Source organism: Eutrigla gurnardus (assembly GCF_963514095.1).
Source record: "Eutrigla gurnardus genome assembly, chromosome: 4".
In the NCBI taxonomy this organism is placed as follows: Eukaryota; Metazoa; Chordata; class Actinopteri; order Perciformes; family Triglidae; genus Eutrigla; species Eutrigla gurnardus.
In genome coordinates this window covers 24,564,927-24,630,778 of record NC_139918.1, presented here as the reverse complement: position 1 = coordinate 24,630,778, position 65,852 = coordinate 24,564,927, and the positions used below count along the sequence as shown (strand labels likewise).

The following is a 65,852-nucleotide window of genomic DNA, read 5'->3' as shown; positions in this document are numbered from 1 at the left end:
AGCCAGTGGAGGTCACGGAGGAGGAACGCTGCAATGGTTTAGTCGCCGAGGCCGGGAGTCCAGCCAGGAGAGAGTTGCAGTAGTCAAGGAGATGACCAGTGCTTGGACCAGGAGTTGCGTTGCATCCTTTGTGAGGAAAGTCTGAATCCTGCGGATATTGTAGAGGGCAAATCTGCAGGATCGGGCCACAGCAGTGATGTTGGGGGTGCAGGATAGTTGGACACTTCAGATGTGTTGGGGATTATTAACTCTGCCGCTCTATGTTCTCCTTGAGCGTCATCTTTGGACGGGTCGTTACCGTCGACCGAGGAGAGGACCCCGTTGTTTTGTGGACTGCGGGTTTGAACCATCCAGGTCGGATTTGGCTGTCGTCATCTTGGATTTTTTTCCAACCAGTTGAAGGAAGTGACCATATTTGGACTGAGGAGGAGCGACGGTTGGATCTGATGAACACAAGAGCACCTTTACTGGATCTGGATCCATCTGGATTCTGGTGTGAAGCTACTAGCAAAGTTAGCTTCAAGATTTGTCTACTTTACAGCTAAGTGTTAAAGTCATCTTCGTAGCTAATTGTATTGGTAGCGTGCTAGCGACATGTCAGTCACCCCCTGGTGGCCAGCAGAGAGAATGACCATTTAAGGCACTTCAGCGTTGACTTCACTTTTCAGAACCGGAGGACGCAGTTTAGTCAGTATATACATCCTGTCTTTTCAACAACACTTATCTTGGTTTTTAGGTTTATTTACATAACAAAATTGACACTGAAATTCAATTAAACTTTGTACTCGAGATTATTATGAAACTGTTTCCGTTCAGCTGTTCAAATCCAAATAAATAGTCAAATGGAAACTCAGTTATTGCAACCTCACTTTACAGGAGTCTCCTTATCAAACTCAACAAACAGCAGAATACACACACACGCACACACACACGCACACTGTGTGTGCGTGTGTGTGTGTTGTGGGGGTAGGCCCAGCTGCCAATGTTGGCCCTCTACAAAGCACTGACCTGAGTGACATCCAGCACCAGTATGAGGCACATCCACCTCAACAAATACACCAGCTGAATTAAACGCATTGTACCTAATGTATCATTACACACAGAGAGAGATAATTATTAGAATATTTATTCCGATACAACAACTGGATGCTGAGTCATGCTTTGTTAGGTCTGTCTGCAAGACAACATAGTCTGGTCTGGTCTCGGGACTAATGTGAGCTACTATCTAGACCTCTGGGGGACCACAGACAGTCTCTGGTTTCTTCACATAGTCTGGTCCACATGAAACCCAAACAACGATGACGTTCAGTTTTGATGCAGCATCTAAACGCTGCATTCTCCCAGCGGCCTCTAGGGGAGCCACTGCCTGCCGGTGGATCCTCACAGATGGATAAAGAGGGAAGCAGCTTGGTGCAGACTGCAAACACCCCGCTGTGTTTGACAACACTTGTGTATTTGAGCAGCACTGGATAAGGTGTGGGAGCTCTGTGAGAGAAGACAAACAGCGTACAGGTGGATTCATGGCTCTCAAGGGCCTCTTTATCTACCACAAATGTTTGTCTGCCATTCAGTTTGCTTATGTAACTTGGCCGGGCACCTTAAGGGCTCCGGTAGCAATGCTAACAAGACTCGTACATGCCGTATCTGTCAGTGATTGATGGGTTGTTCAGGGACACCATTACTCCGCTATCTGTCCACTTTAAAGGCAGAGACCTTGATGATCCGCGGTCACGCTGGAGTCTCACTTAGTATTCATTAAGGTGTTCAAAGCACAGCTACCATGTTTTTATTATCTCCACCAGGTGTGAGTCTTTGGGGAGATCATGTGCGTGTATCTGTCCACGACTGACCTTGCATACTAATGAACCCATCGGCCTGATCACATGACTACGTCCACTTCTTCTATGCAGACAATGCTTCATTAATTCCCAGTGACAGTTGAGGCTTTGTCTTCCTGTCTACACTGTTCAGCAGTCGCAAACATCTGCATGAAGCGGCAAAAATAATTGTGTCTGAATGATTTGCTTTGACCCTGTTATCTGGTCCACGTCTCATTTACCAGCTTTTCCTGCACCATGTCGTCTATTTCTTCATATGAGATTAACATATTCGCAAACTTGTAGGGTCATTCAACTGTTAAATCAACTGAGCAGGTTAGATCAGATGAAACCTGGTCTCTCCGCTACGACAGCGTATCAGGGCCACTGTAGGCAAAAAAAAAAAAAAAAGAGCCAAGAGGGGGGCAATATTAAGAGAAAAAAACGTTGCAAATTTGCAACATATGTGACAACGCCTCATAGAGGAAGTAAACATGTTGCTTGACCGGATGTTTGCCGTTGCTATGACAACGAGTGAGGGCTACCGCTAGCATCTTAGCCCAACCGCCCCGATCAATAAACACCCATAAGATGACAACAGGGCCTCATATCAATCAAACCAACAATAAGCATCAACATCATCACCTTAAGGACCTTAACAAGGCGAGGTTCCTTTTTTAATTTTCCCTGCATCGGCCCTGATACACCGTCATTCTTGCTGCATCAATGAGCAACATCAGGCTCCCATTAGCAGCTCCAGTTCAGTGAACCTGAGGAAACAAACATCCTTTACTCTGTGACTCACTCAGAGAGCTGCAACAGCACACTACAACCCTGAATTCAAATATGTCCACTAGGGTTGTGAACGATAAACCGATGCGACCGGATATTCGGTTCAACAAGTGAGAGATACGGCTGCATCGGTAGCAGCCTCCTCAATCGATACGAATTATCAATGAATTCCTAGATGAATCGGTTATAGAGTCATGGATTGGGTATCGCGAGACTTTGAAGCGGTTGGCGGCATTACACCAGCGTCTCTATATATAGTTATAGTTATAGTTGTAATATAGTTTATAGTTGTATAAAGCATTTTATTTCTAGTCACTTTCTATTTTATATAGCTTTTGTATAGATTCTAATGTATGTGTTACCGCAGCACAGGTAGGCGGCTGCGACGCTGCCGTGTGACCGCAGGCACTCCACGACCGCATGTCAATCGCTTGTGTCTCAACTTGCGCCACAAGAGGCGGCCGCAGCACGGGTAGCGTCCACGACACTGTCCTGTGACCGCCATCCAACGATTCAGCCACTTTTTTTTGGTCCATGTCTAAAAATAAATACATTGACATGTGATTTTGTTGTTCTGTTGTTTTTTTTTTTTGCCAGTGCCATACAGCCACAATGCTTGGGGATATGTGGTATTTTACATATTTGAAAAGAAACCATTGTCACTTTCATAGAATTGGCTTCTTTATTTTATAAAAGGGTTGCCAGTTTGAACTGTCAGCCTAACACTCGCTGACTGTGGCCGCTATGGTAACGTTTCAAAATCTGATACAGATACACCACAAAAACTAATATAAAGTGAAAGAAAATTTTAACTCACCCTAACGCCAACTCAATGGGAGCCCTGAGCTTGTTTCTCTGCAACGAGACGGTGCCATCTGGGAGTGATGGGTTTTTCCAAAGACGTCTGTTTCTTACTCATTTTGCTAGCTTGTGGGTTAAACTTTGGCGCTCAAGTGACCGAGACGTAACCGAGAGAATCCTGTCATTTTTCAACATAAAATTTCAAAATGAAAGATCGTTTAGACACAGATAATACATAAAACGGAAATAATTATTTATTTCTTGTACGGCTCGGTACCAATTGATCCACGGACCGGTACCGGTCCGCGGCCCGGGGGTTGGGGACTACTGGTTTATAGGACAATAACATCTCATTTAATGTGATGAACGTGAAAGTGCAATAATAAGTTGACTGAATACTGAGGATTGGATTGATACAAATATGGAGTTTACCACAGCTGGAAGGTGCTGGAAAGCATGGATATGCACCTTGAAATGCTTGAACATGCTTGAATTTGACTTTGGAAAGGGTGGAGGAACCCTGAACATAATACTATATAGTTATATATACATATGGTTGTATATATAACTATATAGTATTGCACCTTGAAATGCACCTTGCAGGATATGCACCTTGAAATGCTTGAAAATGCTTGAATTTGACTTTGGAAAGGGTTGAGGAACCCTGAACATAATACTATATAGTTATATATACATATGGTTGTATAAAGAGTGAATGTCCACATTGGATGGGACAATCACAGGACTTTCACCCAGCAGAGCTCTGTTTGTATCCCATGTGAGAGCCGTCAACATTGATTTATTTCATCTTCAACCTAACCATGTAGATATCTGACATAATAAAGAGGTGCTGTTGTCATAGCGATATCCTCAGTGTTGGTTCAAGTGCTAAATGATGGGAAACAAACAGCTCCGGAGCAAATGGCAGCATTTTTAGAAGAGCTACTACACTGAGATCAGTGAAAGTTCACCGCCCCCTCATGCTCCCTCCGTATTTGAACAAGCGCCATCAGATACAATAGATGCCAATAGATTGGAGGCCGAGTGTAAATGTCAACCAACAGGCGAGTGATGGGAGACACTAAACGGCTTTATGGGATGCTATCAGCCCGTTATGAGGCGCCGCCGGGCCGGTTAATGATTGACATGCTGACACGCCGCAGCGACCCAAACACATGGTGGACGGGTGAAGCTGCAGCTTTGAGCCTTTATGATGTGGTCTTGTAGGTTTCCAGTAAGCCAAGTGCAGATAAGGAGGTAAAAGTATCCTGGCATTCTGCCACAACCCCGATTTGCTGAGTCCACTGTTTTTTACTTTTATCTTATTGATTTTCATGCAAAGAAAGATGAAAATGTGGAATTTTCTTTCTTTCTTTTCTTCTTATCTTTTTAAAATAAACCAATAGGCCTACACATCAAAAAGAAATTGCATTGGCACCAAAATAGCCTCACAATGAGGCCTAAATTATATACATTACAAAGGAAGATGACTGACAGGCGCTCTCCTTCATACAATCACGTGCACACTACATGGCTGCACCTGATTGGACGATCGCTTTCAAAGCTGTCCTGTCTGCTCCGGATTTCAAACCGGCCAACATGGCGGCTCGTTTGGAAACAAGGAGGCCTGCCGCCAGGCCAAAAAAAAAAAATCAATACGCCAAAAATAAGCTACCTATCAATTAATTCATAAATCAATAATCATTTACATTAGGAGCGCCTCCGCGCAGCACAGCAGACTTGCTCCGCAAGATGCGCGGCCGCAACAATCCTCGCCGCGCGCTCCCGCTACGTTCTTCTTCGTGTACTTTACACGCTTGATGTTGTTCTGATGCCGTTCCGCCTCGTTAAACCACCACGATGTTGCTTTCTACTTTGAAAACACGGAAAGTTGACACTGTATTTTGACAAGCTGTTGCACTCTTTAGACTCATGGTGTGAGCGGAACCGGACCGGTACCGGAACCGGACCGGTGCATTTATAAGAAAAATGCTGCTGTGTTTCTCCGTCCAAAATCCGCTTTCCTCGCGCTGCCTGCTCGCACAAAACCGCTCGTGCGCACATTCGCTGATGCAGGTCGAGTGTTTAATATAAATATATGCAGAGACGGCGCTCCTTCAAAACAACATCAAGCCATGCGTGTGTAGTATTAGGACGTGATGACGTATGTACAACCGGCTAACGGGCCAAAGCCCGTTTGGGCTGGAGCAGTGTGAATGCAAAGCCGCGGGGGACCCCCCTGGGGCAATCGTGCCGAGGCATGCTACTGATCGCGCCCTTAGGCAGCCTATGTTAATAAAATAAGGATTGTTTTTGATAAGCTGTGGAACTCTGAGTTAACCTATTTCTACCTGAATTTCTATGAACTATCAGGCTGTTGAGTAAACCTGTAACTTATATTTTACTTGATAAAATAAGACAATATATGCACTCATATGTCGTTATAGTGTTTTACAGTATCTGTAGCTATTAATGTGATGCTCCTCATTTTCCAGACATATTTTTCCAGCCCCTAATTTTGGATCAATTCCATCAACCGGCACCTTAATAAGTCACTCTCCCCTTGAATCCTTGAAAACCTTGAATACACTCTGGTTGAACAAAAATGTTGAATGCAAATATAATAATTGCAGAATTGCAGACTGTTTTCTGTGCCACCTGACTTAATCCAACTGCACCGATACACCATCCCACGCGTCTCGTCTGTATAAGGTTTTTTCGGCGGGTACCACCGGGCCTGAAAAAAATTCTAGGGGAAACACTGGTCCTCTACATAATCCTCTACATGGTCCTCTTCATAGTCCTCTACATGGTCCTTTTCATAGTCCTCTACATGGTCCTCTTCATAGTCCCCTTCATAGTCCTCTACATGGTCCTCTTCATAGTCCTCTACATAATCCTCTACATGGTCCTCTTCATAGTCCTCTACATGGTCCTTTTCATAGTCCTCTACATGGTCCTCTTCATAGTCCCCTTCATAGTCCTCTACATGGTCCTCTTCATAGTCCTCTACATAATCCTCTACATGGTCCTCTTCATAGTCCTCTACATAATCCTCTACATGGTCCTCTTCATAGTCCTCTACATAATCCTCTTCATAGTCCTCTACATAATCCTCTACATGGTCCTCTTCATAGTCCTCTACATGGTCCTCTCCATAGTCCTCTACATGGTCCTCTTCATAGTCCTCTTCATAGTCCTCTACATGGTCCTCTTCATAGTCCTCTTCATAGTCCTCTACATGGTCCTCTTCATAGTCCTCTACATAGTCCTCTACATAGTATATATATATACCGTATATATATAGTATATATATATGGTATATATACGCATATATATGGTATATTTATATATTTATCTGTACATCACAGTCCCTTCTGTTGGTGTAGGACACCAGTGTTTGAGTAGAGTCCCCCCCCTTTGCAAACACAGAGGCATCGTTGAGAGACTAAAAGAGGCCACTTCACCACACAAGTGTCCTGACCTGACCCCCGTCTCTAGTTGGGGGACTCTCCGGTCCACGTCCTCAGCAGCAGGGAGACCTTGGCTGTGTTGCTTCATATTGATTAGAAACCTGAAACACGTGTATCCTTAAGTGAGATATAATCATTGATGATTAGAGAATTAATTTTAAAGAGAAATGTTGGAAGAACAACTTTTTTTATTCAACAAAAATCGAGCTATTTAGCAGTGAATGTTTCATGTTATATCTGGACTTGGACATTTGGAGAGATAATTGTTTGTCTGAGCCAGGAGAAAGTCTTCTTCAATCCAGCATGATGTTCATTTAGTACATGATGATCCATTTAGAGTCCACCAGACCAGAAAGCAGGGGATGCTTTAGGGGCGGGGCTTACCTGCTGATTGACAGGTCCATTTAAAGTCCAACAGACCAGAAAGCAGGGGATGCTTTAGGGGGCGGGGCTTACCTGGTTTGATTGATCCAGATGGATCCAGATCCAGTAAGGGTTCTGGTCTTGGTGCTGCTCTGCTGGAGTCTGTGGACTTAAATCACACAGACCACAATAGCAACAGTGGCTTAATATTGCATTTTTAAATTACACAGGAGACAATGATGCTAGGAGTGAAAGTCAGGCCTTACTTGGGTGTTCCTTGACCCCATTTGTAGAACCGCTGTAGACCACCTCTTCAGAGGCACCTGTCAGGGACCCAACTCTCACATTTGAGGAGTCTATTAGGGGACAATAACAGCCGTCCTATAAAGAGAGGTGGTTGTGTGGTTGAATAGAGAGAACATATCAAGAATGAGAGGGAGCACTTTAGCCTCACAGCTCATGGATGAAAGTGTGATTCAGGAGTTTGCAGGCCAACACAACACGGTCAGGATGAAAGGCGGGCGGGTGGAGGACTCCTGGTGGTGGAGTTAATGTAGAGGATGTAGAAGCAGATGCTCAGTTGCTGGAGGCCCCCTTGCTGTTGACGTCTTGCTAATAATGACCAACCCCCTTCAGGTCACTTCAATCGTGTTTTGTCTCATAAGCCCCCCCCCACACACACACACACACACACACACCGTTTCATTGATAGTGCTGTTGTGTGTGTGTGTGTTTAGTGCTTTGGGAAGGCAAAGTTCAGTGTCCAGTTCCCATCCAGGGCTCAGAGAAGCCACGTCTAGAGGATCCCTTTATCTGGGAGTGAGCCTGAAGAGATACTTGCGCACCCGGGAAACACAAACTGTATACACAGCTTTGTCAGGTCTGTCTGCAAGACCACAATATCACTACTTTTAAAACGCTGGTTTCCTGAATGGAGTTTGTTGTTTGGACCACAGACAGTCTCTGGTTCCTCCACATAGTCTGGTCAGGTCTCTGGACTCATGTGAGCTACTATCTAGACCTCTGGGGGACCACAGACAGTCTCTGGTTCCTCCACATAGTCTGGTCAGGTCTCTGGACTCATGTGAGCTACTATCTAGACCTCTGGGGGACCACAGACAGTCTCTGGTTCCTCCACATAGTCCGGTCTGGTCTCTGGACTCATGTGAGCTACTATCTAGACCTCTTGGGGACCACAGACAGTGATGTATATACATGTTCCGTCCAGTAGTTGTTGAAATAATTCTGACTATCAGTAACTATGAAGGTGCACCATTATGCTTTGTGAAAGATGAGTGAGTGGAGAAGGTTTGGCTCTGCAAGGTGCAGGAAGACCAGCAGGTGCAGCTCTGGACCGTCTCACCGTATTGTGTTGGTCACCTTTGTGTCCGGCCTTAATGATGGGCCTCTCAGCCCCGACACACAAACACATACGTACATTCTCAAACTAGAGCCACCATATTACTTTTAACAACGGCACTCAACCTGTTCGATAATCACGGCCTGCCTTCCTTCTCCTGCAGTTTAAATAGAAACCTGCTTTCTCAAGGGGCTCTTTCACAGCGTCTAGAAGGAACCACGCGCATCCTTCAACATCTCCGCAGTCACTAATCATCTGGAGGACAATATAGTCCCAAGTAATAGGTGCAATATTCAAAGAAGTGGTCAGTCTCTGCAGGGCCTCAGCAGCGGGCTTTGAGCCCACGACCCGGGTGTGAATGCTGCTTTTTAACCATCACACGTATGTGATGAAACAAAGGTAATGATACGTCCAAGAACCTTTCATTCTAGCTGGTGACTGGTGATGAATACTGCAAATTAATAAATGATAGTCATATGAGTATACTTCACTCTTAGGTAATGTATCCTTATGTCAGAATAAAAACCTGAGTCCCTGCTTTATGGTCTGTTGGACTCTAAAACAGTCTTATTAACGTTTTCAGGCCAAGGACCCCCGAGGCTGATAAAAACCCAGTGGAGGGACCTCTATTACATATTATATAAAACTGTGTTGCTTATTAAACCGGCCAATAACAATGTGTAGAGCAGCCTATAGTGCCATGTATAACAGTAGTTCTAATGATGTATATATACAATGCTAATGTTGACAGACTCATATTTTAAGTCTATTTTGGCCTTTCTGCTTCAATAATATTAAACAATCAGGGAGATTTATATGGATATAGGTTGTATTCATGTTAAGTTGTATTTTTGGACATATTTACATTTTTTGGAAGAAAAAAGTTTGGGAAAGCAAATAATTATCGGGGACCCCCTGCTGTTTTGGACGTTTATTTTAGAGTCCCGATCAGTTGCTCTGCATAAAGGAACCAAGTCACCTGTTAGTGTCTCAAGCTGCAGCTTGTTGGATGAATACATATTATTATTAATATGATGTGAGTGGATGATGAGGCAGGAAACGTGCAGAGTGACAAGAAATTTAAAGTCTGTCCGTCTCCTCGGCCCTTAATCTACAACACCACCGCCTCTGATGTCAGAGTCGGCCTATCGGACGGAGACACACACACACACACACTGCACACACACTCGGCTCCCGCCACTATTGATCCACAGTTAATGTACAACCGCTGGTGCAGCGCAGAGTCAACAGTGAAGTGCATTCATCAGGGTGTCCGAAGCAACACTCGGCCGCAGCATCAGGAATGTGGATGTCGGGCTGCAGGACCTCAGCGCTTCAGCACAGGGCTTTAACCCCACGGGACCCACGTGGACCTGCGTGGTCCTCTTTATGTAGACCTGATGAACTGCAGATTAATTCAGTCAAGTTGTTCTGCTCATAAATGTGTTCATTTGAATACGTTGTGAAACTGTAAAAGCTCTTAAAGTATTTGATTCTTTCACTGGTGGCAAAGATCCAAGAGGGCAACGGCCAAAATGCCCAACTGGAGGCTTCAAAGCCGACAGGTGACGTCACCATGACGACGTCCACTCCTTCCAGACAGTTTATGGTTTTCAACCAGATGAAATGTGGTGTTTGTTTTGCTGCCAGCGGGGTTAATAATGGCGTCTGACTCTCGCCGTGTCATTGGGATCTCAGATTGTTCCTCTGAACCGGAGCAGACTCTGTTTTCATCCAAGTGACAGGCAGTTAATGGAGGACTTAGTGATCGGGATCAGCCAGGGATCTGAACGTGTGGCAGCTGTAGGTTTGTAACCAAGCGGGCAGATGATGCTGTTTGCAGTCTATTGTCGGGGACAAACACCTACACATTTACTGTCTTGTCTCGCTGCACAAAGGCCGGCGGCCTCGGACGAGCAGGAGGTCTGTCTCTCCATTCGCTCCCGTCTCTTTTTCTTCTCTCCTCGCTCTGAGAAAGAGAAGTCTCCGCCAGAACAACACACACAGAGGCAGAAAGACGCCCACTAATACTCCCAACCATGGCTAATGTGACAGCCAGGCTGCTATTCATTCACTCCCTAACACACACACACACACACACACACACACACACACAAGCACACTTCCATGCACACATAAATAGAGTCACAATCAGCCTCACACACTCACAGTCGACACCCCAGTGGCACTCAAAGCCTTTTTAACACATGCTTTCAGTCGGCTGATAATGTGACAAGAAGGTGATGGGAAGCCCTCCCACTCTTTACTGGGATTATTCCCATTGTTCCCAGAGATGTGGACACTAGTCGGCCTACAGAACCAACACTCCCACCACGGGACCAGTCTACAGAGAGAGGAGGAAGTAAACGCTATTATTTTAACACAAACATTATTCTTGTGCTTCAAGCCGGTGCAGTGAAATTTGAGTTCCTAAAATAAATCTGGATGTGCAGCTAACAGAAGTCTGAAGATCCAACAGGTGGTTTACTCCTCGATATCAGGGTTGTGATCGCTTACAACACAATTCCTGATATTCTTGTCTCCATGAATAAAGTGTGCAATTAAAGAAAAAAAAGCCAGTGGCCATTTTCAATTGGATTGAATAATTATCTCTGTGGCAAACACATGTTTTGTTTAGCCAGATAATATCAAAAAAATAAAATATTTTTTTTTTAAGGCGTGAATGTAAAGAAGTAAAAACATAATGTTATAAACTATAAACAAATGTATATGAAGCTCCATCATAATATATCCAATTACAAAATTAAAATATGGTCTCTGGCTCCATCTAATCAGATAAGGTTAGCCTCTTCCACGCTCTTTATGGTCAATCATAAGGCGAGGGGGGGCTTCATTCACTTTCCAGAAAGTTAATGAGACCAGTCGGAGGATTTGATCTCGTTAGCAGGAACACTTGATGTGTTATTGCCTCGTTAAATCAGCAGCTCCTTAGTCAGCTGTTTGACCAGCTGACCGGTGGCGTCCAATCAAATCCATTCAGGACACTTTGGATGTTTGTTACTCTTAATTCCTGCTTAATAGCATACATAACATACATCCTAACATAATAGCACTAGATCACTTTAAATCTCCAACTGCATTCCTTTATATTTATCCATAAATAACTGTGTTTCAAAGCCACCTCAAGGCCGTTCCAAAGAACCAACCAAAAGCAGAAGCAAGTTTGCTTTTGCAGGAGACACCTGAGGTGGTTTGGTGTTTGATGAGTGCCTCACTGATCAGGAAGAGTAAAGAAGAGAGTCTCCCACAGTAAGAAGCAACATCGGAATGGTGTGATTGGATAAACGCCAGCAGAGAGGACGGAGACACGTTGAAATGACTGTTTTTGGTGAAAGCTCTACATCATGTGATGTGACAGAGCGCCGGCCGCTGCCGCCTCAGAGCGGACGCTCATTACAGCTTCATCTGTGTGACTGCAGGCATATTGGAGTAAATCAGATGTTCCGGGGTTTGACCTCTGCTGCCCTGACCTTCACCTGCCTCCCTGACCACAAGCCTTAAATCAGCCGCCAGCAGCCGCTCGCACAATGCTGGCCGAAGGTCCTGAAGAAAGGCCAGCACGCCCATTCAGCACGCGGGGCCCTGAGAAAGGAGGGCCGCTAGCCGGGTCAGCCGGGCTCTTTGTCGGGGCCAGAGCTAAATGGCACAGCAAGCAGTAAACGCACAACCCTGCCATTCAGGGGGCGGAGCCTGAGGAGGGCAGGACAACACACAATGGATTTAAAGAAACATTCAAATAAAAACAGCAACGCCTCTTTACTCAGGATGTAGACTTAACATGTCGTCATGACGACCTCACTCATCATGTGATGTATTGATAAGGAGTCAGACACACAGCGATCATTACACTCGTGTGATTTCATGTTTTCATCTCAGAACTTGAACTAAGTTGTTTTCACATTTAACAGATATTTAGCAGAGGAGGAGGAGGAAGACCTTCCTTCCTCTTCCTCACTCGTCCTCTCCTCTACCTCGGGTCCTGAGGAGCGTTGCCATGCCAACATGCCTTCTACATCAATCATGTCTCTGTGAAAATCTTTAAAATGATACTTTTATGAAGGGGTGGTCGTTATTGGTGAATCCCTTCTTGACTGCTAAGAACCAAGATGGAGACGGCTAAGAACCAAGATGGAGACAGCCAAGAACCAAGATGGAGACGGCCAAGAACCAAGATGGAGACAGCCAAGAACCAAGATGGAGACGGCTAAGAACCAAGATGGAGACAGCCAAGAACCAAGATGGAGACGGCTAAGAACCAAGATGGAGACAGCCAAGAACCAAGATGGAGACGGCTAAGAACCAAGATGGAGACAGCCAAGAACCAAGATGGACACAGTTAGGAACCAAGATGGAGACGGCCAAGAACCAAGATGGAGACGGCTAAGAACCAAGATGGAGACAGCCAAGAACCAAGATGGAGACGGCTAAGAACCAAGATGGAGACAGCCAAGAACCAAGATGGACACAGTTAGGAACCAAGATGGAGACAGCCAAGAACCAAGATGGAGACGGCTAAGAACCAAGATGGACACAGCTAGGAACCAAGATGGAGACGGCCAAGAACCAAGATGGACACAGCTAGGAACCAAGATGGAGACGGCTATCTCCATCCAGTCTGATGCTTCAAAACCACCGGTTGTCGTCACGGCGTCTGCGTCCACCAGAACTGAGTTCCATCAGCAATTGTGTGAAATTCTTCTTTTCGCTGAAGGGAACATTTGTACTTCTGGTATCTGAGAAAGTACGAGCAAACCTCAGAGAACCACAGAGCCGAGAGGAAAACACACAAATGTGTTACCTTTGTTTGGTCACATTAGTTCACTAACAATCAGTCATTCTGCATAAGAAATGTAACAAACCTAAATCTAATCAAAGTTATGTTGTGTAAGTAGATCTGAAAACTAAGTCAACTTACATTGTGCACACACACACACACACACACACACACACACACACACACACACACACACACACACACTCACACACTCTCATACACACACACACTCATACACACACACACTCTCATACACACACACACACTCTCATACACACACACACACTGTAAAACCAGAAAGCATACATATTCATCGATCTCTGTCGGCTTCATTCTCCCTCAAACACAAACACAGACGTGTGAATTGGTTTCTTCCACTTGTTGTTCCCCGGCGGCGGGACATTTTTCCACAGACGGATCCGGTCCACCAGGTGCAGGTCCTGCTAAGCCCTACTCCTCTCATCCCGCTTTTCATGCAGCCAATGAATATTCATACGCTGCAGCGTCCGTGCTGATTCGCCCAGACTTTAATTTGTCTTCTCGGCCACAGAGGGAAAACAATAGCATTCTCTGCACACACAGACACACACACACACACACACACACACACACGCACACACACACACACACACACACACACCAAGGTATCGTCCTCGTCTTAGCAGGATTCTCTGCCGGTCATTTAGGAGAAGATAAGAAGATGAACTGTGTTGTTGTTTGTGTTGAATTTAAATGTTCTCACAAACAAACAAACAAACTCAACTTATCCTTATGTTAATATCTTTGCATTGTAAACATATATCATTACAAAGTACTGTTATACATGGAACTATAGGCTGCGCTACACATTATTATTGGTTTAATAGGCAACACAGTTCTATATGATATGTAGTAGGGGGTCCCTCCACCGGGTCTCTATCAGCCTCGGGGGTCCTTGGCCTGGCAGCGTTTCCTCCTCTTTTTCTCACTTTGTGACAAAGTGAGAAAAAGGGCAAAGGTCACGGCTAAGTTTCCTCCAAAGCTCTGGACCAGGAAGCTGAGACCTGGACGTCCGAGTCCACCGCAGTAATCTGCAGCCTCGATATCGACTCGATGGTAATTGGTCTGTGAGCTTAATGAGCTTAGTTCACACGGCCGGCTCAGATAAGTCTGGGAGGTCGGGGCAGGTCGGGGGGGCTTAAGCCACAGTCAATATGGAAGCTAACACCACAGACTCAGCTATCAGATGCACAGAAGCCAGCCTATTAATTATACCGTCACCACCAGATTAGACTAAATCCTCTCTACTTTTATTTACTCTGAAATATGTATTTATTCTATTTCAACCCTTAAAACCACGCAGTGCTTTTGTGTAAATGGTTAAGTTTTAATGTTATTTTATAGTTCTTTCATCCTTAATGCAAAGCACCTTGTTTGTAAAATGTGCTAAATAAATAACATTTATTATTATTATTATTATTTTCCCACTAAATCATGATACAGGCACTGAGCAGGTTAACACATTTAATTAATAATATCACCATGAAACTTCCCCCATTTGATTACTGACACGAAGGAAGTTTTCTGAAATGTCCGTTTTAAATATGCAAAAGTTGTATTTTCTGATAAAACGTGAGAACAGAAATGTGGATGTTGGATAAAACCAGGTTCAAAGAGGTTTCATCACAGTTCAGTAAAAATGGTTCCATCATGTCAGGACATGTCAGGTAATATCATGGTCTGAATGATGAACAAACCTTCACAATAACATTAAGGTAATAGTTTTCTTGTTTTGCAAGTTTTCTGAAATGTATATAATGAAGTTGTGTTGCATGTGTCCTGATGTGGTTCAGCAGCCCCCCCCCCACCTCCACATCCTGTCTGAGGTCTGAATAGCATACGTCCGTCCATCTATCACGCTCCTCCGGCCTGTGAAGCGGTACAAAGTGACCCGAACCTTCCCCCTCCCCTCCCTACACCCCCCACGCCCCCCCCCCCCCCCCCCCCCCCAGTCCACCCACTCCCACCATGACTCGGCCATGTGGTCCCAGGCCACCTCCAGCCAGGTCCCCCCCCCCCGAACCCTCTGAGCTCGTAGATCACTGCTGACATATCAGTAATTGAGCTGTGGTAGATAAGGGCCAGTGGACTAGACCCGGAGACCTGAGACCCGGGTCCTGAGACCGCTGAAAGGCCCAGAAAGGCCCCCACTGTCTCTCCACTATGTGGCGCGGTAACTCTGCTCCTGCTGATGTTGGGACTCATCGACTAGACTCATGTTCTAGGCCGCTAGTCCTGATCCTATTCTAGTCCTGATCCTGTTCTAGTCCCTCTCTATGTGGAACGGGTCCTGACATGACTTTTGTTATGACAACTTCAATAGGATTTAATTTAATTTTTGTCACACATTTTAAATGTTTATGTCCTCTCAGTCATCACAACCTGTTTCCTTGCAGCCGTGCAACGTAGCAACGTCATTCTCGTCCATCTGATCCGGTTTCTCAGACAACAATACAACACGTAATCAAGGACGTCGGCTTATTGGACGATACGACCCGTAAATCACAGAAGTCGGCTTATTGGACGATACGACAAGTGATCAAGGAAGTCGGCTTATTGGACAACGATACGACACGTGATCACGGAAGTCGGCTTATTGGACAACGATACGACACGTGATCACGTAAATCGGCTTATTGGACAACGATACTACACGTGATCACGTAAATCGGCTTATTGGACAACGATACTACACGTGATCACGGAAGTCGGCTTATTGGACAACGATACTACACGTGATCACGGAAGTCGGCTTATTGGACAACGATACGACACGTGATCACGTAAATCGGCTTATTGGACAACGATACTACACGTGATCACGGAAGTCGGCTTATTGGACAACGATACGACACGTGATCCTAATTGGACTTCCTGTTTGTCTGCTTCAGGTTGGACGGACATTTAATTCAAATTGTTAAACGTACTTGATAAATGCATCTTGAGTCATTTATTAAGTTAAAAACACCAAATTAATTATTAATAACATTTAAATCGTTTGGTCCAATAAAATAAAAGCAATTAGAAAATGGAAGGTAATTAGCGACTCATGTTGTGAGCTGAGCGACTCATTGATGGGTTAATAGAATAATCAATTATGAAAATAATAATTAGCTGCAGCTGTGTATGAGTGTGTGTTCCTGTTGGAGGTTGAGAAGCCAGCGAGGCTGGAGAAGCTTCGTCTGAATAAAGAGAGCGAGAACACGTTGTTAGCAGGACGTACAAGCGTGATGAATCTGCGTTGGTCCTTTGTCACTGAATACGTCTGGGCCCATATGCTGGACTACAAAGCTACGTGAAAGCAGCGTTTAAAAAGCCAGGCCTACCACATTAAAGCCTATAACAATCTGTGTTCATGGTAAGTTATCACTCTCAATTAATCACGTCCCACAATGGGATTTCTGATGTGTTCAAGCCCCTTGAAAGCTGCAGGTCAGGCCGAGGGCAGACCGGCTCCCAGCTCCCCATTCTCCGCCACCTCGCCCCCCCTTTTCACTTCATCACGTCTCCGCCGACAACTGGAGCGCCTTTTTACATTTTTCTTATTCCTTCTCCGAGAGAATGAGGGAGTCGAAGCTATCGCGCACCGCAAAAAACAGCCAACAGGAGATGGATGTAGGTGTGGAGATGTGGCCCTTTATGTGAGCCGGGGGCCCGGTGGTCTGACTGACGGACCGAGTGCTGGCGGGCCGGTGAGAGCCTTTCTGCCTGATTAAAACCCCTCCCTGCTCATTCCAGTGGGGCTGTTAGCCCATGAATGGTATTGTATTGTTGGGGCTCTCCCATTCCTGCACTGCTGAATGGGTTTAACCACTGGTTTAGATTCAGTTACACGCTGTTGCTTGAAAGTGTCCCCCTCCCACCGCTTTGGACTCCATGGTTCCCCTGACTGACCTGTTTAGAAGCCGCCGTGGAAATGTCATGTCGCCCCTCCCATGGGCCGGACCCGACATTCACTTTGATAGGTAACAAAAAAAATGACTTGGGGGGGGGCTGAAGCCGATGGCTCTTTTTAACCACCATGAATTGCTGATTTCTGGTGTGGCGGCGCGGCGCCGGAGGGCTTTGAAGCGGAGGATGTGGTGATTCGCTGCTTTATGGCGTGCGGACGTCGCTGGGAAGTTAAACACATCACGGCAACAGAGAAGATTCTAGCACAACGTTGATTAATAGTGTACATTTATCAGCCTTCAGATAAAAGTCACTTCTCCCACATTAACCGTCTTTTCTTCTTTTTGCAGCGTGCAAAGGAAATGATGATCAAGAGCAAATACATTCATGTAAATAATAAACATATATGGGTAACAATTTCTATGAAGGTCATGTATATAATGCATCATAAGCACATTTATAACACATTATTATGCATTTATAAGACTTTATACAAGTACATGTTTATTATCATGCATGACACCTTTATGACAAGGGTTATAAAGTATTATAAGTGGTGGACTGAATGTATTATGAGCATTCATAACGCTTTAGACCTCCATGCCCAAGTGACCAGTGTTTGAAAGAAGAATCGGAGTCCTGGAAACACATTAGAGCCTTTAACACATTATGTATAATACTTTATTAACCTTGTTATAAGGTGTCGTGCATGATTATAAACATTTGTAACACATTTTATAAAGCCGTATTAATGCATTTACTTTACTTAGCGACTGTTTCCCCGCTACACTCGACAGGAAGTTAAATATCTCTGCGCGGTGAATTCCAGATGCTGGAAAGTTATTTCCGTGTGTTTTCCTGTCGGGAGAACGGGAGAATGCAGCCTCATTCACTGCGTCCGATGTTTTCAGCTCAACTGGAGCGGAAAAACAATGTCAATTGACCAGGAAGTCAATGAAAGTCAATAAAAGTGAATGGGAGACTCGGGGAAGTGAGTCTTTGTGTCTTTAGAAGGCTGATGGCTGTCAGCAGGCCGGTCCACTTTGGTCCCCAGAGGATGAACCCTGATGTCCGTAACAACCATCACCTCTCATCTACTGCAGCATTCCACCCAAACATACCAGTAACTCCTCCAAATATATAACAGGTGTATCGAGTGGATTCATGCTCCCCAGAGGATGAACACGTTCCAGTTCACCTGCTCAAGTCTTTAAACATCAACTCTCCAGGAGTTATACCTTTACATCCGGTGCCGTCGTAGCAGAACTAAATAGGCTGTCACCATGACAACGGCAGGAAGCCCATCTTGTTCTATGCTGTTTAACATAAATCTCCTGGTCCACTTAGCACCTCTACTGGCTATATGTGGTATTGCTACATAGTGTGAGTCTGACTCAAAACACTCACACGGACCGGTGAACGTGAGGACTGCTATAGCAGTCCATGAGACCATGTCCTCGAGACCGAGTCCACCAGACTGAGTCCACAGTGATGCAGAGCAAAGTCCAGTAGAAACAGTGAGATTGTGGCATATTGAGGGGTCTACTTTCAGGGATTATGGAGGGAAGTCTGGGTAAAAACACCTAAACAAACTTTCATTGAGGAGACCGATGTTCATGTCCCATTTAAATGTGACATTTTGTCACACTACTGTCCGTGGTGGGAGATCCGCTTCAGTGTCGCTCCCTGTGTGAGGGCCAATATGAGGGTGAGGGCCCTCTGAGGCTGATCCTTCCCTAAACCTCATTAAGTGGTTTTGTGGCCTCACTTCCTGAAGATGAAGATGGAAGTTTATTTTGAAAGGACACTTGTGGAAACTGACATCCCAAACCACCGCTGGAGGAGAACCTGCATCAGGATGGCGTGTGCGTTACTTCCACAACAAAACCACTCAGTCCGGTTTAGAGTGGGACCGGACCGGTTCTTCCTGCGCTGCTCGGCTGGTAGACCGACTGGTAACCTGGAGCTGCCGTTCCTTTGTTGGACAAACACAGAAGAAAGCCTCAGCCCACAGAGACACAATGAGGGGGGAGCTTGAACAAACCCCTCACTTCTGGATCTGGACTTGGAGAGTCTGGAGGCCTAAAGGAATCCTGATAAAAAAAAAACCCAAACAGAAGTGAAAGTGCTCACACATGCCCTGGCTGCGGTCCCCCGGTGCGTTGGGATACGACAAGCCTATAATCAATTAGCAGTCCTCCTTCATGTGGCTGTCAGTCAGCTGATTGGGGAGATGAGGCTGCGTTAGCGGCTCCAGCTGGCCGACCACCTCACTTACAACCTCTAACTTAATCACGCAGCGTTTCCTTGACATTTATTAGACGATGACTCTGAACACGACACGATGCCCACTCCTAACCAGCTCTCACTCTTTCTTAATATCTTCCAATGCTGCTCGGCTTTATTCCTTTATTATAATATTCACATTTCATACATATAAGTATCTTGTTATAGAGATGGAACATTGAATTGTAATGCAGACCTTGATATCTTTCCAAGATATTTATTTAAGAGACTGATGTTAGAAAAACGTGATGGATTTAAAGGGGCAGTCCACCATTTCTACACACTGGGGAGAATAAACTAAATATGTATTATTATTGGTGGATCCTTTGATAAACAGGAAATAGATGGAAGGTTATTTGTGACTCTGCACTGATAAATGAGTGTTAAGCTGCTTTAACTGACTACAAACACTAAAAACCTGGATTGGACAAAAGCCGAGCTCGTTTTAAAGCTCCATGGTCCTAAAAACAGGAAGCACACAAATATTTCCAGCTCTGAAAGTGCTCAAATATAGAAGATGAGTCATCAAAGAGAGTAATAATCATAATAATGCGTATTGTATAAGGCTTTGTGTGGCCTCGGGCTGCTCCCACACATCACCGCGTCACCATGGAGACTGACTTTAGGTATATTTTACAGCCTGTTGAAGCGGCTCCGGAGGGTTTCCTACTTCACGTCTGCCTCTCCTTTCACAGCGTACTCTATTGGTCTGCAAGAACAACGCGCCGAGTGTCGGCCCGACGCTCGCTCTAAAAGTAATTGGTTTCATTGGAGAGTGGATAAATAGCGGCGGCTGGTTGCGGAGGGCTTCCTGCAGAGTTTGACCGCTCCTGGGTTAATCACAGCCCCTCTGAGGCTGGAAGCTTTCCCAGTCAGCAGCACTGGCCACCAGCCACCGCCTCGCTGCTCCGCCGGCTGCAGATCAGCTGAGCCAGGAAGGTTAGCAGCTAAACGCCAACAACAGCAAACGTGATGCTTCTGCTGTATCGCCTACACATCATTCACTGTAAATATGTGAATGGTAACGATATAGCGTGGTAGAGACCTGTCAATCAGCAGCTAAGCCCCACCCCCTAAAGCATCCCCTGCTTTCTGGTCTGTTGGACTCTAAATGGACCATAATGTACTAAATGAACATCATGCTGGATTGAAGAAGACTTGAAACTAGAGATCGAGACCATAAACTCATGTTTACAATGTTTACTGAGATAATACATCAAGAGAGAAGTAGGACCATTTTCTCATAGACTTCTGTACAACCAGAGAGGAGTCGCCCCCTGGTGGCCAGCAGAGAGAAGGCAGCTTTAAGGCACTTCAGTATGGCTTCACTTTTCAGAACTGGACATTTGATTTTTGCAAAGCATTGTGGGATTCTATTGCAATTTGGGTATTTTACTGTAAAATGCAGTAATAGGCCTATTACAGCAAAATACCAATACACAGCTGTCATTTTATTATCATTTATTGTAAAAATTATACATATATATATATATATATATATATATATATATATATATATATATATATACACATACATATATACACACATATACATATACACAAAATTCACAACAGCTGTTTGATCCTTGAATCGACCAATCAGTGTGGTTCAAGAGTTGGTATTTAAACGGTCGTCTTCATCATGCCGTTCACATGTTGACATCATGACACCAAGACGATGCCTAACAAGGGATCAACATCGCCATGCGAGGCTTCAAACAGGATGTTGTCAGAGGGAAGTGGCCAATGAGCTTAGAGCGTCACACAGTGTCATCAGCAGGTTGCTATGGAGACAGACTGGAAGAGTCCCAGAAAGCAGAGACGTGGACGTCCTTTGCTCACATGACCAGTTATAGACGTTGACATGTTTAGTTACTACTGCTGACCATGTTTCAATAAGTTGTTTGAGATGAGGACATCACCATTACATGTTTTTACTTAAATGCCCTACTTTCATGATAAAATATCACATAGCGTGAACTCTTTACATTTTCCATAAAATTCACCCAAAAGCCAAACATCCCTAACTTTTGAGTAGTGTATATATCACAGTAAATGAGAGTAAAATGACAGCTGTGTACTGTGAGATTATTATAGCAGTGTGCTTTTTTACAATTAATAAATCCCACAATGCTTTGAACTCAAAATATAAAACATCAATTTTATAACACAAGTATGAGTAGAGTGTTGTGAAATGTGTATTTTATTGTAAAATATTACAGTTGCATCTCGTGGAATTATTTAAATAATTCAGTCATGAGGGATCCCCATGTGTTGCTATTAACACACTTTCATTGTGGTTTGTGAAGTAAAATACAGTTTATTTATAAACAGTCATTAGCAACAAGAAGTTTAATTCTGCAAATGATGGTTATTCTCAACTGAAACATTTGTTTTACCAAAAATCATAATAAGTTATTAACACACGAGTTGAGTCAAAGTTCTATTTGTTTTTCTTATATATTTATCTGAATATTAGTCCGTTATTAATCACTCTGCAGATGCTTTTACTTGCAAAAGAAAAACAATGATTTTCATTATTTTCAGTGTGATCGTGAATAAACGTTTTCTAATATTTTCTCTCTCTTTTTCCAGAAACACGCATCAGGTTTATAGTGAATGAAGAGTGTGCAGGTCCAACTCTCCACCAACGGTCAGTTCCTTTGCACTCTTTTGGCCCAACATAAGCTGGTGGTTCCCAGCTCCATAACGCACTATGTTTTTGCCTTTTGTTTTTGATTGATTTGACGTCCGCATAATGCTGACTCTCTGCGGCCCATCGGCGCACTGAAACGGCCCTTTTTGTGCCACTTGCCTCCCTCGCACACACACAGCTGCATTTGTCTTGCAAATCCGTCCCCGCTGCGCCGCGTTCAGGCGACAACAGGAGCGCAGGCGGCCGCAGTGAAGTTCAAGCCAGCGAACAAGCGGAGAGGCTGTTCCAGAGCAGCCGCCCTTTGTCGATATCCGAGCGGAGAGCTGGTGAAAAATGATGCATGCTTCTACACCTCTGACTCCTGGCAACTGACGGGGCGAGGGATGGGCTGGGGGGGGGGGGGGGGGGGGGGGTAAAGAAGTTCCTTCCCTGGAGGCGAAAGTCAGAGTTGGAGGCGAACAAAGGGGCTGCTCTGAACGGAGCGGAGTGTCCTCCAGCGCGCGGCGGGGATCACATGGACGGAGACGCGCACGTACAAACGGCCGTGACTGAAATTAGCATATTTCTAATTCAGCTCGTTTTTTGTTGAGTTATTTTTTTCTTTTGTTGCAGAGTTGAAATGGATCACTTGTCAACGCGTGCGCGTTAGAACACATCCAAACGTGCACGACCCCCCCCCCCCCCAACAAAAACAAAAAAGCCCGAGATCCTCTGTTTACCCGCGAAAGATGAAAGTAATTCATCATATTTATATGATATTTATTTATTGCTCCCGGCCGCTCTGGAATCAGCCCGTCTGCTTCATTTCCATATCCTTTCAGCGCCGCTTCCTCGTGAATGGCCTGTAATATTTCATGCACAATGCCTCTCATATGCACCGGCTTTCAGCCGCGACACTCAGCATAGCGAGACGTCTTTACGGCTAATTCATTCAAAGGCACATCTCCCGTCCTCCGGCGCGGAGGTCAGCCCGCCGTGTTCCGTCCTCCGGGGGGGGCAGAGGGGCCAGCTGGCTCCGTCACACCACACCGCACACATGCACTCTAGCGTTCCGTTATTACCGACACGGGGAGACGGGACGAGAGAAGTTGGAGATTACAGTGATACACGTCATTGACCCGCAAAAGCCAGAGACACGTGACTCCAATTTGTACAAAACGTTGAACACATTGTGACTTCCAATACCCCACTCTCTAATAACACCCGTTATCAATATCTTCAGTTGCAACATGTTTGAGATATCCTTCCGCGTGCTGCATCTCGTCTCTGATTGGACGTCCCAGTTAAACTCCTGCTCTCCTCCGTCCAGCTGTTGGAAACACGATATTCATGTTGTAATGTGGATGTGTGATGTTGAAGTCCTGCATGGGACAAAGAACGGGTCCTATTTGTTGATGCGGAGGACTGGGTGCTGTGCGTCAGCGCGCACCATTACGCAACAGGAGGAAACTGGAAACACGCCGTCGGCTTTTACGCATGAACGTGCTGCCCCCCAAATCACAGTTAACGGGCGAGATGTAGTCTTTTATAGGAGGTCTCGTGGTAAACTTTTAATTTGACATATTTCTAATCATCCTTTGTCTCTAAAATCCACATTTAATTCGTCCAACAGAGTCGCGCAGCAGCATGGAGACGCAACACAGCGGAGCAGGAGGAGGATGCGAGAATAACATCTCTGACTAACTGTTATTATTTTATTAGAGTTTTTTATTGTTTTATTACACTTGTAATTTACTCCACGCGCGCTCACGTCAGCGCCAGTCAGTGCACGTTGCCATGGATATCCGTGCGCCACAAGAGAAATCCTCTGGAACAGATCCAAGCGAACGCGTCGCTCTCCAAGCTCACAAATATAAAGCAATTTCCCTAAAATGAACACCAGCGCGTGTCATAAATAAATAATCTCCTCCCGAGGTTGTTTACGGACTACTTTGTCTCAGACACTCCACGTCTCTCAGGGGGAGGGGGGCGCGCCCCGGAGACACTTGTTGCCGGCGCATAAAGTTGGAGCTTTTGAGAAGTTAAATATCCCGAAAAGAACACAAGTTAGTATCTCAAGGGCTTCAGGGGAACAAAAGACCAGCGCCTTACCATATGCTTAATGGCTACAGCCGTCCAGCCTTTATTAAAGGCAAAAAGTGGTCCTTTAAAAGTTGGAAAGGCTCCTTTATTTGAGTTAGATGGAGCACTTGCGCACAAAACCAGAAGCGCGCATTGCCATTGACTCGCCCCCTTTCTCTTTCTTTCAGGGTCTGAAGCGCCACCGTCATCCCCGTTTCTCTCCAACATAAGCTTTTCATCACCCGGCTTTGTCCTCGGTGAAAGTAATGCTGCGAATCAAAGACATGACAATATTTTCCATCAGCTTGGAGACCGCGGACAAGAGCCCTCGAGCTTTGGCAAAAATCAGGGCCGGTTATTCATCCTGTCACTCCGCACCTGTGGTCCCGCATTCAAAGTATACAAACCTGTCCCTATTAACATTAATTATTCACAAACAACACAAAGGCTGAAATAGAGCAGGTTGAAGTCTGTTTATGGCTTCTACGTGTTTTATTCCTCTGAAGATGTGCCCAAAGCTTTTCTCTCTCTCTCTTTCTCGCTCTCTCCGAGTGGCTGTCTCTCTTTCAGCCTTGAGTAGCTCTACAGCTCCCACGTTACAATCGCAGCATCTGCTTAATCTCGCGGATAAAAATATGACACAAAACATAGCTCATAAAGGATTTTTAAAATCCCGGTAATGAGTGATCAACGCGGGAAACAATGGGGCGGATGGTGAGAGCCGTATGGCGCTCGGGACGTTTCTCTTGTGCAGAAAGCGCCAGGTGACGGCAACAAGCAAAGTCTCCGTTCCGAGGAGGAGGACACACCGACAGCACCTCCTTTCTCTCCTTGGGAGAGAAAAAAATACAAGACATAAATTTAATTGGCTTATCAAGGCGCGGCGAAAAGCCCTCGCTCTTAATTGGCTGGAGGCGCACAAAACAAACGCGGGGACACGTTCAGCCTGGCTGGCCCGCGCGCCGCTTTCAGCCCGGTGTCACGTCATTGAAAATGTGTTTTATTATTGCAAAACGTCACATGCTTTACAGTTGCCATATTGTGTCCCGGACAAAGGGCTGATGGAACATTAAAGACGCGGAAAACGGTGCCAACCCCGTCTCGAAGACACTGCGAGGGCCTCTTTGCTTGCTTTTAGCAGCTGCTGGCCACGACGCCGCACAAGCACATGAAAAGAGACAAAGTTGGAGCGGCCAGGTGCTTCCCCCCGGAGCACCGATCTGTTCCAGCGGGCCGGGGCAGCTCATAAAGATGTGCTTTAGATTGGAAGGTCACGTCTGGGAGGAGAGGAGGGAGATCCCCTCCCTCCCTCCCTCCTCCCTCACACACAACCCCCGGCCTCCTCACTGCGCCATGGCACGGAGCGGAGGGTCCGGCCAGCTCGGCCTCGTGTCCGGCTCTCAGAGGCCCAGCAGGGACCGTCGGGGTGTGGTAGTCCCGAGATCATCTGGAAGTCAAGCCGGTTCGTTGCGTCTCTCCCGGCGCGCTGACATGCGGCTTCAACGCTGGCTTAATCCGCCCCCGGTGCGTAAAAATGCCGATCCGTAATGTGAAGATCTCACATGAGCTTCAACAAGCGTCTCCGGTGACCGAGGCAGAGTCACGGTGCTCTCCTGCTGTCTGGCAACGTGCAGCCGTTCAGAATATCATTCACCTCATTAATCATAATAATTCATGAAAGGTCCGCAGAAATAATGTTACAGGTCAGGTGACATCACGAAGGTTAAAACAGATCAAATGTAAAATAACGGAGGGGGTCAAAATGTACAAAATAAAATGGAGAACGAGTTTGAGGTTTTAATAAGTTGGGTATTTGAATCTATAGGAATGTTTCATCTCTCTTATGAATTAATCAGAATAACAATCTGAAATATATTATAGAAGGTGAAAACTATGAAACGATAATAATTTATTAATATATTATTCATTTTTTATGAACTCTGGACGATGTTACTTTCAGTGTCCGAAACATAATCTCAGATTGGTATTCATTATAATAAAAGTCTGAAATACCACTAAATTAATATATATATATATGTCTACTAGGTGCCTGTCTGTGGTGAATCAGCGGCCTTGGAGCGCAGCGCCGAGTCTTCCAGACCCGCTGCTGAGAACCGAAGGATATACCGGAGGACGCGGGGCGGCGCAGGAGGAAGGTGAGCAGCTACGGTTACTGTTCGAACTCCCGGTGCTGCTGCTGCTGCGCGTTCACGGAACCGAGCCGGTTCACACCGGACCTGGAGAGAGAGAGAGAGACCATGAGTAAAATGACATCCTAAAAAACTAGCCAAGTTTTGTGTAATTATACTAATAATAATAGATTTGATTCATAGAGCAAGTTGCATGGACTGAACTTATAGTTAAAACACATTAAAATCAGATCTAAACGGGTGATTACATACATTCATTTATACAATATGAAACAGAAATACCTGAGTTGTATCAAATCCTCCATCCAGCAGCTCTGCTCCTCTCAGCCGAGTGTTTGCAGAGTTTTAGGGGCCACACGGTTCATATAGCGGCATGTGGGGGGTGGGGGGGGGGGTTCCACGGGAAAATCCGTCCCGGCAGCACCTGGCAGCACAGAGCCTCACATTCAACAGCTCACCATGCTGCTGCCTCGACACCTTCAGCTGGCCGGTACCGCTCCGCTCATTAGCATCTCATTAAACTCATTAGCATATTCATCTACGGCACCGGGCCCGTTCGTGGTCCGGGTTCCGTGTCAGCCTCCTCTGGTCCCGTTGAACCGGACCAGTTCATCCCGGACTGAGCTGCAGTCTCCGATGACGAGTCAAGTCCACCAGTGGGCACGTGTCTGCTTTATGGACGATTATTATTATTACTATCATTATTAGTATTAGTATTGTTATTATCATCATCATTAGGCTATTATTATTATTATTATTATTATTATTATTATTATTATTATTATTATCATTATTATTACGCACAAAACCCTTCATTTGGAAAAGAGCCACAGTCACTAAGATAATTTCCATCCAGATCAGAGATTATTAGATTATTTGAAGGTCGAACATTTAATTAAACACCAAAGTTTCTGAAAAACTGAAAACGTTGTCATCAAATGTCGAGGAGGACCCGGAGCTTTCAGCCCTGGACTTCCACATGTTGAGTAAGTCAAGCTTATTATTGTCAATATCTGCTTTATTATTTACAGAAACGTCCTCTACTCATATTTATTTCATATTTTACCACATGATGATAATAATAATAATAAATACACACACATAAGAGTTTGTTTTTTCAGTAAGTGCTTTTATTCTCAGATTGAATATAAATATAAATCATTGTACATCAATATAAAAAAATATGTTTCTCTCATTCATTGCAATTAAATTAAAAACATATATTATCACCTGTGAAAAACACCAAATAAATACATGATTGTCCAAAAATAAAATTATCAACATGATAAAACTATGTACAACATTGAAAACAACATCGGGGCTCAACATGATCCGCTTCACGGTCCTCACATTTACTATGTGCGTGTTTAGGGACGAGTCCGGGACCGGACCCGCTCAGACCACCAGGCCGAAGGGAGGCTCGTTCTCGATGTCCGTGAGCCCCGCTTTGGTGTGCAGTTTCCGCGGGTCTTCCGGCGTCCAGACCTTGGCGGTGCGGATGAAGTTCTGCTCCCGGAGCTGCTTCTCATCCGACCAGGACAGCGAGTGTCCGGCCAGGGGGGGCAGGCCGTAGTCCGGGTCGCTGGGGGACGGGGACCCTGCAGAGAGAACAACATTAGTATTTGCCATTTTAGGGTTTTAGTTTGGAGAGGTGTGGAGGTTCTGGGTCTACAGGGGATGTGGTCCGGGACTTACGTGTTCCTCGGTGGCAGATGATGACCTTCTTGGGCTGCGCGTGCGTCTCGCTGCTGGAGTTCCTGATTGGCAGGTCGGACTGCACGAGCTCGGCCAGGAAGTTGATGTAGCCGATGGCGAGCCGCAGCGTGTCCACCTTGGAGAGCCGCTTCTCGTAGGGCAGCGTCGGGATGTGCGTGCGCAGGCCCTCGAACGCGTCGTTGATGGACTGCATCCGCCGACGCTCGCGCACGTTTGCCGCCTGCCGCAGCTGCTGCATCTCCGTGTCGGAGCGCATACGCCGCCGGCGCTTCAGCAGCGGGCCGCCGTGGTGGTGGTGGTCCAGGTCCGGGTCGCAGGAGAAGGTGGACGAGGACGAGGAGAAGGACAGGTCCCCGAGGTCGTAGTCCCCGTCGTGGGGCGCCGCCCTGCCGTTCCCGTCTTTGCCGTAGTAGTCTTGGAAGTGGCTCGCGAGGAAGTCCACGTCCTCGTCCAGGAAGTCGTCCGCGTCCAGGGGCCCGTCCCGGGAGGACTGGTCGGTGAAGAAGTCATCATCGTCGAAGTAGGGCGGGGAGGAGAAGGAGTCAAGCCCGGAGAACGGGTCCAGCACGCTGTCCATCTTTGTCTCGTGACCCCCTGAACAATGACGTCTCTGCTGCTGTTCGGCGCTCGCGCTCAACAGTTAGTTTATGTTGGAGGAGCGGCACGCGAGGATTCTTTATAGCGACATCCATAGTCGCGTGCCGCTGCCTCGGAGTGCCAACCAATCACAGCTCTGTCCGCGAGCCGCACCTCGAGATAATCCCCCAGCAGGCCACGCCCCCGGGTCTCCGCGGAGCAACATGTCAACTGTTGTCCCGCACCAGACTCCGTTCACAAAACACTCAATTTAGAGCTTTTATCTGTTCACGTCCTTTGTTAGAATGAAGCCGTCACATTCACGGAGACACGACGGAACAGGAGAACTGACGTCACAGTTTTTGCAGTTGTCTGAATCAAACAAATGGGAAAGCAAGGTTTCTGATCCGGATCAGTGAGGTTTAGAAACAGCAGAGGATAAAACGTGTTCACTGATGACAAAGCAAACATCTGTCACGTGACAGTAAATATTAGTACATATTATAGACGACGAGATGCTATAAAACCTGCAACTGGTGTCTCCACCCAGCTGTTGAAAAGGATACATTATTATTTTATCCTTATTATTTTAACGTGTAAATTCAGATGTAATTAAATCAATTTAACACATAATGGAGGTTTCGTTGGAAGTGGATCGATACGTCAGTTTCAGCGACGGTGTCACGGACGCACGACGCGGACGAGGGCCGTGAAGGCGTCGCTCTGAGCGGCCGTAGAGGAGCCCTCGGCCCGGTCATTCATTCCGCGGTAAGTGGGCATAAATACGTGCACCAGTAGAGTGCTCGACGCGCCACTTGTGCCAGCCAGCGTGTTGACTGGGAGAACTGGTAACGCATAAAAGCACAGTGGTGGGCCCTGGAGCGCGCGCGCCTCTCTGACACCTCACGCGACGTGTTAGCGCTCCCTGGTACCCCGAAAGGAGACTACCCACCGGTCCGGGTCTGCAGGCCCGCATCCATTCAGCCCATTCACTCAGACGACTCACTTCACCCCCCTTTATTTGATTGTTGCAGCAGCGGACGGCCGGGTGCGCGCGCCGCGGCCGTGGGAAGAAGGCCATTTGCGTCCGTGAATGCAACACGTCGCGTTGTAAATGAGGCATAATGAAGCTGTAGCGGGACGGACATACAATGCACGCGCGTCCCGGTACCAACCAGGTGCTGAACGGACACCAGGCGGGGGGTGAAACCTCCTCCGTCCGCGCTGCTTCTTTGTGCTTCATCATCATCTGATGGAACTCCTCTTCCTCCTCCTTCAACACCTCTATTCTTCAATGTCTGCACGGAAATGCACAACAAGTGAACGTTTGCATATTTAAACATAACATTAAACAATGTAAGCAAATAAAAGTATTCATGTGTTCGATATCCTGTTCATGTATGATTTTATAATCTACTTTTTAAAAAAGCATCTCAGCGTTTTTCCTTTAAAGTGTAAATTGACCTCGTGCACTCTCAATAATCCAAATAATTTTAACATGTTTTTATAGAAATATTCTATTTTATGTGTAAAATCAAAGTGTTTTTGTTGTTGTGAGAATTTCACAATTACAAAGGTGAGACTTTGAGTAAATATACAACAAATAAAAGTAGATCTTTGATCCCCAGACATTTAACCTTCAGTAACGAAGTCTGAAAGACCTTTGAATGACACTTTATTTGATTCTTCTCTATTTCTGTCACTATGGAAACCATAATAAGTATAAACATGCAGGTTCGCTGTGATGATGGAACCAAACATGTTCTGATCCCCGTCTACTGTTAGTATTATTAATTATAAAAAGTCAAAACGGATTTTTATAAACTGATTTGACTTCATTTCCATTTGTTAGTCAATAAATAAAATAAAAATACACCTTCCCTTTTTATCTTGCACCTTATAAATCCACCAAGTTCCATTTTGCTCAGTATTTAATATTATTTAACATTGTCCATGGATCTGCTAGCATCTTATTGTATATTGTGTATAGTGTTTTTAAATTGTGTATTGGACTTTTTTTCTTTTCTTTTAATACCAATAATTGCCCTTACGTCGTGTTTGTATTTTTGTATTCTATTATTGTACCGCTGATGACCTAATTTCTCCTCGGGGATAAATAAAGTTATCTATCTATTTCCTATTTCCCACACTTGTTTTATAGTATTATTCCTGTTTTTATGACTTTATATGTTTATTTCTATATATAAACCGTTAAGCAACTTTGTGTGTGTGTGTGTGTGTGTGTGTGTGTGTATTGCATGTTACAGACCTGTGTGTGAGACCCCCCCCCCAACCCAGATGATAATTCGAACCGTGCAAGTCGGTAACGCGCCGTGACCGCGCGCTCCACGCCGCCTCATTGATGAACGCGCTTCATGAACGGGCCGAGCTGCGCGAGCGGAGCAAGTGTTTCGGTTCCCATGCTGCCCCTCGGTCTGCAGCAGGCTGGACGCTGCATTAACGCTGCACACCGGACACACACACACACACACACACACACACACACACACACACACACACACACACACACACACACAGAGAGAGAGAGAAAACACCCAGAGCTGCTACTGGTGGGTTAAATAGTTTTTCTTAACCTCAAAATAAAAGCACACAAATTAGAAAGAAAAAAATATAAATACTTGCAAGTATCTTGAGTACACACTTTGATCAAACACCCCGGTTTCATATTTACCATGAATCATTAGTCAAATGTCAAATTTGACTAAATTAATTATCATGAGAAAGGAACATCAGTGAGATGTTTCATTATCTTCCTCACAGAAGAAGTTGATTTGGTCTTCAGCCATTATTAATTAATGACGACTATATCACACACACACACATGTATGTGTGTGTGTGTATATACAGTATATACACACACGAAATGCTGAAAAATGGAAAATAATAAAACAACTTTTTAAACTCTGAACTGCCGCGGCACAAATATTTCATTTATCATTCCTGACTTATAATTTATTTATTTATTCATGCATTTCATATCCAGATGGGGAGGGGCTTCGCTTGGCTTTAAAATCAAATAAAAATAATGTTCTATAAATTCATCTCCATTTAAATATTAAAATCCAATGGATTCATACATTGAAACTCTTCACTTGTCTGTTGAGTAAATATATCTATAATCTATGTGAACACTATGTTCACCAGATTGTTTTTAGCAGGCGACCGAGTGATGGCGCCATCAACAGTGTTGGGTATCTCCATCATGAGGTGTTTAATGTCCCTTTAACCCGGAGATGTTCGTGTGGTCCATCCCGTCGCCGTCGTCAGCTGGAAAAGGAAACCCAGAAAGTGAACTAACGCAGACCAATGTGTGGATTTAGCCGTGGGGCTAATCCTCACAGTGACTCAGCGGTAATCCCTCTAATCTCTGCTATGGGGATTATCCATCTGGATGACTAAAACAAATTAAAGGGATTTTCTGAACAGTAATTTAACAACTTCAGTCGCTGCATCCTTGGCCCTTCGTGACCTTTGCTTGTTGGTCACTTGAAGGTCGCTGAGCTCATTGTTGTTGTTTTTTCACACATTTGTGTTTTTAGTGCTGGGACGAAAAACTTGACTTTCAGTGTGAGGATATTTATTCATACTGGGACAGCACCAGTAACACTAAGAACAAAGAATACACACTGAACATGTTTACGTTGACTGCATGATGAAGCCAGAGGGAGCTGGGTAGGGGACTGGGAGCTGGTTAGGAGACTGGGAGCTGGGTAGGGGACTGGGAGCTGGTTAGGGGACTGGGAGCTGGTTAGACTGGGAGCTGGGTAGGAGACTGGGAGCTGGGTAGGGGACTGGGAGCTGGAGACTGGGAGCTGGTTAGGAGACTGGGAGCTGGTTTGGGGACTGGGAGCTGGTTAGGAGACTGGGAGCTGGGTAGGGGACTGGGAGCTGGTTAGGAGACTGGGAGCTGGGTAGGGGACTGGGAGCTGGTTAGGGGACTGGGAGCTGGTTAGACTGGGAGCTGGGTAGGAGACTGGGAGCTGGGTAGGGGACTGGGAGCTGGAGACTGGGAGCTGGTTAGGAGACTGGGAGCTGGTTTGGGGACTGGGAGCTGGTTAGGGGAATGGGAGCTGTTTGGGGGACTGGGAGCTGGTTAGGAGACTGGGAGCTGGTTAGGAGACTGGGAGCTGGTTAGGAGACTGGGAGCTGGTTCGGGGACTGGGAGCTGATTGGGGGACTGGAAGCTGGTTAGGAGACTGGGAGCTGGTTAGGGGACTGGGAGCTGGTTAGGGGACTGGGAGCCGGTTAGGGGACTGGGAGCTGGTCAGGGGACTGGGAGCTGGTTAGGGGACTGGGAGCTGATTGGGGGACTGGGAGCTGGTTAGGAGACTGGGAGCCGGTTAGGAGACTGGGAGCCTGTTAGGAGACTGGGACCCGGGTAGGGGACTGGGAGCTGGTTAGGAGACTGGGAGCCGGTTAGGGGACTGGGAGCTGGAGACTGGGACCCGGGTAGGGGACTGGGAGCTGGAGACTGGGAGCTGGTTAGGAGACTGGGAGCCAGTTAGGGGACTGGGAGTTGGTTAGGAGACTGGGAACAGAGGGAGAAGCAGTGGGAGTGCCACCTTTAACCCCCTTTTAAACAGCTGACGGCGGGTGGTGGGTGGATTTAAAGAATGAAGAGACGTTACACATCCTGGCCACTAGGTGGCTTCCAGCTGTTGTGTTTAGGGTGAGCAGCAGGAGGAAGAAGGTGTATCACCTCAGCAGCAGCAGAGTGTCTCTGACTTCAGATCCGTTCAGACTGAGGCTGCTGTCACTCGGCCGTTTGTGTCTTTTTGATTAACATGAAGGATTTAATTAAATGCTGTATTTCATCTCGTTGGATTTCTGGAACATTCACAACATAGACACAGCTGGAACCTTCTGTCAGAAATGTTCCAGTGACTCAAATAACTCACTTTTTAAAAACAACATTTGCTTTTTTGTTGTGACTTTTTTCCACAAACAAACTGAACTTTTTCTTCAGCTTTTGCAACATATTCTGACTATTTGAATTAAATATGTACATTTTCCAATAGGATGTATGGTAGTGTAGTGGTTTGCACTGCAGCCTCATACCAGGAAGGTTGTTGGTTCTAATCCTATGATGGGTGTTTTCAACATACTTTGCCCTTTTTTTGACCTACTTTACGATGACCTTTTGTGACTTTTTTTTCCAACATATTGTAGCATGACTTGTTTGTGAGCTTTTTTGATATAGAGTATTTTCTGACTACTAGTGTGACCAGGTGCTTTTCAATGTAAAACCCAGAATAAACTGGAACCAGAGACTGCGTATACAAACATATATATTTTATTTTTCCTGCATAGACTCAGTGAACAGCAAGACCATGGACTGAGTATACTTAGGAATGAAAACAAATCAAGAAAATAAAGCAAACGAACAGTAAGGTGGGGTAAACTGCATGCCGAGGGCTGCACACGAACCAACTGGTTCTAAAACTATCCCAGTTTACCTATTCCCAGCATTCTAATGGGACTTAACCACACTAAAAGAACACCCACGCAAGATGGCAACTCTAGTTTTACTCCCCCCCCTCCTCGACGTGGCCCAAAACCCCACAAGGAAAATAACGGCCCAGCTAAGAAGTAGACTAAAAATCTAAAAGCATGGGAAAACAGTGGTTTGCTTGTTTCAGGTGACTGGAATAGAAAATACAAAAGTCATATTCTTTTATAAAAGGACTAAAGAACCTATTTAAAAACATTGTTCTATGTGTAGCCTACCTGGCTTCTTGGCTCATATGCATATAATACAATCACTCCAAGCAATTTCAATTCCTCACCAAACATGCAGAATCGAAAAACACAAATGCCTTTAATTATTCATTTTAGTATTATTTAATTGGACATTTTAATAATTAAAATCATGCTTTTAGACATACCACAGCAAGCACCTCAGCTGCTCTCACTCAGGTGAATCAGTGGAAAGGTGAGCTATCCGCCCCCTTTTATAGACTTTGGCCCTCTGCCTGGGTCCTAGTGCCCGACCAACTTTACCTCCCTGTGCACACTAGAATGACATTTTTATAGCCCTTTGATAGAGTGTATGGTGGTGTAGTGGTTTGCGCTGCAGCCTCGTACCAAAAAGGTTGTTGGTTCTAATCCCATGATGGGTGTTGTCGACATAGTTTGACATACATTAATATGACCTTTTGTAATTATTGTTTGACATATTGTAGAATTATTTTTTTGTGAGCGTTTTTGATATATAATATTTTATAACTAGTAGAATGACATTTTCACATTTTCTTATCAAAGGTATGGTAGTGTAGTGGTTCGCACTGCAGCCTTATATCAAGAAGGTTGTTGGTTCTAATCCCATTGATTGGTTTTCTCAATTTACTTGCTAATGCTAATTTTTTTTCAACATGCTATTTCTTTTTTCAAGACTTCAAACTATGACTTTTTGGTGATTTTTTTTTACATTAACTCAATGGTTAAAGTGCAGGACACATAACTGATACGTTGCCGGTTTGAATCCAGCTTTGGACATTTGTTGCACCTTTTCTTTTTCTTTAAAGTATGAAGTCCCTTTAAAGGATTGTTAAAAATCCTTTAATAAATAATGCAAGTTTGAGACGGTTGTTTGTTGTTCATCAGAGCTCACATTCATTCATCACACGCACTCCCGTGTGGCGTACCTGCGGCGGGGATCGAACCCATGGTGTAGGCGAGTCAACGTTGGAAGTTGGAGTCCTGAACCGCTCGACCATCCTCGCCACGCATTAACCCAAAAGACGAAATAAGATAATAAAACCAAACAACGTGAGAATGAGGGGAAAGGACGTGAGCACGGAGGAGGTTCGAGTCCCGCTAGAAATGTAAAGCCAACATGGAGATATTTTTTTGTTAGTTTTATTATTATAGTATGCGTTGAGATGGTCCTTAAAAACCGAGACAGGTTTACAGTTTAATCTGAAGGTGAAGGTCACATGATCAGCTCCTCTGTCGCATTTAAGACTAAAACACGTTTAAAGTGATAACAAAAGCAAACTTTAAAAACATGTACCCGTCAAGCTAGCTAGCTTGCTAAGCTAGCTAGCTCGACCACCAGGGCTCTTTGACTTACTTGTTCTCTGTTTCCTCCTCGTCCGTTGATGATGATGAAATTCAGAAATTCGCAAGTTGAAATCGACGCAAACGCGCAACGAACGCAAGTTTTGGAACGCAAGTTTTGGAACGGTTATTTGTTGTTTATCAGAGCTCACATTCATTCATCACATGCACTCCCGTGTGGCGTACCTGGGGCAGGGATCGAACCTGCGGTGTCGGCGAGTCAACGTTGGAAGTCGGAGTCTTGAACCGCTCGACCATCCTCGCCACGCATTAACCCAGAAGACGAAATGATAAAATAAAACCAAACAAGGGAGACAACGTGAGAACGAGGGGAAAGGACGTGAGCACGGAAGAGGCTCGAGTCCCATTAGAAATGTAAAGCCAACATGGAGATATTTAAACTATGTGACGAACTTAGTCCCTAAACTAAGTCATTTTGTTGCCTCCCGTTAACGTGTTCTCAAGGCTGGACAGCAGACAGTTCAGCTGGAGGAAAAACTGCTTCACTGCCTCAAGGTTGTGGGTTCAATTCTTTCCCATGCTCTTTGTGTGTGTTGTTTTGTGTCATTACGGCGTCTCTGTGAGAAGCCTGTCTTTAATTAGCCTTAATTAATAATCAAGGAGCAGATTTGAACATTAGCTCAATGGTTAAAGTGCAGGACACATAACTGATACATCGCTGGTTTGAATCTGGCTTTGGACATTTGTTGCACCTTTTCTTTTTAAAAAAAAAATTAAGTCCCTTTAAAGAACTGTTAAAAATAAATTAAACATTATTATAGTATGTCCAAAAAAGTGATGAAAACATTCTAAGTATATTGAAAACACCCATCATGGGTTTAGAACCAACAAACTTCTTAGTATGAGGCTGGAGTGCAAACCACTCCACCACCATACATTCTACTGCAGGGCCGTAAACATTTCATTCAAGTAGTCAGAATATATTATATTATTATTTATTTATTTATTATATTATTATGTCAAAAAGTTGTTAAAATGTCAGGAGGTTTGTCACTGTCGCCTTTACACAACCTGTAATCTGGACAAACACACACTCTCATGCAGCTCCCTCACACACTCACACACACACACACACATACACACACACAGACACACATCCAAGCAGTGACGAAAGCAGGTCACAGGGTGTCAGCGTGCGAGCTGCTGCCGGAGACCAGGAGGCCTGGGAATCCCGCCACATGCAGGCGGACGCCGCCAGACGTCGTAGGAGGGCCTGAACGCCGCTGCGCTAACGAGCAGCTCTTTTTGTCCCAGACTGCTTCACGTACAACTAGGAGTCTGTCATCCTCTCTGCTGGCCACCAGGGGGCGACTCCTCTCTGGTTGTATAGAAGTTTATGAGAAAATGGTCCTACTTCTCTCTGCTGGCCACCAGGGGGTGACTCTTCTCTGGTTGTATAGAAGTCTGTGAGAAAATGGTCCTACTTCTCTCTTGATGTATTATCTCACATTGTAAACATGAGTTTATGGTCTCAATCTCTAGTTTCAAGTCTTCTTCAATCCAGCATGATGTTCATTTAGTACATTATGGTCCATTTAGCGTCCACCAGACCAGAAAGCAGGGGATGCTTAAGGGGGCGGGGCTTACCTGCTGATTGACAGGTCCATTTAGAGTCCAACAGACTCACTAGACTCACTGTGACACTAAATGGAACGGAGCCGATATTAATGATATCAGTTACACCTGCGTTCACCCCGCAGTGACACGCCACAATGGCTGCTGGGAAAAAGGTAGGTCTGTATGACACAAACAGGAAGTTGATGAGGTGTAACTTTAAACTCTCTGTATTTAATGAAGTCGGAGGTCGTCGATTTGCTGAAGGGCACTGATGAGAAAGGAGCTGTTCTGCATCTTTAACCTTGAAAATCCCCCCCCCCCACATAAACACCACTGGGGTCCGTGGAGACTGGGGCGGGGGGGGGGGGGGGGGGGGGGGGGGGGGGGGGTTGGGGTAATTGACTTGTCTGCTGCTGCCTCTAATTGATTGGAGCATTAATCTGGTGGGCCAGACTCGGCCGGGCTAATATGAGGGACCGGAGAGAGTCAAGCTCTGCCTGCGGCTGTTGGAGGAGATTAACGCAGATCTCTGAGCGTCCTGCAGGAAAACTCCCAACTGTTTATCTGCTCGTCTGTCAAAGAACAGGATCAGGATCAGGGGAAAGTCCTGCATGCTAATGTGGCTAATAATTCCATGGGAGCATGGCTGGACACCAGAATCCACATGGATCTAGATCCAGTAAGGGTGCTGGTCTGGGTGATCCACCCGTCGCTCCTCCACAGTCCAAATATGGTCACTTCCTTCACAAGTCCAAGACAGACAGGTGACGTAGTCATGACGACGTCCTCTTCTTATAGAGTCAAACGATGAAAGTTTAATGATGGACAGGTGAGAAGAGAGGGGGGGGGGGGATAAAAATATTAAAATGAAACAGGAAATAATAATATCTAATATTTAGAAATGAAGGAGAGGATACGACAAACATGACAATTTAACAATAAAACAAAATCAGTCACATTCTGGAATATTAATATTTATAATATGAATCCACAACAACATGGATTATAATGATGCTGGTTTATTTGTAATATTCATCATAATGTCTTCTAATTGTCTTTGTAATAAAGTGAGTTGTTTTCATGAATATCAACGTAACAAAGATAATTAAGATTAATTTATTTCACTCGTCCTGCAGAAACAAATACTAACATTAAACATTGTGAAATTAACCTCCAGATAATTATAATGATGTTCATAGTTTAATAACCTGAAAGAGACCGTCCAGCCTGTACGGATCCCTCCGGAGGACAATCCGTCTCTTCCCGCAACGCTCTGCCGCCCTCTGGTGTTCACGCAGGAGAACACATTCAGGTTCCAACTCATATATACAGTATATATACAGTATATATACAGTATATATATATATATGAATATACATTTAAATATTCATATATGCTCAAAATTATTATTGTAACAATGCACTGGAAGGATATTCTAAAAAACAAGAAAATATGAATGGTGTATATACTCAATGTATTTTTAATGTACTCGTAAAAAACAAATCAAACTTTCATGTCATTAAATTAGTACATATATGTACCTGTGTATATATTATACTAAATATACTTGCTGTTTTATTTTAGCACATACAGGTTCACTTAATACACTTCAAATTGTGTTTTTCTACGATTAAAATTGATCAAAATACACTTTTAATAACTAATTTATATTCTGATGATGGGTGTGTCTGCAGATACAGTTGATGTATTGATTATATATCAGATCTGATTCCTCATGTTAGAGATCAGTCCTGGATGAAGAGCTGATATTCATTTTATTATGGATTCATCAATAGTTGGACATATAATCTTCTCTTTACAATACAACATAAGATCAGAAGAGCATGACAGACCACTTCAACAGAATCTCATAGTTAGAAAAAATAAATAAATCAATAAATAAGAGCATAAATAAACCAAATACAAGTTTTCAACTGAGATATAGATTCATAAGTATTATTATTGTGTCGGCATGCATCGCGAAACACCCTCAACCTGTTTTCTGTACAAACACAGAGATCTGAGTGAGTTCATGTACAGAATGAGGCTACAGACCGCACGAGGAAAAGGCCGACGTAGAAAACACCGCACTCAGGAAGCACTTTATAGAGACACACACACACACACACACACACACACACACACACACACACACACACACACACACACACACACACACACACACACACACAGTGCATCATCCATTGGGGTTGTATGTACATAGGAAACACACACAAACGTTCACACACACACACACACACACAGTTTGAGTTACAGACTGAAAGTCTGGGAGACCCTGATTTTATAGACGACATCTCCGATTCTTCCTGAGGGAAAAAAAGAAGCTCAAACACACCAGCTGGAGTTCAGCAGCATCACATACAGGTCGTCCTATGGAAGGCCAAGACTGCCAATATTATTATTATTATTATTATTATTATTATTATTATTATTATTATTAATAATAATAATGATTATAACAATAATAATAATCCTGATGTAAAAAATAAATTAAAATTTAAAATAATATGCATCATGTGACTAAATTTAAATCTAAAATTTTGCATCATTTACATATTATATTGATAAATGGTTAATCAGTGCAAAAATATCTAATTATGTTGACAAATAATAGGCATCCAACCAGGTTTTTGTTGGTAATCATATAAATATAATTTCATCACATACAGAGTTTATTACATTTAAAAAACACTGAATAAAAGGTAGATGTGAAATATTTAATTACATATGAAAAAGTAAATAAAAATTATAGTCAGCTGATTGGTGCCAAACTGCTGTTTATTCTATTATTTCCTTTATCAATGTTTTTCATTTCATTTGTTATATTAAAATTTAAATTGTGTTCTTTTCCTATGTAGTTTCTGTGGTGCAAATCAAATTGAACTAAAGCAAATTAAAGTCTTTATTTCAATTTCATTTGATTCCATTTTCATTTTAGTCGTGTTAACCCAAATCACTGATCAGCTGATGCAGTTTTTAAGTTAATTAATTTCCATTGTGTCACGGATGCAAACGAATAGAAAATGAAATTTCAAACTATTTGGGTTCAATATTAGCACTCCTGATCTTGCATAGGACCTCTTTGTTTTCATGTTTTACATTTTGCCACAGCTTCAAAGTTTGGACAAAGTTTGTCCGGCATCTCCGACTCGAACGTCACGAAGGTTTTTCTTCCCGACGTGCGTGAATTTCCTGTTCCTTTGCGACGTTGTTCTCTAAACTCCAAACACAGACGTCAGCCTGCTACCGGAACACCAACAACCAATCAGAAAGAAAAGCAAACCTCCAGCGTCCGTATGGCCCTTTCCTCTGGATAAGAAGGGAAGTTCACATTGAATATGGCTCACTGTCATCGGCATTTAAACACAGAGGTAATTAGATCCTGTACAAAGTTACCCCCCCCCCCCCCCCCACCCCCACACACACACACACACACACCTAATCTGTAAAATAAATACCCAACACTTTCATCAACAACACGCCGTCGTAGGCGTAGAGGAGTTTCCCACATTAATGGCAGTTATGATATGACATTAAGATTCCGTCACATTGAACGTTCGTTGTATTGAACTGTTATTATTAACGACAGGAAGTGGCCCGATGCCGGAAAGTCTCCTCGTGGGACGGAAAGTGTCCCGTTAGCGTCCGCGTGTCCATATCGTTGTTGACGTCTCAGAAAGTCCAAAGTTCTCGATGTGTCCAATGTGCTTTTAAATCTTCTTCAGGGTTTTTTGCGTTAAACGGGAACTCAACGGTTATCAATATTTATATATCTAATAATTCATAATAATAATAATTAATTACTAATATTGCGTTTGCATAAAGTCAGGAACTTACAGGAGCAGCAGACGCTGCGATATCCGGACTTTTAGTCCTTTGTGTTGGCTGAACTCCACAAGTCTGGATCCTACATTTCCTACAATGCAACTTTGAAATGCCTCTTTGTTATAGAGAGGCTAAGTCTCGGCACTTCCTAGTCCGACTTTATTCCAGGATAAATACGTATGCTAGTCAATGGAGAGTCGAATCATGTTTTGATCCCGTTTGAATTGTTCCCTGAACTCAACATACGATGTTTGCTAGCTAGCTAACCTGACGTATGACAAACATCATACGATGTTATTCATGTTATAATTCAAACTGGATCAAACAATGATTCATTTTGTCTCTTGTCTTCCTTTTTTCTAAATAAGATCCCATGGTGGTCCACAGGAAGGGGCGGGGCTTAGCCTCTATAAGCTTCCTGCCTGATAAACATGTTTACACCACAAGCTTCAGAAATGTGAACTCTACAAAACCCAAGCCGTGATAACCAGTGACATCACTGTGACATCATCAGGGTTATTTCCTGAACTTGACAAAGCTGGAGACACAGAAGGCAAAGGCTCATGGGTAATCTGATATATATATATATATATATATATATATATATATATATATATATATATATATATATATACTGTACTGTATATATATATACACTATATAGATATATACTGTGTATATATATATATATATATATATTATCCTTGTGTTTCCACTACATATTGCTCTCATGTAAATTAACCCTGTAAAATACAAATCGCCTTAATAATCCCAGGAGGAGGGTGGAGGGGGAGGGGCCTGTGCATTCATTGCCCGAAGCTGTGACACATCGTTTCCATGGTAACACGGAGTCTTTGACAGTATCAGCACTTGGTAATTCACTTGATGGCTTTTCTGTGTGACGCAAGTAGGGTTAAAATTGTGTTTATTTACAACTTGTTTTTTGTTGTATTCGGCCGCCGGACGTCTACGAGCCGAAACTCAGAGAAGGACAGTCGTCACCTTTGACCCGACCGGGGAGTAAAAAAAAAAAAAAAAGATCACAACCAAGAAGAATCATGTCAAAAACAATGAAATACATCCGAGTTTGTAAAATAACAGATTTTTTCTTTTAGAATATGGCTGCCGTGTCTTTAAGAGTTCAGGAGGAAGAAAGAAGTAGCTGATCATGGTGGGAGGAAGGTGAGGGATCGAGACTTCAAACCAGACCTGAACCAGCGAGGGTGAACTCGTGTGCATTTCCAGTCAGTGATTGTGTGTGAGGTTGTCCTTCGCTGCCGCTTGGAACAATGACCCGACCCGAGCAGGAAACCGTAAACCGTCTACTGAGACCAGGTCCTGAACCTCCGACCCAGGTCTGAACCTTCGACCCAGGTGCTGAACCTCGACCCAAGTCCTGAACCTCCGACCCAGGTGCTGAACCTCCGACCCAGGTGCTGAACCTCGACCCAGGTCCTGAACCTCCAACCCAGGTCTGAACCTCCGACCCAGGTCCTGAACCTCCGACCCAGGTCCCAAACCTCGACCCAGGTCCTGAACCTCCGACCAAGGTCTGAACTGTGCCCTTTCAAAATAAACTCAGCATTCACAGGGAGGGAGACGCGTTGCTATGGAAATGCATCACCAACTAGTTTTTAGGTTTACTGGGTTCGGGTTAAAACAAGGTACGTTTGTTACGTTTTTACTTTACTCATGTAAGTTGCGTGAGTAATGTCCGTTAAATTACGTCATAAATCTGAAATAAGACATGAACACCGGTCTCCTTGGTGAAAGTCCTGTGTTTGTTTGAACCTCCATATTCATGTCGTCAGAAAGCATTGAAATCATTCGTATTTCAGGTCGATCTAGAGGGTTGCTATGGAGACCACAGGACAGGTCTCGCTGTGATCCAGGACCTGGTGGACTGACGGGGACCGTCTTCAGGGTCTCGTGGGTTTGGAGAGTCATATGCAGGATTTATTACGTGGTTGTGGTTCTTCCTGGTTTTAATACGAGAGGAAACGTTCGACTGTTAAACCGATGAGAAAGGAAAATAAATTTTTTAGAAACGCCGTTTTAAATATCGGAGACATGGAACTGAACCTTCCAGACGTTTCCAGATGTGTGGAGACGTTCGGCGTCGGCGAGGTCAACCCCGCGCTGGCGTGTGGTTGGCTGCATGGCGACGGTGGCGTCACCCTGGCGACCTCATAGCCGCGTCTGAGCCTCAGGGATGTAGATCTCGATGCTGTCGGCACTCTCGGTGGCCGAGTTCTGCCGGACGGATGCCGCCCTCTTTGCCGCCATCAGTCGCCTCCGGGCTTCCTGCCGCTGCTTCTCGGAGCTCTCCAGGGAGCGGTCTCGGGCCAGCGGCGGGTGGTGGTGAGGGCCCTTGGGGGGCTTTTTGGGCACCGGAGGTGGGAGCCGCCTCTCCTGGTGGAGGGGGGACGGTTACGGGGGGGAGGGGGGGACAACATTCAGGAGAAAGACAGACGTGTTTGTGACGCAGCGTAAAAGGCCGAATGATGGACGAAGACTTTAACATCGCGTTTGCTTCATCGAGAAACGTTTCAACAATCAGTGAAATCCGTTTAAAGGCGTTCGGACGCATGCAGGTGAGCTAATAGTCTCATAAATATCATAAATATGATTCACATGAATATTTCACTACGATGACGGACAACTCTGTTTCCTTTCACAGTTTTAACGCCGACCGTCTGGGACGCAGGAAGTCAGACGAGCTGAAGCAGGAAGTAACGTCGTGATCTCACATATTAACGTAGATATTTTATATTTACAGATTAAAATGAGGTGAAGAGAAAAAAAGTTCTCCAGCGAGGACGTCGGAGAACCTGCTGATGTTTCAGCTCCGTCTTCTACAGTTAAACGTTTAAATCTGTAGATAGTTCAGACTGGAGGCTAAGCCCCGCCCCTTCCTGTCTCCACCGTGGGACCTTATTTCAAAATAAATATCTATGGCAGACAAAAAATGTTGTCTCTCTGACGGCTACTATACATTTTATTTATTTTTTTACAAATAAGGTCAGATGGTGGAGACAGGAAGGGGCGGGGCTTAGCCTTTACACAGCTGAGAGACTGAATTAGACTCTGATTTTAGCTTCCCTACTTTCATTCTCTTATTTATGTCTAAATTATCTTCTGTACTGAGCTCAGGTTCTGGACTCAATGACGCCTACTACAGCCTGAATACTGAACTGCATGTGTTTCTTGCCTTGTTGCTGGTGCTTTACCATATTTGGTTTTATTTACCTTTTTTTTTTTTTTAAATGTTTGAAGTTGATTTTGTCTTTCTAACATCATCACAGCGTCTCATCTATCACACACCTATAACACATCTATAACACACACAACAGACAGCCAGACACGGCGGCGCGGCGAGGCGGCTGCAGGCAGTGGAGGTGAAGCAGGAAGAGGAAGCAGACAGATGGATGGACAGACACGAGACAGGATGGAGCTACGGAGGCCCAGAGGTGCCAAGGCCCCGCGGCGTTGTTGGCATTGCAGTTATTGGATGCGTGGCGGTTTGCGACGGCTTCACTGTCGACACACAAACAAAAAGCACAAGAAAGAAAAGAATGAGAGCAAACGAGGAAGCCAGACAACCACAGAGGAGCCGAGCGATGCTGCAGGATTCACAACAAGCCTCTCTTTTATTTGTGTAAATCCTCCAAAATAAAAGCCTCCTAAGAGCTTTTTTCTGTTGCAACATGAAGTTCACCAGCGACCTGTTCAACAGAGCAAGGAAACTAAAACTTGGTGTTATTCACTCATTTAATATCTTCAACCTGCTTTTTATGTCTCAGTGAATAATAACAACAATTACAGATTGGTTTTGTGTTTTTCTCGTAGTGATACATTATTATTTTCATTATTTAACATGAAAGAGTGGAATATTGTCACAAGCATGGAAAGTGATCCTGTCGCCTCTGAATGATGTTCACATATAAATCTCAGGTAACCATCATGGCAGCTGCAGGTTTGAAGTCGCGGTGCAACAACAAACTTAATCACAGACGTGACCTCATCGGCGAGGTCGCCGGCCCCCTACCTTTCTCTCGGGGGGGTCCAGAGGTCTCCAGCTGTTGGCCCGGAGCTGGTGGAGCTCATCGAACTTGAGGCTGATGTTCTCGATGGACAGCTGCAGCATGTCCCAGAACCCGGCCAGGTCAGAGGCCACGGGCCGGGGGTGGGCGTTGGGGTTCTGGCACCGCAGGGACGGAGGACACGTGTGTTTGTAGGAATAGATTTAAAGGATGAATTTAACAGTCGTGTAGGAGGATCTCAGACTCACCAGATTCTCTTCACACAACTCTCTGAACTGCTGGAACTTCTGTGACATCAGCAGCTGAGCGCTTCCTACAGCGCTCCTCATCTTCCCGAGGACTAGAGGAGACAGATCAGAGACTCACATCCAGCACATGAAGGATTACTGGTGACCACGTGAGGAAGCACATTCAACCGTTTCTGACTGTGGGAGTTTTCCTAGAAGCTTCTGAGCTCCCTATGCAGCGATGCGGTCGGTGGGAGAAAGAAAGTAGCTCCTCTAGAAACACAGCGGATCATCCTAAGTAAATGGCTCAGGATTGGTGGAGAGAGTCCACCTGGTCCTGTTGTATCAGAGAGAAGGCTGAGATCCAGGCTGATAAATAGTGCTACTGTCCCTTTAAGACGGCGTCAGTGACCCTCACAAGGTCAAGAGATGATTATTGGGAAATATAAAATACAGGGACATGAAATGATGTTAATATATATATTTTTCTTCAATACTTTTTTTGATCTTTCACTTTTAATCTTTAATGCTTAAAAAAACATCTATTTCAAGGCATGAAAATAAAAAGTTTACTACTCGTGATTAATTTGTCAAAATGTATTTATCTTTTTACTTTTTTTACCTGAATATATATATATATATATATATATATATAATTTATTTACTAATAAAACAATGACATGAAATGAAGCCTTTTCTTTGTAGTAACACACATCACATGACCATTCCTGCAAACAGTAGAAGGAAGTGACCATATTTGGAGTGTGGAGGAGCGACGGGTGGATCTGATGAATACATGAAGACGTACCGTCCTCCGGCAGCTCGTTCTCTCGCTGGTCGAGCTCCATCTGCCGACACCAGCCCTCCATGCGGTCGGTCTCGGCCTGCAGCAGCTTCAGGAACCAGCGTCCGTCGCGCTGACACACCGACCGCTGCACCACCTTCACAGCGACAACCTTCACGATGTTTTACCACGAAAATCTCACAAAATCCTAAATGTACGACTTTGATCTCGAGGTTTAGTCCCTGAACATTCCTGCGAGCTCTTTCATTTCACACACTTACATCGCACATATTCCTTCAATTTAAACAGCATTACTTCATATTTTTATGGTGTTTTTTTCCCTATATAATAATAATAATAATAATCTACATTTATTTTTCTTGTCCGTGCAACACTACACTGAAGCAAAAACACAGAAGAAGAAGATCTTCTGAACTTAAGTTTTAGTAATCATTATTACCGGAACGGAACCAGCTGTCAGGGATTCGTTAGCGTGAATAAAAGGCAGTTTGGTGCATTAATAGTAAAAACACAATGATTAAAGACATAGTTTCCAGTTACAGCAACATTAAACATGGCCGCCATATGGAGCATTATTCGTCACACTGTTTTATATCTTTGTGGAGTAAATATCACTGAAGACAGATGTAGTTACACCATCAACATCTGGATGGAACTATATAATATAATATCCATCTGAGATGCATGACGTGTGAATAATAAACTATAAATAGTCATTTAACTATGTTTAACCTGCCACTAATATGTATTCATGATGACTCATCATAATGTGGGTTATTCTCCACAAACCTCCAGAATGGCCGAGCTGTTGAAGTTGAGGTCCAGCGAGTCCTCGGCCACGCTGTCGATCCAGGGGTCCGGGGGGGGCAGGATGGACGGGTCGAAGCCCACCTCGTCGTACTCGTCGGAGGCACAGGCGTGGTAGTGGTTCCCTGAGCCCTGGATGCTGACGGTGGAGGTGGCAGCGTCGCGGGAGTATTGTCGAGACAGGGTGCCGGCGGAGAGGACCTCCAAGTCCGTGTCCGGGGAGTCCAGAGGGGTGTCCAGCAGGTCCGGCAGGTCCAGGTCTGCCTGGATGGGACAACAAACATGACTCAGTGACGGACTGGAACGGTTGTTGGAGGTCTGCTTCCAAATGACATTCAGTCCAGTTGAACTTGTAATGATGTCATCATCATCACATCTCCGTATTCGTCAACGTATTTGACACTTCCCTCAAATGTTTGAGAGAGTCTCAGAGAGAGAGTGAGAGAGAGACACACACACACACACAGACAGAGAGAGTGTGTATGACAGTAGTAGTAATACCGTTGAAATACACATATTTGTTGATCTACTCTTCACATTTATTAAATGTATTTCCTCTTCCTGTATCCCAGTGCGAGATTAATATGATTGCATTTGTCAATTTTATTTTGAAAATTGACCGGATTGTCTCGTGTTTCCTTGTGTGACTTCCTGCCAGAATTGATGCGATCGCTCGCGGCATGTGCAAAAAATAGAGCCGAAACGATCGCTTCATGGCGCGGGACGGCCGCGCCTATTTGCGGCGCTTCGCGTCTGGTGTGAACAACACTATCGTGTTCGTACTATCGTATGTGTGAACCCGGCGTTACACTTCTACGCGGATGACACTCTGCTCTACGTTTCATTTCTCATCTGTGAACTCTTCAATCTAACTCTGACCTAACCGGTCAACCAATCACAACTAAGTGGGCTTTTTACTGAGGAGAGCTGCCGCACCACTGCCTCATGGGTGAATAAATGAAAGCGTGTAAACATGTTCTAGTAGGAACCTTTAATATCGCTTTATTAAATATGAGATCATCCATCAAACAGAAACTGGATCAAACTGGATGTAAGGAACCACAGCTCATCTGGATCCTCTGGGGATCTGATGGTCTAAAACCCTCCTAACCTGAGCTTGTTAGAAATAACAAACATAAATATAGATATTTAAACAGACCGACAAAAACAGAGTACATGGGGTAATAATGAGAGATCAGTGAGAACATCAGTAGAGTTGGTTTACCTGCACAGCTGCTGTCACGCTGTTGGAGCGCTGGAACCGACGATACCTGGACACAAGAGACAGAGACCAGCAGGGAACACTCAGTGGACGTCCTCATGGTGACGTCACCCGTTGGTTTCTGGACTACGGTTTGGAATCCTTCAGTGTACATCAAGAGAGAAGTAGGACCATTTTCTCATAGACTTCTATACAACCAGAGAGGAGTCGCCCCCTGGTGGCCAGCAGAGACAAGTAGGACCATTTTCTCATAGACTTCTATACAACCAGAGAGGAGTCGCCCCCTGGCGGCCAGCAGAGAGAAGTAGGACCATTTTCTCATAGACTTCTGAAGAACCTTTCCTGCCTCAGTTGGAGGAAACGTGTTCTGGTCACTGCACAAAAAGCAGTTTTACATGATTGTAGATACGGATGAAAAGTCTAGAAGTCAGAGTTGATCTTAAAGGAAACAAAGAGTCTGTGGGGGTTTTGTTTGTGACCAGAGAGAGAAATGATGACACAACGTGACTCAGGTGGATCTGGTCTGAAGAAAACAGGTCTACCTTAACACCTCATGACCAAAGACTTCAATATGAGAGCTTCACTGTTTACTTAGTCAAACCGGGAGCTCACCCTCTGTCGTCCTCCACTTGCACCCCAACAGAGGTGAACTTGGACGGGTCCTCCGGATCCGGACCCTCCTCCGGTCCATCCACCTACAAGACACACAGGATGAATGTGTAGTAATAGTGACTTGTGTAGTAATATGAGTTGTGTAGTAGTAGTGACTTGTGTAGTAGTACTGACTTGTGTAGTAATAGTGACTAGTGTGGTAATAGTGACTTGTGTAGTAATAGTGACTTGTGTGCTAATAGTGACTTGTGTAGTAATAGTGACTTGTGTGGTAATAGTGACTTGTGTAGTAATAGTGACTTGTGTGATAATAGTGACTTGTGTAGTAGTACTGACTTGTGTAGTAATAGTTACTTGTGTGGTAATAGTGACTTGTGTAGTAATAGTGACTTGTGTAGTATTAGTGACTTGTGTAGTAGTACTGACTTGTGTAGTAATAGTGACTTGTGTAGTAGTAGTGACTTGTGTGATAATAGTGACTTGTGTAGTAGTACTGACTTGTGTAGTAATAGTTACTTGTGTGGTAATAGTGACTTGTGTAGTAATAGTGACTCGTGTAGTATTAGTGACTTGTGTAGTAGTACTGACTTGTGTAGTAATAGTGACTTGTGTAGTAATAGTGACTTGTGTGATAATAGTGACTTGTGTAGTAGTACTGACTTGTGTAGTAATAGTTACTTGTGTGGTAATAGTGACTTGTGTAGTAATAGTGACTTGTGTAGTAGTAGTGACTTGTGTAGTATTAGTGACTTGTGTAGTAGTACTGACTTGTGTAGTAATAGTGACTTGTGTAGTAGTAGTGACTTGTGTAGTAGTGGTGACTTGTGTAGTAATAGTTACTTGTGTGGTAATAGTGACTTGTGTAGTAATAGTGACTTGTGTAGTATTAGTGACTTGTGTAGTAGTACTGACTTGTGTGATAATAGTGACTTGTGTAGTAGTACTGACTTGTGTAGTAATAGTTACTTGTGTGGTAATAGTGACTTGTGTAGTAATAGTGACTTGTGTAGTATTAGTGACTTGTGTAGTAATAGTGACTTGTGTAGTAATAGTGACTTGTGTAGTAGTAGTGACTTGTGTAGTATTAGTGACTTGTGTAGTAGTACTGACTTGTGTAGTAATAGTGACTTGTGTAGTAGTAGTGACTTGTGTAGTAGTGGTGACTTGTGAATGTAGCAAGTTGTACCTGGATGCCGATGGAGAGACATCGGCCCTTCCTGAGTGCTTCCTTCCTGTAAAGGTCCCGGTGGTCTTCCACAGCTGGACCCCTGCTGAGGATCGGGGTGGGGGTGCTGGTCGTCATGGTGCTGTTGCTGACATGCTGACTTGCTGGTCCGTGGACCTGGGCGTTAGCGGCTTCGATGGCGGCGGTCAGAGCTTTCATACTGTCGATGCTTTCTGTTGAGTTGCTGAGCCCTGATTGGATGGTCATGTCGCCTCTGGGTCCCTCGTCCTCCATGTACGCATCCTGGTTGGTTGGAGAAAACGCTGCTTTGTTAATATGATCCTTTAATATCACACATATATAATAAAATGAGCCCTCAGGGTAAACAGGTTGGACGGGGGACGGTCAGGGACTCATCGGGTACCTGTGCAGACTCGGTGCTGCTCTGGGCCGTGATGGAGATGTAGGGCTTGGAGGCCGTGGAGCAGGTGGAGGTCCGGGGCGGCACCGGGGGAGGGGTCTTCTTATACGTGGTGATGCAGGAGGAAACTGCAAAAACAAGAGAGGACGTTTTTCTGACGAAGGTTCAGACTTTGAGCATCAACGGCTCCTAGGAACACCAGATCTGGTTTTAATCCTGCATGTTGTATTCTGTATTTTAAACAGCGTCACCTTCACCTCTCAGGTCTGTGAGCAGAAATTAACTGAGATTTGATGAAAAGGCGTCTTTGACGTGAATGAACGCCTCGTCTGAAACCTCCTACAGTCCATTGCACCGCTGGAACACTTTCATGTGATCCATATCTGCATTATCTCCAGCCAACGGCTCCAGGAAGTCCAAATATAGACGTAGATGTACATGTATTCATGCCTGCGTGTTTATAAATAACCTATATAGCCTGAGGGGAAATAAACCACTTTAGTTACACAGCTGATTTATATGGAGCTACGTATCGATGCAAAGCTGCAAGAAAACAACACACAGACACACAAACGACACACAACACACATAATACACAATTTGAAGCTTTAACAAATGTTTAAACTCTTTGACCTCCAAGTCTCAGAAGCAGGAACACAGTTACACTACAAGGTTTTAATCATAATGGTGCTTTGACTCAGCAAACGTTCTTCCAAGTTTCAATTTAAAAACTCCAGAATGAAATAGAATGAACAGCCAATCAGCAACCAGCTGTTGGATGAATTTCAATAAAACTGTGTGCACACGTCACATTCCCCTCAATAAGTTGTGATAACTTTGGTCAAACCTCGACTTCCTCCGAGATCTTCTGGTCAAAAGGTTTATGACCGAAAACCTGTGAAAACTAATTCCCATCAGCCTCCATGTTTTGTGCTGATGAGTAAATGTTAGTATGCTAACACAAGAAAGGTGGTAAAAATAGTGAAAATGACACCTGCTAAACTAGCATGCTAATGTTAGCATTTAGCACTAAGCTAGCATGACATCACTATTTTGCACGTCAAAGCTCTCGTGAGCATCTTCTGGTCTGGTTGCAGGTCATGTGATCAACCAACAATATGACTTATTTTCGGAAGGTGATTCAGCTGGGTTTTTTTGCAGACGGCTTCAGGGCCCCTCCTCCACGCCGCTCCGTGATTGGCCACACATTCAGACAACAACATGGATGTCTTCTAGCTTTTACTGAGATGAAAGTTTGATTTCAACTCTGAGATAAAAAGATTCAAACTGATGCAGAATGTTATGAGTCACATGGAAGTCTGATATCCGTCCACATCGTCTAAATCCAGAATGTTTGGTTGCAGAAAGTTAATTTCTCAAAAAGTTGAACATTCCTGAGAAAAACATAAAAAACACTATAAGTCATGTTGTGGTGGGAAGCAGCAGCGATGAGATCAGGATGAATCAGCTTCATTCATTACATAAGAGTTGTGGAAAGATGCTGGGTTGTTATTTTCTAAGTATTTTAGAAGTAATACTTCTAAAACCAAGTTTACTAATGTAACATCAAGAGCTCAGCTCTGATACCTGCCAAGTGTGTTTAACAGTACAACATTTTCTCACAACGCTCATCGAAAAGCAGCTGGAGTTGACGTGTATTTGTGTTGCAGGATGAGTTGATTGTGAAAGTCGTTTCTAGGAGACGGAGCTGACGAAGACGAAGACGGAGGAGGTTTGTATCCTGTATGTTGAAGAAAAGCTTCCTCCTCCTCCTCGTTACACAGCGTCTCCAGGCTGAACTCGTCAGAATTCAAGTGTTTCAGCAGAATATCCAGGTTGCTGTCTGACAGGGTCAGGGGTCAGGGGTCAGGGCGGCTCCTCGCGGGGGTTCTGATGCCTCAGCACAATGTTAGAAAGAGAAGCTCCCTGTGGGGACGGAGACAGGGACGGAGATGGAGACGGGGACGGAGATGGAGAGACGGGGATGGAGATGGAGACTGGGATGGAGAGACGGGGACGGAGATGGAGACGGAGATGGAGAGACGGGGACGGAGATGGAGACGGAGAGACGGAGATGAGGATGAAGATGATGAGGATGGAGATGAGGATGATGATGATGATGATGATGAAGATGAGGATGGAGATGCGGATGAAGATGAGGATGGAGATGATGATGAGGATTAGGATGAATATGAGGATGGAGATTAGGATGATGATGAAGGTGATGATGGAGATGAAGATGAGGATGAAGGTGATGATGGAGATGAAGATGAGTCAGCGATGCAGCTGTGAAAGTCTTCTCTGATAAGAACCGAGTGGCTGATTGGGCTCCGTCTCCAGTCATGTGGATGAGCAGCTACGCGCCGACTGTAACGGGTCTGCATGACTGAACACTGTACACATTGGTGCTGATGTGTGTGTGTTGATCCTCCCGGTCCAGGATCCCAGAGGACCAGTGAATGTAGGTCATCGCCAGTCGAGCACGTTGGAAATAAAGACGACTCTAAAGCCGAACAGCCGCCACGGATTCCCCCGCGGCATTCGCTCTGGCGTGTTCTCATCTGAATACCACGCATGAAGACGGGCATTTCTTTTTTTATTTAGGGCTTTTACAAGATTATGTGCGTGAGATTTCTGCTTCATTGTTACGGAGCAGCAGAGTGGAGGCGACCTGGAGCGTTTTATAATCCCCGTGCTGCTCCTTGTGGGACGCCAGCGCGCCGGCTCGGACTCCCACTCCTGTCTAATTGCCTCGGAGCAGCGAGCGGCACTGAGGCTGATCCGGAGTCAGCTTCAGACAAGGAGGCAAAAGAGCAGTCATCTACTCGTGTAATGTACAGACCTGCAGTCCAGATTAACGAGGACACACAGAATGAGGTCTGGACTGATCCCCGTTAAACCAATGACCTACATTGTTTCCTGGTTGTCTTTTTGTACCACATGCATCCTCACGCACACCAGAAACTGTATATAAGACTTCATCATGGTGACATCACCTGCTGTTTATGGACTCTGGTCGTGAGGCCTCCAGTTCACTATCTTGTAGTTCTTCCAACCTTACTGGATCTGGATCCATCTGGATCTGGATCCATGTTGATTCTGGTGTGAAGCTGCTAACAAAGTTAGCTTCTAAAATTCAACGTCAGCTTTACAGCTAAGTCATAGAGTCATATTAGTAGCTAACTAGCATTGGTAGCGAGGTAGCGACCTGTCAATCAGCAGGTAAGCCCCGTCCCTTAAAACATCCCCTGCTTTCTGCTCTGTTGGACTCTAAAGGGACCTGTCAATCAGCAGGTAAGCCCCGCCCCCTAAAACCTCCTCTGCTTTCTGGTCTGTTGGACTCTAAATGGACCCAGCCTACCAGGATGTTAACGCATTGAGACCGGCGTCCTACCCGTGCTGCTCTGGATGGTCCTGACGGTGGTGGCCGAAGTGCGCGGCGGCGAGGACGGCAGCAGCAGCAGCGGCCTCCCTCCCTCACCCTCCTCGTCCCCCGAGCAGCCCTGGTCGATTGCCCGCACGTAGCTGTGGCTCCGCATCCGGAAGCAGCCCGGCATGGGCAGCGTGTCCATGGTGTCCATGCTGTCCATGGCGGCCTCCAGCGCCTGGGCCTGCAAGGCACTGTAGACCTGCTCGCATACCTGCTCGATCTGCCCATTCACCTCCACCTCACTCAGCTGGAGGAGAAGCAGCAGGGTGAGACACCGGGGGGGGGTATGACCTCATCATCCACGTCATCATTCACGACATCATCATTCACATCATTATCCAAGAACATTCATCCACAACATCATCATTAAACAGGAGTTGAGTCCCGATCCAGCATCGGCCCTTCTGAGGAGGTGGCTTCGCTCGGTTCTGCCTTCAGGGTCTGCTAAGGACCCGACCGACCGCGAAGACCGAACCAAGGTCCATCAGGTGGATCCTCTGAACCAGGAAAAAAGGCCACATTTCTAGGATGAATTTGAAGACGTCTTTGATACCAGACAGACTTCCTCAGATGGACTTCTGAAGGACGGATGCTGGACTGGGAACACATTCAGTCCTCAGATGGACTTCTGAAGGATGGATGCTGGACTGGGAACAGCCTGTTATTGGTGAGATTGAGGTGCAAGAGACACGTTGGACATGCAGGTCAAGGAGGGTTAGTGAGGGTCTCGCTTGCTGGGATATTTACTGGTGGTGCTGCAACTCTGCTCTGTGACCACAGAAACATTGTTAGGTACCACTTTGTACGTTAAAGGGGCCCTATGACTAGGAGGGTAACCAGGGACGGTAACCAGGGACAGTAACCAGGGACGGTAACCTGGGACAGTAACCAGGGAGGGTAACCAGGGACGGTAACCAGGGATGGTAACCAGGGAGAGTAACCAGGGAGGGTAATCAGGGACGGTAACCGGGGATGGTAACCACGAACGGTAACCAGGGACAGTAACCAGGGAGGGTAATCAGGGACGGTAACCGGGGATGGTAACCAGGGACGGTAACCAGGAACAGTAACCAGGGACAGTAACAAGGGGCGGTAACCAGGACAGTAACCAGGGACTGTAACCAGGGACGGTAACCAGGGACAGTAACCAGGGAGGGTAATCAGGGACGGTAACCGGGGATGGTAACCAGGGACGGTAACCAGGAACAGTAACCAGGGACAGTAACAAGGGACGGTAACCAGGACAGTAACCAGGGACTGTAACCAGGGACGGTAACCAGGGACAGTAACCAGGGACTGTAACCAGGGTTACTGTAACCAGGGACAGAAACCAAGGACTGTAACCAGGAACAGAAACCAGGGACGGTAACCTGGGACGGTAATCAGGGTTCAGGAGGAGGTTCAAGGGAAGTTCAGGTGGGACGAATGAAGGCTTGTTGGGCTCAATGACCTGCTGCAGTGGAGTTGTTATAATAACTAACTAACTAACTAACTTAACTCCCCGTGGTTACTAACTTTACTCCGTGGTTACTAACCTCATCCCGTGGTTACTAACTTTACTCCGTGGTTACTAACTTCACTCCGTGGTAACTAACTTTACTCTGTAGTTACTAACTTAACTCCCCGTGTTGACTAACTTAACTTTACTCTGTGGTTACTAACTTTACTCTGTGGTTACTAATTTTACTCCTTGGTTACTAACTTCACTCTGTGGTAACTAACTTTACTCTGTGGTTACTAACTTAACTCCCCGTGTTGACTAACTTAACTTTACTCTGTGGTTACTAACTTTACTCTGTGGTTACTAACTTCACTCTGTGGTTACTAACTTCACTCTGTGGTTACTAACTTCACTCTGTGGAAGCTTCTTCAATAACCTACATAAATATAATATATAACAGAAATATTCAAAGTGATGCATTGTCACCTCTGCTGTCGTGAATCTGCATTTTTCTAATTGTCAAAAAATCCCGTAAAAAGACTCAAACCACCGCTGACTTCTCTTCATTGCTGAGACGTTAAATGCTCACAGATATAGTTTCAGCTCATGAACAGCTGCAGGTGTGAACACCAGAGGAAGAAGCAAAGCTTCATTCAGAGCTGGTTCGGGTCGGCACTCGGGACTTGTTGACTAGAAGAAGAATGTAGAATTTCACCAGAGTGAGGCTCCGATCACACCGAGATGCATTGTAACCACGGACTGGACTCGCTGTCACTCTGTGGATCTGGATCCATGTCGATTCTGGTGTGAAGCTGCTAACAAATTTAGCTTCATGATTCCAGGTCAATTTTTCTTTTTTAGAGATTGGCTTGATTGGCGCCAGAGCGCTGTTCAAGCCTTTTATTATTTTATACAGACAGTGTGGAAACAGGGAGAGAGAGGGAGAAGACATTGCGGGAAACTGATCCTGGGCCGCCCCGATTCCAGGTCAACTTTACAGCTCAGTGTTAAAGTCATATAAGTAGCTAACTAGCATTGGTAGCGAGGTAGTGACCTGTCAATCAGCAGGTAAGCCCCGCCCCCTAAAGTATCCCCTGCTTTATAGCAATGCGTCTCGTTGTGATTGGTCTCATATCTGGTCATGTGATGAGGATGAGGTGTGGAGGAGGGAACGTGGTCCTGGTCCTCCTTCCTTACTGTGGAGCACAGACCTGGACTCGGTTGGAGGTTCACAGTGCTTTCGAACAATGATGGGTCCACTGTCCTTTCAACCGGGACTGAGATTTTGTCCTATCGTTGGTGGCGAGGAGGTCTGACCCGTGTTGTAGTGGCGCCTCCCTGAGGTGGGAGGGCGTACAACGTTTACGGTCAAACAGCCAGGAAGAAGATTTTAAGGATAGTTGAACAAGTCAGTGATTGTTTCACGTTATGCTCTCTACCTGTTCCCTTCATAGGTGAACACCTGAAACTACTCATGGGCCAATCAGAGACTGGGCTGGAAGCTTGAGCTTCAAAATTACAAAACTAAAATGCTGAAAAGGTGAACTGAATGTTCTGTAAATGTTTGAATCCCGTCTGTTATAAAACAGTGAACCTGTCATTGAAACACAGTTAAAGAGAGGAACGTCCATCCAAGCCTCAGGAGCGCAGTGGTGAGATGATGGGCGGAGCCTCCCGGACACACAGAGGCGGCGGTGGCGGTGACCAACCTGACTGATGGTGCTCATGGCCCTCATGTAGCTTTCATTGCGTGAGCGGTACTGGGGGGAGGACAGCAGCGCTTTGGGGTCGAGGAGGGTTTTGGGGTCCAGGGTGTCCAGACTTCTATTGATTGAAACCTCACTCACCGCTCGCAGGTAACTGTGGCTCCGGATCTGCAGCTTGGGGGAGTGCTCCGTGGAGATCCTGGAGGCAGGAAGTAGCATTAGTGAACAGATTGAGACAGAGGAGAGAGAGCCGACTGCTCTGTAATTACCGGCTCTATTTACAGCTGTGGAGGTTTAATTAGGGAACAGCTGACGGACCGAGTCGACCTTAATCAGCTGATCAGGACAGAAACCAAAACGCTACTTCGGCAGAATTGTACCTGAAGATTCTGCATCAAATCATGTTTAGTTTAAGCCAAGATACGCCAGATTAATAATTAAATTCTACTGAATAACCAAGAGGATTTTAATGAACTAACAATATAAAAATACAAGTTATACCACTTGGCGATGTGAGGTTTTACAGCAGAAGCATGTCGGCGTGCTGTTGACCTGAAAACTGACCCCAAAGAGACAGAAACAGCTCTCCGTGTCCTCTGGATCAGGATCCTCCCACAACTACTTCATTAGATACTCAGACTCAAGAGGAGGCGGGGCTTAGCACCAGAGAGGAGCTAATCCCTGATAGGTACTCTCATAAAACAAAGTGTGATGCAGTGATGAGCCGTATGTGAAGGCTGGGGCGAGGCTGAGGAGGCGGTCTTACTGCAGCGTGGTCATCTCGGTCAGCGACGGCTGTGTGGCCTTCAGGTAGCTGGCCCGGCGGGCCTGCATCTTGGGCGAGGGTTTGGGACTCCCGTCTGAGTCCCCGCTGTCGTCCTCGGCCATGGCCTTCACATAGCTGCCGCTCCTCATCCTCCGACACGGGATGTCGTCCTCCTTCCCCAGCGGAGAGAAGCCGCTCCACTCATCCTGGGGAACCTGGGAGGACACGGGGGACATGGTCAGGGGGTCCGGTCCACGTCTCAGTCCCCAGGCTGACGAACCAGGCTGTCTTGGTGGGACAGGGACGCTACGCAGAACCACAACATCCATCACACACACACCAAACACACACACACATTGCGGAGGGCTCGTTAGCATGAACAGTGTGCTCATTTATACATCTGCTTTCCAGGAGCCAAAACACAACTGCGTCCATACATGAGAGTCTGTGTGTGTGTGTGTGTGTGCTGATCTGACTCGAGGGTCTGCCTGTTATATGAGATCAGATACCAACTGACTTCGAACCGGTTCAGTCCGGAGACGGTCTCTAAGAAGACTCCGTCGTCATGGTGATGTCCCCGTCGGTTTGTAGACTACGGTTTTGAAGCCTCCAGTTCAGCATTTTGGCCATCGGCATTTTGGACTTTTGAGAAGGAAGTGACCATATTTGGACTGTGAATGAGTGATGGGTGGACCAGATGAACGGCAGAGAGACACCCAGACCAGCACCCTTACTGGATCTGGATCCATGTGGATTCTGGTGTGGAGCTGCTAACACAGTTAGCTTCATTATTCAAGGTCAACTTTACAGCTAAGTGTTAAAGTCATCTTAGCTAACTGGCATTGAGTAGCATGGTAGAGACCTGTCAATCAGCAGGTAAGCCCCGCCCCCTAAAGCATCCCCTGCTTTCTGGTCTGTTGGATCAGTTTCTCATAGACTTCTATACAAGCAGAGAGGAGTCGCCCCCTGATGGCCAGCAGGGAGAATGCGATGCATTTAAAAAATGTTAATCTGCGATAAAGCTGCATGATGTCTGTTTACACAGCTAATAATCTATGTGTGTGTGTATCTATATATATATATATATATATATATATATATATATATACACACACACACACCAGTGCAGCTCCTATGTTTAATTAGCCACACTCTTTCTGTGCGTAAAATCCAGCATCTCCATTGAGGCCAGTGTGAGTTTGACAGACAGCAGCAGAATTGTTCCGCTATTCTTACTAATTATACGTGAATCAGAGAGAGGGAGGCTGAACCGGTGCCTCTCTCTCTCTCTCTCTCTCTCTGTGTGTGTGTGTGTGAGTGACGTCAAAGAGACTCAAATGAGCAGTTTGGCTATAAAAAGAGAAATGCGGGGAAAAGGACCAGCTGCAGTCGCATCAGCAGCACACGCCGCCCACGCAGACGCCTCACTTCCTCTCGCTTCTTCTCACCGCCCTGCAGCTCCTTCTACTGGAGCGGTCTGTGGCTCACAGCTGCTGTCTGTGGCTCACGCTGCTGTCTGTGGCTCACACCGCTGTCTGTGGCTCACAACGCTGTCTGTGGCTCACACCGCTGTCTGTGGCTCACGCCGCTGTCTGTGGCTCACGCTGCTGTCTGTGGCTCACGCTGCTGTCTGTGGTGTGAGCTCTAAGTAGGATATAAGGTAGAAGTCTTCATAGAGCATTGATGGAGTGTTCCATATTAAAGCTGTAGGCGGTTTCCGTGGCAACACTGTGTTCTGAGGACGTGAGGCAGCGGTGTTAGAGCTAACAGGTACAGAGCTGTAACGCTGCCGAGAAGCTGAAGATGATCGTTGGCAGATTAAACCAACGAACACTTCAGTCCGTCTGTCTGCTTTAAAAGGAGATGAACGCAGTGAAAAAACTGCAGAATTTCCCAATAAATGTCACGACATGTCGTTTCTAATTCATATTTATAATTACAATAACGCATGACCACAGCTGAGCCGGCGGCTTGCAGCTAACAGCGCTAACATAATCCAAGTCTCATGCTTACTTCCCAAACATGCATCGCCCCTAAAAACAATATGTTCATTTATAAATATGTATAGTGTGTCTGAATATACCATATTTATAAAACATCTCTGTTTCCAGCTGAAGCAGCAAAAACACTTTTACTACAACGTTCACTGTTTACAATCTTCCAGAAGGTATTCACCAGAACAATACGTGTCACTTCCTGTCACATGTTTCACAGTTAATGAGTGAGTCACACCGCTGACAGAGAGAGAGAGAGAGGGGGACTCTCATAAAGACCTGGGTCTCTTTGTCAGTATCTCATAATGTGGAGAAAACCAGTTCATATGAATGTTTACTATTGTGTTGGTGTATCTAATATATGTGTAGCACACACACACACACACACTCACTCACACACTCACTCACACACACGCTCACACACACACACACACACTCTCTCACACACACACACACACACACTCTCTCTCTCTCACACACACACTGTCTCACACACACACACTCACACACACACACACACACACACACAGTCACACACACACAAACACACACACTCTCTCTCACACACACACCCACACAGACACACTCTCACTCTCTCACACACACACAATAATCCCATGCAGCACATCACAGTAACAAACACCAGCTGGGAGCCGTTTAACTTCACAGCTACAGTCCGTCTCCAAGACGCCTTCAAATGCAGCTCAGAAATGTGGACGCTTCCTCCTGGTTCACAGGGTCCACCTGAAGGATCAATCAGGTTAGGGTCAATCAGGATCAATCAGGTCAGGATCCACCTGATGGATCCCTCAGGATCCACCTGATGGATCCTCGTCCAACAGTCGCCATAGAAACCAGCTCATTCATTGATTAAGTTTTAAGTTTTTTTCTTTGAATGACATAAAAGCTGGTTTCAGTGTGTTCATGTCTGGAGGTCGAACCATCATGTAGAGACTTTCTGTTCTCCTCTTCTACATCTTCGTCCTCGCTGTCGGAGCTTCACTGTGTTTTTCTAGGAAGTCTTTTAATCGCTGCTACAAGTTCTCTCCGTCTGGAGGATCAAGTTCTCTCCGTCTGGAGGATCACTGTCACTCAGCTCAGAAACCCTGTTAGGATCCACGTGGAGCCGCAGGGTTCCTGCAGAACAGATTCAAACTGGAAGAACTGTGCATGTAGTTAAACAGCTCCCAACAACGCACACAACACAACACACCACAACACACCACAACACGACAGGGTGAGGTCTCTGGTCGAGGCAGGAAGGGAAGCACTACTAAATAATAAATGAGGCTATAAAAGAGGAAGAGGATGCCGACCTTCATGGTTCATGTCTAGTCCAGAGAGTAAGGCTGCTACTGGCTCTGCACTTACTTCTCTATTCAACTCAAAAGGAGGAAAGAGGAGGAAGAGGAGGAGGAAGAGGGAGGCTCTCCCAGGAGGAAGTAAAGGAGGTGGGTGGGGGTGAGTTGGGTGAGTGGAGGAGAGGTGTGGGGGGGGGGGGGGGGGGGGTGGCTTCTTGCAGGTCAGAGTACCAGACTGGTGATGGGGAGCAATGTTCCCTCCGAGGCTGTGGACGCACTAGAACCTGCTGGTGGACCAGGACTGAAACCAGAACCAGCTCCTCATCTCTTAGTGTCAAAGTGAACTGGACTCACAGGCGGTTCTGGATCCAGGACCGAAACCAGAACCAGCTCCTCATCTCTTAGTGTCAAAGTGACCTGGACTCACAGGCGGCTCTGGATCCAGGACCGAAACCAGAACCAGATCCTCATCCTGGATCCGGGATCCTGGTTTCTCAGCAGCTGTAGTGCGTCCAGTCCGGTCCAGTTTCAGTATCCACACATGTGAATCTGCATCGTCATTCCAACCAAACACTAAAGCAACGCTGGGATTTTGGAAGGGAAAGACTCTGGACCTTGTCCCAGACCTGCCCCCCCCGTCCTCTGGTCCCTTGGAAGGGTCGTCATGTAAACCTTTAAAGTTGCTGCCCGCTTGCTAATGTGTTTTCTCTTTTCTCCGTGTGTGTCGTATATTTTCATGTCACCTGCATAAAATCTAAATCAGCATTCTTGTATTTTTATACTGATGTCGTTAACGAGCTCAAATCAATAAATCAATACTTGTGGGAACGTCCAGTGTGCTGAGATGATTGTACAGGTTATTCCTGCTAAACTACGCTATGATCAATATGACTCATAAATAAGACGTGGATGTGATGGATTCCACCGATTGGTTCATTCACTTCTCACTGAAGCTGTTCTGAGGTCAGTTTAGTGTTCAGTGTGTGGTTGGACTGAAGACTGGACTGAAGACTGGACTTAGAGGAAACATCACTGATGAAGGGGAGTATGGAGGCAACGGGGGGGGGGGGGGGGGGGGGGTGAGTCGACTGGTGGTGGATCGGGGTCGGGGGGGGGGGTGAGTCGACTGGTGGTGGATGGGAGTCAGGGGGGGGTGAGTCGACTGGTGGTGGATGGGAGTCGGGGGGGGGGGGTTGATTGGCGCTGGATGGGAGTCGGGGGTGGAATCGACTGGTGGTGGATGGGAGTTGGGGGGGGAGTCGACTGGTGGTGGATGGGAGTCGGGGGGGGGGGGCTTTATTGGTGCTGGATGGGAGTTGGGGGGGGGAGTCGACTGGTGGTGGATGGGAGTCGGGGGGGGGGAGTCGACTGGTGGTGGATGGGGGTCGGGGGGGGGGAGTTGATTGGTGCTGGATGGGAGTCAGGGGGGGGGAGTCGACTGGTGGTGGATGGGGGTCGGGGGGGTTGATTGGTGCTGGATGGGAGTCGGGGGGGGGGGAGTCGACTGGTGGTGGATGGGAGTCGGGGGGGGGGGGGGGTTGATTGGTGCTGGATGGGAGTCGGGGGGGGTTGATTGGTGCTGGATGGGAGTTGGGGGGTGGGGGAGTCGACTGGTGGTGGATGGGGGTCGGGGGGGGAGTTAGTTACCTGGAGGAAATGGCACGAGCGCTCCGGTGGCTGACTGGCCTTAGCTTTGACTAGAGCCCTATCTAGGTTTAGGCTAGCGGCTCCTGCGCTGGCTCGTAGCTGGCTGCTGTGGTTGCTGTAGACCTCGTGGGCCCTGCTCACCGTTAGGCTCGAAGACCACGCCCCCTTCTTCACAAGGGGCCCGTCCACAAGACTCAGTGGCAGCAAGGAGCCGCTTCCTCCGACGAGACCGCCACCGCTGTTATTGCTGTTGCCACTAACTGGCACGCACGCCGCCGCCGCCGCGTACTTCATGTCATTGCTGCTCCGGGAGGCTTTGAGTGCAGCGTGGTGTTGGGCGTGGCCGTGGTGTGCGTGGGTGTGTGCGTGCTCAGTGAGCGTGCCGTAAGGGTCCATCATGAAGTACTGCTGGGACTGTGAGGAGGACAGGCTGGGGAGGGGGTTCTGGGGGAACTTGTCATGGTTGCTGCCGGGGTACCGGCCCATCGTCATGGCGATGGGCGAGGGGGAAATGGAGGGCGCGGGCGAGGGCGGAGGTTGGTGGTGGTGAGGGTGGTAGAGACACAGCTCCCGTTCCAGGTTGTCGTCGGAGCTCCAGTAGCCGGAGCCCGGCGCGGAGGCGGAGCCGTGGAGCTGGTGGTGGTGGTGGTGGTGGCTGCGGTGTTTGGGCTCCGCCGACCGACACCGCTCACGGCTCTTGCTGCGCTTCCGCTGGCGCACCCCCACCGGGGTGGTCTCCCCCTCCGGGCTGGCCCGTGAGCCACCACCACCACCTCCTCCACCACCGCCGCCACCATTAACGCTCCCGTTGTTGGCCCCCTTGGATGCCTGCGCGTGGTGGGGCCCCTCCAGCGAGTGGGACTTGGTGAAGAGCTTCTGGACCGAGTGGACCAGGTGGCGGATTCTCCCCGGGCTGTCGTTGTTGTTGCTGTGGGCCCCCATCCCCCCACCGTGGGCCAGCACGCCCCGTTTGTACTGCAGCGTGTGGTAGCCTTCTCTGGAGAACGACTGCTGGCGCTCAAACGAGTCCGCAAAGTTTGCCGGGACCCGGGTGGGCGTTTTACCTCCATAGCCTCCTCCTCCACCTCCTGCCCCTCCCCCTCCTCCCACATACGGCACCATGGCCAAACACTCATCCTTTACCTCCGGATGGTGAGACGAGGAGGTGGAGTGGCACCTCCTGGGGAAGGTGCCGTACGGGACGATGCCGGTGCTGTCGGAGGGGTACGGCGAGCGCCCGGCATTGTAGTAGGACAGCTCGGCGGGGTGCGGCACCACGATAGGGACCGGCATGTCGCTCTGACTGATCAGATACGGCTTGCGGTCAACGTGGTGACCCAGGAGGTCATACGCCGGCTCGTAGGAGACCATGTGGTGGTGGCTCCGGCTACTGGACAGGCCTTTCATGACAGGGGGAGGATGGGGGGGGGGATGGGCGGAGGATGGTATGGAGGTGAGATGCCGGGCCTGAGACCAGAGACGGCTGCTGAAGACCCTGAGACGGGAGCCGGTGACTCTGGAAGACAGGAAGCAGAGAGGAGCGACAGGAAACCGTTACTGTAACCGTCCAACAACAAACAAGCATCTCTATGGCAACGTGAACCCTCCGTGCTGCAGAAGTGAGACCTTTGACCTTTAATCAGATTATGTTACTGAAATAATATTTCCATAAAAAAAGAAAGACAAAAGAAAGGCACGAGACCACCTTGGTAAAGTACAAAAGAAAGAATATCGGACAATGAAAGACATTCCATTATAGGTGTTTTATTGTAGATCAGGATAAGAAAAACACTTTTTCATTTTCAGGATAATCATGAATATTATCATGATTATTGATTTTATAAAGCTGTCTAGTTCACTGTCGTGGTCATTTTTAATGGTGCAGGGAAAGCTTATGATTCATGATCATCTTATTTAAGATTGTTTTTCACCCAAAAGCAAAGTGATCACAGTGTCCGTTTGCAGTTTAAAAGCTCGTCTTCTTCTTCCTCCTCTCGTCCAATCAGCAGTCAGTGCCGGTGGTTGTGTGAGGCGTCTCTGCTCTTATATAACTGTGAGATCACATCTCTGAAGGCTCCAGGGTTCAGACTGCTCACAAGGCACTCCTACCAGAGCAGCAGCGATGCAGCGCTGCATGCACGCAGGGGTGTGTGTGTGTGTGTGTGTGTGTGTGTGTATGTGTGTGTGCTGCTCCTGTATCTGCGGTTGAGTTGTGGGAGAGTCTGTGTGAGTTCTCTGTCCTACTTGGCTCGTGACACAACTGCTTAACACGAGCTGACAGCTCCACTGGTAGAAGGATGCTAACAAGCTACAGTCCCAGTGAGCTGGGACACACACACACACACACACACACACACACACACACACACACACACACTGATATCAGTATTAGAGCTCCATCAGCATGATCCTTACAGATATCACATGTATGCGCTGTGGGCTTCAGTTGCTTGTTTGAAAATGTAATTATTGGCTGAAGTGTCTCTGTGGCTGAGTAAGGAAGTAAGAAAGTGAGTGAGTGAGTGAGTGAGTGAGTGAGTGAGTGAGTGAGTGAGTGAGTGAGTGAGTGAGTGAGTGAGTGAGTGAGTGAGTGAGAAAGTAAGTAAGTAAGTAAGTGAGTGAGTAGGTGAGTGCGTGAGAGAGAAAGTAAGTAAGAAAGTAAGTAAGTAAGTGAGTGAGTGAGTGAGCGAGTGAGAGAGAAAGTAAGTAAGAAAAGAAGTAAGTAAGTAAGTGAGTGAGTGAGTGAGTGAGTAGGTGAGTGAGTGAGTGAGAGAGAAAGTAAGTAAGTAAGAAAAGAAGTAAGTAAGTAAGTGAGTGAGTGAGTGAGTGAGTGAGTGAGTGAGTAGGTGAGTGAGTGAGTGAGTGAATGAGTGAGTGAGTGAGTGAGTGAGTGAGTGAGTAGGTGAGTTACTAAGTAAGTAAGAAAGTAAGTAAGTGAGTGAGTGAGTGAGTGAGAAAGTAAGTAACTAAGTAAGTGAGTGAGTA

At 45.9% G+C, this 65,852-nt stretch overlaps 2 protein-coding genes across 3 annotated transcripts; both read right to left on the bottom strand.

The window, feature by feature from the left end:
- Positions 1–27,809: 27,809 nt before the first annotated feature.
- Positions 27,810–28,827, bottom strand: ptf1a (pancreas associated transcription factor 1a). Its single transcript, XM_084006802.1, has 2 exons — positions 28,180–28,827; positions 27,810–28,082 (listed from the first exon to the last, which is right to left on the bottom strand). The coding sequence occupies exons 1-2, from the start codon at positions 28,775–28,777 to the stop codon at positions 27,880–27,882; spliced, it is 801 nt and encodes a 266-aa protein (XP_083862928.1). The 5' UTR covers positions 28,778–28,827; the 3' UTR covers positions 27,810–27,879.
- A 14,508-nt stretch (positions 28,828–43,335) lies between these two features.
- Positions 43,336–64,288, bottom strand: LOC311011670 (disks large-associated protein 1-like). 2 transcript variants are annotated; one of them, XM_084006740.1, is made up of 13 exons: positions 62,868–64,288; positions 57,926–58,140; positions 57,163–57,358; positions 53,977–54,259; positions 50,586–50,710; positions 50,183–50,464; positions 48,997–49,079; positions 48,388–48,433; positions 47,145–47,426; positions 46,359–46,491; positions 45,572–45,663; positions 45,329–45,481; positions 43,336–43,692 (listed from the first exon to the last, which is right to left on the bottom strand). In XM_084006740.1, the coding sequence occupies exons 1-13, from the start codon at positions 64,272–64,274 to the stop codon at positions 43,468–43,470; spliced, it is 3,522 nt and encodes a 1,173-aa protein (XP_083862866.1). In that variant the 5' UTR covers positions 64,275–64,288; the 3' UTR covers positions 43,336–43,467. The 2 variants fall into 2 exon arrangements, with proteins under 2 accessions (XP_083862866.1, XP_083862867.1); XM_084006741.1 differs by having other exon boundaries at positions 63,009–64,288.
- Positions 64,289–65,852: the final 1,564 nt, after the last annotated feature.

Excerpts from the sequence above, each read along its gene's own strand:
- ptf1a (XM_084006802.1), bottom strand. The coding sequence starts at position 28,777 with ATGGACAGCGTGCTGGACCCGTTCTCCGGGCTTGACTCCTTCTCCTCC. Across the intron at positions 28,083-28,179 it reads CATCTGCCACCGAGGAACAC|GGTCCCCGTCCCCCAGCGAC; the intron begins GTAAGTCCCGGA and ends TTCTCTCTGCAG.
- LOC311011670 (XM_084006740.1), bottom strand. The coding sequence starts at position 64,274 with ATGAAAGGCCTGTCCAGTAGCCGGAGCCACCACCACATGGTCTCCTAC. Across the intron at positions 45,482-45,571 it reads AGTTGTGTGAAGAGAATCTG|AACCCCAACGCCCACCCCCG; the intron begins GTGAGTCTGAGA and ends CTGCGGTGCCAG. Across the intron at positions 43,693-45,328 it reads TGGACCCCCCCGAGAGAAAG|GAGAGGCGGCTCCCACCTCC; the intron begins GTAGGGGGCCGG and ends CCCCTCCACCAG.